The sequence below is a fragment of the Argentina silus genome (assembly GCF_951799395.1).
Source record: "Argentina silus genome assembly, chromosome: Y".
NCBI classification, from domain to species: Eukaryota; Metazoa; Chordata; class Actinopteri; order Argentiniformes; family Argentinidae; genus Argentina; species Argentina silus.
The window spans coordinates 42,079,380-42,151,468 of NC_139654.1; the positions used below are offsets into that span (position 1 = coordinate 42,079,380).

The following is a 72,089-nucleotide window of genomic DNA, read 5'->3' on the forward strand; positions in this document are numbered from 1 at the left end:
GTTTTGTCTTGGAATATACTAGTATATATATAGTAGTTTGTATAGTGCTATTTTTTTACAATCTTGTACCTTTAACATTTTTATGATAAGATAATATCATTGTGTGCTGTCCTGTAACATGGATATGTCATTAACACGAGTCGTCAGAGGTCCACAGGGTAGTATGTCAGAGTTTAAAAGCTTCACGCGACGACTATTTACCATGTTTTATTTCAGGTAATTAACCTTGGCAAAACATCCACCAGGAGGCATCGTTGAGGAGGAATTTGAATGGATATGCTTACAGTGTGTTTTCGAGGCCTTTCTGTGTTTACAAACATTGCCGCCTGATGAATTATGTGAAGAGTAGCTTTTGAGTTGTTGTTTCAATTTGGAAAAGGGCATATTATTGTCTGGTCGGAGAAATTATGTTCTTGGATAAACCTTAATTTTGAATAAATCAATCAACTCTTCATCAAATGTGAAGACATGAAATATATGTGGCAGTGTGTCTGCGAAATTGCATATTAATTAACTCATAGCGATATAATGTTTCTCAGTTGATTCCGCGCATTTCTATAGGCTATATGGACACAGCACGCTCACAAAGCAAAGAGCGCAGTTTGTGACATTAATTTTCCACTCTGGCACTGCAAGTTCACGTTGAACATATTTCACATGATTGAAATGAGAGCTTTTATGAATCAATCAAAAATGTTTACATGCCATTTACAATGATGAGAATAAATCTGAGAAGTCAAGGGATAATGTCGAACAGGCAGGTGAGGGACATTAAGCTGTCATGTTGACATGCTTTTATTCATATTATTCTGTAGGCTATAGCCTTATATATAAAACTCACAACTGTTAATCTGTTAACAAATTACATTCACTGTTTTACTGCCCATATCCAACAAGTCATTTGTAGTTGCCTACTGTCTGTATTTGGCTGTTCTTTTTCGACCCTGTCCATCATATCATGTATCATAATTGGCTACAAACTATGTGTGCTTCCTTGAGCTCCGTTTACAACAAGCTCAAATCGTTTCCCAAACAAAACAAATGTGTGACAATTTATCTAGCCACTAGACAGTCTTTGAGAGACACAATTTGAATGCTGAGTACAGTAATGTTCTTCATTTAACAAATTCTGTTAGTTCATAGAAGATTGACATGCAAACATTGATTTTACTGTAGGCAAAATTATGCATATTTTAGAAAACAGGTAATCAATTCCATTTTACATCACGGAAATAATAAAATGGTTGTGTTCATTTATGGATTTCAAATTATTTTTAGGTTACCCAGCTTGGAAGCATGGGTTTTAGGAGTAGTCTAACCAGTGTGATATCAAAGCGCAAGTTGCTATCGGTATATTAAGGAGTGAGCTAAGACAGAAAGACTTGTGTTCTCTATGACAACTGCATCGTAATATGGCAACATACGTGGGCTAACATTAGACAGATCACAGAAGCATGACAAACATCTCTGCTGCCATAAGTGGGGCAATCAGGATGATGGGGGTTCTGTAATTTATACTGACAGAACAAACTGTCTTTTAAAATTTCGGTGATGGGCAGTGGATTACAAAATAGGGGGGGAAGGTGTGGAGTGGGGGAAGGTGAGCGAATTTGTCTGTTGGAAAATTCATACAGTCGCCATACGTTCGCAACAAAGTAATGTCTGCTAGTTGAGAGAGCCATCCGCTTGGCCAGCTCGCAAGTTTCTTTCCATGTAATGTTAGGGAGGCCTACTGCAATCCCTTACTGTTAGCTGGTTTAGGCAGCTAGCGGTGGTGCATCTCTCTGCTGTTTGACTAGTCAAAAAGTATAAAAAATTAACTTCAACTGTCAATAGTGGATTTGTCAGTTATCAATAGCTGGTACATTTTTATTTAATATCCGCCAAATATTAAATCATGATGCCAGTTATGATAAATGTTTGAAATGTAGTATCTTTGAGTATTATGAAAAGCGCTATACAAAATAATTGCATTATTATTATTATTACATTGAGTGGACGAGAGAAGGCTGCCCTTGCTGAAAATTCACATAGTATTATGATGTTTTTAATGATAACAACTGTTTCAACAACAATTTTTCTATCCAGTCTCAATCCCACTGAAACCCAAAATCTTTACTCCTGTCTGGCATGAAAATCCCTAACTTCATTATTAAAGTCGACTCAGGCTTATTCATGTCAGATTGCGCTAAAACTTGTCTGTGCTGAAAGAGAATGTGTGACAATGTTATGAGTGGATAGGAGTTTGTCCCATTGCTTGGTCCTCATTAAAATAACCTGATATTTTAACCATTTCGACTCTGTAATTCATGAGCTGCTAAAAAAACATCCTTCAAAGCTCTTGTCACCGCCTTGTGGTGGCTTTCGGCAGCACTTCAAACCTTGTGTCTCCTCCAGCAGCGCCATTGAGGTAGACCACCGCTGGGATAGTGGCGTGAACCGATTAACCACTGGCCCACTGTATAATAAAATAAGTCATTGTGAAACCCATGTCCCACTCCTTCCCTGACTTACCCTGTTTTTAACATAATACCGTTGTTACAATTTCAAAATGGTCCTTACAATGGCCAAAATGGCCCACCCAAAATGTGGTCCTCTGTGGCTCAGTTGGTAGAGCATGGTGCTAACAATGCTTAGGTTGTGGGTTTGATTCCTGCTGGGACCATATATACTGAAATGTATGCACTCACTGCAATGTAAGTCGCTTTTGGATAAAAGCGTCAGCTAAATGGCACTGTTATGAACAGTTTACCCATTTCAGCCTATTAGACCTTATTGTTCCCCACCTGTGTGTGTACAGTATATGGGCTACAGAAAAGGGCACGAGATCCATGCGCGTGGAGATGGACAAATTTGTCACGATTACAGACATTTGGAACACTTTTGCATATAACTCAATTGCTTGTTATAACCAAGCAGAAAACATCAATATTTGTTTTGAATGTGGTTTGCATGGTGGAGTATAAGAGCTGCTGGATTTGTCTGTGGACAGACACATTTGCGTAAAGGCGCATAGCCAATGAAAGAAGAAGCGATTTTGTGTCCACTTTAATTTTTTTCACTTTTTTTTACACTAGCAAATTGTACAAACCTTCTTGCACATGTCATTATTGCTTCAGATTTGTGTTCTGCTTTACTTGTTATCAAGTATTGGTGCTTCACATTTTACTGTGTTATTTGTACTGTACAGTTACACCAATTATATCTGTCGATAAGTTATATTCAATATGTAAGCTTTTATTTGCTCTTTAAAATACAAAATGTGGTATTCCAATGATTCTTAAGTGCTGACTAAACTACTGACTACTTTTGATCTGTCCCATGACCACCAGGAACAAGACAGATGAGTGCAGATGAGGTCGAGCTATCACCTCAACTCCAAACTAACCCTGAAATGCTTAGGCTCAATGGGATTCCTCTCAAGTAGACCTAATGTTAAAATAAAGCAAGGTTGATACTGAATTAAACAGGCTGAGCCATGGGCTACGAATATAGTAATGTCCCTCACACAAACAGTGCTCTCATCATGACTACCATATTACCCAAAACTGTGGGCTGATTTCAAATAATGCTATTAAAGCAAGGTTAAATCACTACATCCACACAAATCAAAGAATCAGTCATGTAAATCATCAAAGCTTTATAGGGCACGTAATGTGGGTTAACTGGACGCCAGACTCTGTAGGACAGATGACTAATAGCTCCTTCGGTTTACAAAAATAATATACATTGATTGATGCTTGAATACTATCCCTGGGCTCCAAATGAATCAAATAAACACAACAACATGGCCTTCAAGAGGCAACAATCCCTCGATAGCAAGAGATGGGATGGGACAGGAGAGAAAATCTTATTTTGGAAACAAAACTTTTCTGTAAGCACATTTTCCCCATGGCACTGAGTACTAGGCGTGATTCGAACAGTATAGGCAGACAGACAAACTATGCGCCTCTCATTCTCCCGTTTATCATGACTTCAAACTGGCTCCCAACCTACCCAAATATGTGGGCTTCATTTAAATAAGTATATACAATGCCCTCCATAAGTATTGGAAGGAGGAAGCATTTTGTCTTCTTTTAGCTCTATATTCCAGTTTTTATACAACAGTTTGGATTTTAAATCAAACAATTACTACTACTACGGTCAAAGTAGAGATTCTCAGCTTTAATTCAATTTAAACATAGTCCCCCTATTTCAGGGCTTCAAAAGTATTGGAAAAATCATATAATGTCCAATAAATATTCAATTGGATTTAAATCTGAAGATTTACTTGGCCAGTCAAGAACTTTCCGCTTTTTGGCCCTGAAGACCTCCCTATTTGCTATGGCAGTATGTTTGGGGTCATTGTCTTACTGTATGATGAAGTGCCATCCAATGAATTTTAGAGCCATTTGTTTGTACTCGAGCAGACAATATGTTTCTTTACACTTCAGAATACATTCTGCTGCTGCTGTAACATCATCAATTAAGACAAGTTAGCCAGTTCTTGTGGCAGCTATACATGCCCAAACCATAGCACCATGGCTCACAGATTAGGTGGTATGCTGAAAATCTTGCAATTGCTGAGCTCACCAGTGCTTTCATTCTTTGTTAATGAAGTTACAAACTGTTGATTATGGTAAGTCTAAGGTTTTGGCTATGTTTACAGATTTTTTCATTGACGTCTCTTTGGTCCTCATGTTGACAGACAGCAATAGCAGACTTCAAAGACAAATGCAAGCCGAGAATCAAGACTAGACATTGACAGCTCTCTTATGCCTGCACAAATTATGACGGAACACACCTGACTAACCAGAAACACCTGTCAAGCCAATTAATACTTTTGGTGCCCTGAAATAGGGGGACTATGCATAAAAGGGTTGTCATTTCTAAATGGTCAAACCAATCTTAAAAAATTAAACATTGAATTAATGTTTCAAATCCAAACTGTTGGAGTATAGAATACTAAAAGAAGACAAATGCTTCCTCTCTCCAATACTTATGGAGGGCACTGTATATATAAGTGTAGCGCCCCTTTGTTGGTCTGAGCAATTAATAGGGGTGGCTAACCTGAATTCTTTAAATAAAATGTTATCTCTAACTATTATTGTATTTTTACTTTGTCTGTTCACATTAACACAGTCCCACCAATTACATGTCTTTTGTTATTTTATTCAAATCAGTCCTCTTTCACTGATATTAAATCCCCAAAATAGATTGCATGAAATGAAATACAGTAACACTTAACGTGCACACACAAATATCCAAATGTAAATGGTAAACACTGTAAACCTCAATGAAAAGAAATAAAACCTATTCTAAAGCCGGCAATGATAACTACGACAACAATACCAAAGTCCAGTGCGTTGCAGGCCTGGCGCGTGTAGCTTGCGTGCGTTGTAGCTCACCTAAAATGGCGGCTCCTTCACTCTCACGAGCTAGACGACAAAAACCAAACTCCCAGTTCCTTAAGCCGGCAGCCTCGCGAAGCTCCTCTCTCGGCAACCGGGGTAGTTCTCTCAAACGGCAGGAATCTTTTGTGCTACTGTCTCTCCCGGTGGCTATCGACGTTTTGAACTCCCGTGTTGGTCGAACACACAGCCCATAAGCCTCCGAAGAAAAACTAGCTCTCTCACTGTAGGCTAGGCTAAGCCAGGTGGTTGACCGTCGGAACGGTTACTCCTCTGCAGAGAAATTGTTCCAAAACAGGTCATACGCCGAACGTAATAACTTATAAGATGCACGGGTTGTGCACTCGCATTATTACCTTGTTCTAAACACAGAAATAAGTGGGCTACCTATTTCCACAATATTAACCTTACTCAGCACAGCAGCATATTCCATGCGTTCTCTTCGTTCGCCATCCCGAATCTAACTTCTCCTTCTCATCCACCTGACACCTGACCTTCATCTCACTTTTTCATTGGCTCATGAAAATAAACAAAATGCACAAACTTTACATTTGAATCTTTTCTCACAGAAATCAAAAATAAATTCCTTTACAATATTGCCAGCATTGTGAACACAGTATTTAAGAAAACAAAATACATTTTACATCAGGTAAATAATTCAATACATGAACTTAACCCATGAAACTCTATTCAATATCAAACATAGTAATAGTTTTACCCTTTTTAAGTCCTATGTATTCTATTAATGAACTTATTCTATTTATACTATTTATTAGTTCCTATTTATTAATCAAAGAACTTTTAATAGTTAGGCCTAATTTTCCATAGGGCTACAAATTGGAGACACATGTGCTTACAGGGGCGTCGAACCGGCGGCTCCCCTTGATGGAGCAAAGTTGTTACATTGACAAAGACAAGCTCCGCGCTCATGGGCAATTTATAGGGGGCAACTGTGCTGCGAGTATCTAAGCAGTCGTATTGACTGGATGAAATGCAATGTTTCAAACAGATCTGATGAATTCACCTGCTTTGAAAAAGTGTGCGTCAGGGAGTGCTTTTGACACGAAGCAAAAATCTACAGTCAAGCGTCCTTCAGCAGACAGCCTTGTGTTCTTTAGTCATGAGACTTGTCAAAACGGCAGAAAAAAATGGTCACAAACGAAATATTGTTTCTACACTTAAAATGAACAAAGAAAAAATGAGCTAGCCTGATATAACTCATGTTCATGACGATGCAAATGTAAAGAGATTTCGAACTGTTCTGTTGCACACGTTGTGACTCATTTTATTTTTCTACAAGAATCATTTACCATGACGGGAATCGAACCCGGGCCGCCCTGCGTTAAAAGGCAGATTCCTATCCGCTAGACCATTTGGGAAGACTTGATATGTACACCCTAAGATATCTAAGTGTCACTTCGATGAGGTCTGTAGCCGAGGCCATAGAGCATACCAAACAAATAATCAGGTGTTTAAATATCCTTGTCGTTTTGAAAAATGACCATTGTCACCTGCACAGGAATGCCATGCGGCCACCATTGAAGAAATGTGCTTCTCAAATCTGTCATTATAGTAAATTTAAAGACAAATACTAGACTTAGTAATCCCACACCTAGGGGAAAAGGTCACAAGGACACCAGATGGTCCTGGAACATCTCAGAGGGGTGAGATCACTTAGGTGGGGGCTGACTAGGGGGTATGGATGCTTTGAAGTAGAGTGGTATACAGCTGTGTAAACATCATCAGGTGATCTGGGGACAGGATGGATGGGTGTTTACACAGTTGTAAACAGCCAAGACAAAAGGGCTTTCGAAAACAGCCTCGGTCAATTGATCTCTACAGTAGACTGATCGGCGCCAAGCCAAAGGGGGCGTAGCCCCGGCATGACGAAATGTAGTTCTTGAATATTATTGGTGTATGTAAACAGGAAGTAGACGTTTGTTGAATGAAGGTTGTTGACCTATGTGAAGTCTATAAAAAGACAGGTAACGGAAGTGAAAAGTGTGTTCAACTTTGCAAACCTGACCCGGCTTTGTTCTCTGTGAATAAAGTCTCTGAATGAATCAACAGCTCTGGTTAACGGTATGTTATTTCAAAATACCATGATTTAAATTCCACTACATATTTGGCGTCACGAACAGGATGGATAAATAAGGCTCGCATCGTGAACTATCGTTGAGAAGGGGACCGGACAATTTATACAAATTTAATGAGCTCAAAAACAAAGTAAGCAGAATTCGTGCTTTTAGTATAGAAAATTTGTATAGATCGCCCTGGACCTTTGGCCTCCGCGGTGGAACACGTACATGAGTCTTACCCATAAAGACATAGACACATACACATAATTATACCAATATAGACACATACTCATTCATACATTGTCATACATACAACCACATTCTCAAACACATATACATACATGCAAGTACATAAGTTGTTGGTTATATCTATATTTGATTCCCAAGGTGTAAGACACCAATTGTGATTAGGATATCTCAAGTTGAGTCCAAAGTGGTTGCCTAACATATTTCTTTAATTATACAGTAGAATCCTAGATAACCAATAATACAATATTGTTCTCTTTTGAAAAATTACAGAAAAGAGTGAAAAGTAAGACATTTTACAATAACCCTAAAAAATAATTACTGCAAAAGGAAAAATGGAGAAAGGGATTACCCTGGTAACTCCAGTAGAAATATTAGAGAATAAAAACCCTCTTTTAAATAACCAAATAAAAGAGCTGTCAGAAAAATGGGAAAAACTAACCAGTAAGAATTATACTAAGTGGCCAAAAGAAGGGACATTTGATGTTGCAGTGGGTAAGGAAATGGGAACACTGATAAGAAACCCCAAAACTCGAGTAAAGTCAAGAAAGAGAGAAATAGATATGTTAAAATTGTTCAAAACAGAAGGAGAAGCAATGTTAAAAGAAGAGAAGGGAAGTGAAGTGAGAAGGGGATCTAGAAGCCCCATAGAGCTGGATTGTTATGCAAAATTAGAAAAAGGTGTGTGGAGGTCAGAGTCAAGGCAAGAGAAGAGGACTAAACCATTGGAAGCCGGAGTAAGAGAGAAATATTAGGAGAAGACATGAGGAAAGATCCAGGAATACTGAACGAGAGTTGAGGAATAGGGAAAAGATAGGTCACCCAGATAGATATCATTGCCCCATCCTGATAAAAGGAAATCAAGGACACTATGTGCCCTGGGGTATGCAGGATGTGCAGGGAATAGTTAGCGGATTACTTAACATACATGATGGAGCAGGTAAAGGGATTAGAAGCCTTGAGGAAGAGACTGCAGGGAAACTGCTGGCGGTGGGAGACCTCATAGCCCTGTTGGCCAAGGTACTGGGGGAGGCAAAGATGGAAGACGTTCTCATAAGCTGTGGACTGAAAGAAGCAAAGGACAATACCAGAGCCGATGGGATGTCATTTGACCAGACCAGAAATGAGAGGTGGACAACCCTGAGAGAAGAATATCCACAAAGGATGGATATTAAGACCCTGAAGGGAGACCCACTGGAAGAGACTGAGGATCCTGCCACATACCTGCACCAGCAACCAAAGAAGTGGAAACTAGAGACTGAAGTAGACCCAGAGGGAGACCCACTGATGACAACTCTGTTCAGAACCGCAGTGGTAGATGCCATGTCCCCTCCGGTGAAAAGCAGGTTAGAGGATGTGGTGGGACTCACGTCCAAAACACACAAGGATGAGTCAAGGCTAAAGGAGCAAGAAAAGGGGGACCAGAGAAGGTTAACACAGCTCCAGCTGGGGGAACTCACAAAACGAAAACAAGGCGTAATGGGCGCCGAAACCAAGAAACCAGTTCCATACAGAGCCATACCAGAACCACTTCCAGTGCTGAGACCTCAGGGACAAGAGCAACCCACCGTACTTGTAGTTCAGGTGCATACGCAGCAGCCCCAGCAGTTTAAGCCAGGGAAGGGCAGAAAGAGACCCCAAGGACGGTTCCAAAGAACAAACCCAAAAGGTCCATCTGACATGTGCTGGACATTTCCAAAGGGATTGTACTAATCCGAAATCGAGGGAGAATAGTAAACAGGGCTATAGTCAGCAACAGCAGAGGCCTCCACAAGGACCGGCCAATCCATATAGGGGACTAAATTATGGTTACTAGCTTCCAGTATTAACCACAGAAGCTGATCAAGAACCAATGCTGTAGGTTCAAATAGAAGATAGGAGATAGAGCCACAACCCTGCCCATACTGATCTCTGACCGGACTCCGGTGAATCTCTTGGGGAGGGATGCAATATGCATGCTGGGGATGAAAATATGGTGTTCCCCAGAAGGTGTATATGTAGATAATATGGTAATAAAGATACAAGAAATACCAATAACTGCAAGCGCAAATGTTTACTGGTTAAGGGAAATAAATTATGAAATAGAGCAAAATTGGTTAAGATGGAGAAAATTTATTGAAGCCCAATTGCCAGATGCAAGGAGACCACGATTTGACTTAAATTGCAACTCCTGCCAAGAACAAATCTGGCAGGAGCAAACCAAAAATCTGGTTGTCCCATTAATGTCACAATATATTATAGGGGAAAACAGGGAGCAGCTATACAAATAGATGAATTAGAATTCGTACAAAAGTGGTATAATAGACCTAATGCTGCTCATCATGGGTCATAAATGGTAAATAAAGGGTATAGAGCAAGAGTCTTGGGACCAATGATGAGAACCACATTAAAAAGTATTTGGAAAGAAACAAGTAACCCATTGGTAAAACATTTTGCGGATAAGGAATTCATAAAAATAATATATACCACAGGAAGTAGCCATATTGGTTGAACAACAGGTTCAGATGAAAGAAAAGTCAGATAATCAATTAAATAGAACCAATAACGCAACTAGAGGATATGATACGCATGCATCGGATTGCAGGGCCATTTGAGCAATCCATGTGGCTCTGAAGGGGGGCGAAGGTGGACTCTACAGGATTGTGGAGATCATATGAGGGTACTATAGTAGCGCCTACTGGGCTACTGGGGATTTTTGATCACTGGTGCGCATGGTTTTGACCATTGCGCAAGGGGGGAAGTTGTGAGAAAGATAAAAATCCAAGGGTATTGGGCACCCTATGTACAGGCAATGGTAGAAAATGCATTTAAACTTATAGGTTAATTTATTAAAAACATTTAAATTACAAATTTGGTAATGGAATATGGAGACATGATAAAAAAGGTAATTGGGAAGAGATACATGCTTGTTGATATAGATAGATTCAGAAGATGGGCAGAAGCAGGGAACAGGGGTTACATTTCTAACAAGAGAAGAAATACCCAGATTTGGAATAACTAATGAGATTAGCTCAGATAATGGTGCAGTATTTATTCAGAAAACTGTGAAACAAGTCATACAGCAGTTAAGAATAATGCAAAGATTGGGTTGTGTCTACCATTCACAATCACAAGGAATGGTAGAATGAATAAATGGTACCCTCAAAACAAAGCTGAATAAGATATGTGCCAGCGCAAAGCTTAATTGTGTAAATGGCTTGCCACTTGTATTAATGAACTATCGCATGCAGACTAACAGAAACACGAATTTAACGCCGCATGAAATGCTTACGGGTCGACCCATGCCATTGCCATGCAACAATAAGAGGACCTTACAAAGGACCACCGCTTGAACAACGCCAGATAGAATTGATACAATATATGAATTGATTAACTGAGATACACAAAGTTATATGTTCACAGGAAAAAGACAAGCAGCTGGAGCCGGAGACACCCCTGCCCAATCCGAGAACTCCAGGAGACCAGGTGTACATCAAAGTCTTCAGAAGGAAGTGGAACGAGCCAAGGAGAGAGGGACTGTACGAGGTAGTGAGAGCCACCCCCACTGCAATACAAGATCGAGGGAGCCTAACCTGGTACCACTAGAACCACAGCACCAGGGTCCCGAGGCAAGAACTCAGGCAAACCAGAGAAGAAGACGAAGGAATGGGTGAGATCGTACAGGAGCACAGAAGGAATGAGGGCACAGACTTTGGGAAATTAGACTGGTTTGACAACATCCTAGGATCATGGGGAGGAATGTTGGCGAAAATGGGAATAATGGTTGTGATAGTGATTGTAGTGTTAGGACTGTTATTTTGTTGTATAATGCCTGTTTTGAGATCCTTTTTTATACAGAGCACAATTAAGCAGATGAGTGTAACCAGAGGGATAGCTCCAATGGCACTCAACAGAATGGGAGGCCAACTAGACCTATATCCTGTTCTCGACTGGGGAGGCAGCAGTGAGTCTTCTGCCCCCTCATCCGATGATGACGAGATCGTCTACACTCCCAGCCAGGACTAGCCAGCGCTAACAGCTACACCTACATGGGAGAAGCATTGCTACAATCCTCAAGAAAGACGAAACCCTGGCCATACAAGGACTATATTCCCTTTGGGAATATTGACAATTTGAATGGACATTGACGTGTTTTAAAGTCTTATGTGTGACAATTATTGTGTGTAGTACTGATAGAATGACCATGTTGAATGTATGCATAGAGACACAATGGGATGGCTATGGATCAGAGACAGGGGATGGTCCCCTGTGTTGGACATAAAGTCCCATTATAGGTTGATGTGTTGTGTGTTGTTTTATTTTAATTAACAATTTGTGTAATCATTTAAATGTAGTTTAGTTGTTGCTCATGGGGACGGGTGCTCGTTTGCAGACCTGTAAAGTGGTTGCTCAATGATTGGATATGGTGAGAACCGTGGGGGAATTTTCCCTAATGAAAGAATGGGTTTTTCGCCCCCACCTGTAAAGGAGGCGTGTCCCCAGGAGCTAATAGAATGTCATGCTGTTGATGTCATACAGGTTATGTTTACTTCTGTGAGTCGCCTATGTATGTTGTCTTGAAATCACTTATATGTTTTATTGCTGTGTCATTGATGTGGGACTATTAAGTCCCAAAGGGGGGAATATATAGTAAATTTAAAGACAAATACCAGCCTTAGTAATCCCACACCTAGGGGAAAAGGTCACAAGGACACCAGATGGTCCTGGAACATCTCAGAGGGGTGAGATCACTTAGGTGGGGGCTGACTAGGGGGTATGGATGCTTTGAAGTAGAGTGGTATACAGCTGTGTAAACATGATCAGGTGATCTGGGGACAGGATGGATGGGTGATAAACACAGTTGTAAACAGCCAAGACAAAAGGGCTTTAGAAAACAGCCTAGATCAATTGATCTCTACAGTAGACTGATCGGCGCCAAGCCAAAGGGGGCGTAGCCCCGGGATGACGAAATGTAGTTCTTGAATATTATTGGTGTATGTAAACAGGAAGTAGACGTTTGTTGAATGAAGGTTGTTGACCTATGTGAAGTCTATAAAAAGACAGGTAACGGAAGTGAAAAGTGTGTTCAACTTTGCAAACCTGACCCGGCTTTGTTCTCTGTGAATAAAGTCTCTGAATGAATCAACAGCTCTGGTTAACGGTATGTTATTTCAAAATACCATGATTTAAATTCCACTACATCATTAACGACTGTTTTCCACACGCTTTTTTCATTGCATTGCCAGATAATCAATTGGTCATTGATGCGTCACGAATAACGACAATGCGTCGAAAATTAAAGAAATGTAAACATGAATTATGTTATTACTGTCTAAGCATCACAAAGCTGTATGCGTAAAGGCGTCAGGAAGACATTCTCGAGTCTGCACCTGTAGTGTGTTCACTGTATGTCCACAGGAGTGTAAAGAGGATCAGGCTGCCCTGATGATGGAGGCAGCAGGACCGGCAGCTTTCGCAGCCTACACCCCACTCCCACAGAGGACATCAAGACGGGCCAGGCACACGAGAGAGAGGGCCAGAATGGCTAAAGAAAGAAAGGAAGAGAAGGAGGGGAGGAGAGAGAGAGGGTGGTGCAGGAGAGAGAGAAGGAGGTAAAGAAGAGCGAAGAGAGATTAAAGATGAGTGAGAAGGAGACCGAAACAATGGAGGTGATGAAGAGAAGGGTAGAAGAGGTCGACAGAGAGATGGAGAGAATCCTAGAGGAGAAAGAAATGGAGGTGAAACAAGTGAAAGAGAGGATGGAGGTGATGAAATGGGCAGAGGAGGAGAGAGAAAAAGACAGGAATGAGAAGAAGAAAGAAAAGGATATTGAATGGATGAGAAAGGAGTTGGAGGCGATGAAGAGAGTAGAGGAGGTGGAGAGAGAGAAGGAGAAAATCCTGGAGGAGAAAGAATGCGACGTTAAACGTGTGAGAGAAGAGATGGATGTGATGATAAAGAATATGGTGGAAAGGAGGGAGAGGGAAGTGAAAGAGGAGATGAGGATGAAGACAGAGATGGAGAGAGAGAGGGAGAAGATTGAAAAGGAGAAAGAAAAGGTTATTGAATGGATGAGAAAGGAGATGGAGGCGGGTATGAAGAGAGAAGAAGAGATGGAGAGAGAGATGGAGAGAATCCTGGAGGAGAAAGAAAGGGAGGTGAAACAAGTGAAAGAGAGGATGGAGGTGATGAAATGGGCAGAGGAGGAGAGAGAGAGAAACAGGAGTGAGAAGGAGAAAGAAAAGGATTTTGAATGGATGAGAAAGGAGTTGGAGGCGATGAAGAGAGTCGAAGATATGGAGAGAGAGATGGAGAGAATCTTGGAGGAGAAAGAATGTGACGTTAAACACGTAAGAGAAGAGATGGATGTGATAAAGAATATGTTGGAAAGGAGGGAGAGTGAAGTGGAAGAGGAGATGAGAAAGATTACAGAAGATGTCGTGAAGTGGATGAAGACAGAGATGGAGAGGGAGATGGAGAAGATTGAGAAGGAGAAAGAAAACGATATTGAATGGATGAGAAAGGAGATGGAGGCGGGTATGAAGACAGTAGAAGAGATGGAGAGAATCCTGGAGGAGAAAGAAATGGAGGTGAAACAAGTGAAAAAGAGGATGGAGGTGATGAAATGGGCAGAGGAGGAGAGAGAGAGAGACAGGAGTGAGAAGGAGAAAGAAAAGGATTTTGAATGGATGAGAAAGGAGTTGGAGGCGATGAAGAGAGTAGAGGAGGCCGAGAAAGAGATGGAGAGAATCCTGGAGGAGAAAGAAATGGAGGTGAAACAAGTGAAAGAGAGGATGGAGGTGATGAAATGGGCAGAGGAGGAGAGACAGAGAAACAGGAATGAACAGGAGAAAGAAAAGGATATTGAATGGGTGAAAAAGGAGTTGGAGGCAATGAAGAGAGTAGAAGTGGTCGAGAAAGAGATGGAGAAAATCCTGAAGGAGAAAGAAGATGACGTTAAACGCATGAGAGAAGAGATGGATGGGATGATAAATAATATGGTGGAAAGGAGGGAGAGGGAAGTGAAAGAGTTGATGACAAAGATTACAGAAGATGTCGTGAAGAGGATGAAGACAGAAATGGAGAGAGAGAAGGAGAAGACTGAAAAGAAAAGAGTAATGGCGGCGAACCTGGAGTTTGCCAGAGAGAGCATGGAGAGGGCTTTCCATAAAGGGAAACAAAATACAGGTATGCCCTCCATTATCTGCTTACAGAGCATTCTAATCATGATCCTTTTGGCTTCTCAAATCACCTCAAAATAATTTAGATTTTATCTATACAAATGATAAGACAATTTTTCTCTTTCAGATATTTCAACACAGAGACAATTCTGGAAATCCACAACTATCCCAAACTTACTACCACAATAACTACCCTGCATACTACCACTATAACTACACTTGCCGTTTCAATTCTCTTTCATTAAAGTCATATTCAAAGGCAAACTGTGTGTCATGTTTGAAATGCTGTATTTTACAAGTTGCATAGCTGTAAACTATGTTGAGTGATGATGAGTTTATGAAGAAAAGGTATGTAAAAAAATGAATACTCCTGCACACACGATTGTTCCCTCTGCTTATTTATTGTGTCGACGTTTCGGTTTATGACCTTTATCAAAACATTTTTATCTGTGAGGTCTGTATTCCTAACACCACAAAAAGACAAAGTGGTGGTGTTTGTGTTTTTTACATTTACAAGTTGAGGAAGAAAAAACATGGCACATGTATGCACATGGGTTAGATTAGAAACAATCTGGGTAAACCTTAATTTGAAGAGGTATGCATGAGGTCTGTTATGTTTTTCTCTATATCCCATAATATTGATTACAATGATCAACATATTTGTACCCTGAAAAGAACCCAAACTGAACAAGTTCCCCATTATAAGTACCTGGGCATTTAGATAGATGATACACTTTTAAAATACATGTTGAAAAAGTGATCAACAGTTTGCGAGTTAGACTTGTACTTGTTTTGTAAAGAAATGTCTTGCTTCACCTTTGATAATAGGAGGAAGATTGTCTTGGCAACGCTCCTCCCTGTTCGTGATTATGGTGACACAATTTAAAATCACACGACAGCCTCAATTCTTAAACCACTAGACCCGATTTATCACTCTGCTCTGCAGTTCATTTGTAGGCATGTTTTCTGTACCCACCATTGTCTTTTGTATCTGTCTGTGGGTTGGGATTCTTTGACGTTGAGAAGGGCTTATCATTGGATTTCATCTGTATATAAAGCAGTTCTTTTAAAACTCCCATTTTACCTCACATCATTGCTTTTATGGCGACTTATTGGCGATCAAACTTGCAGCTTGTTACTATTTAATGTGCTACAAGTGATTACAGAATTGAGAAGAACGTTTTAGCTGCTGTGCTCCTCAGATATGGAATGATCTTCAGGCTAGACTGAGGTTGGAGCACTTGGTCCCTTACACTTGTACCATCATCTGCTTTTTAGTGGACAATATATGCAATAAATACCTTTTTTACACAAACATCTTGAATCAGAATGGGTCAGCCCTAGCCTCTTACACAAACAGGGTCAGAGTCAATGGGTACAAAACTGGAGCAAACGTGTGTATACCAAGATACTGTACCTCGACTCCTTTCCATTCCAAAAGAAATGTGTCCCTTTCCCTTCACTCAAATGTTGTGGATGACATGTACATAAAGCCACACACTGATGCAGGTGTGATGTTATGAGAGCTTTAGCATTTAGCATTTCCTGTGTTCAGGCCTTCTATTCACTTCTAATAGGACAAATGAAGGTACACTTGCCTCATAAGGCTCATTCTTGTTTCATTTGTCCTATTAGCTCCTACTGACCTCACTTTACACAGACACAGAGGAGGAGAGACTCAAACTCATTAGAAGTTTATTACTGGATCAGTTTACAAAACAAAACAAAACTGCATGGAGCGTACAGTACAGCAGAGCTTGGAGTACCAGACATGAACACACACATCGGAGCTGTCACAGTGGTATACCTTGGATCACACACACACACACACACACACACACACACACACACACACACACACACACACACACACACACACACACACTCACTCTCTCTCAGGGCTGCATGCGGATAGCTCCATCCAGTTTGATCTCCATTGATCATGGGGTTCTCAGCCAGTGATGTCACCAGGTGGGCAAACTCTGCAGGGTCTCCCAGGCGCGAGGGGAAGAGCACTTGGCGGGCCAGGAATGAACGCACCTTCTCAGGTAAACCCGCCAGGAGAGGAGTGGAGAACAGACCTAAGGAGAGGGAGAGAGAGGTTGTCTGATATGGAGAGGAAGGGGGTGGGGGGGGAGTGTGTGAAAGAGTGCGTATGTATGTGTGTGTGTTTACTGACTGGGTGCGATGGTGACCACACGGATGTCCATGGGTGCCAGGTCTCGGGCGATTGGTAGAGTCATCCCAACAATACCCCCCTTAGAGGCTGAATACGCAGCCTGACCCACCTACAAAGAGAGACAGTGAGAGTGAAGGAAGGGGCTGTTGAGACAGTGTTTGTGTGTGTGTGTGTGTGTGTGTGTGTGTGTGTGTGTGTGTGTGTGTGTGTGTGTGTGTGTGTGATCCAAGGTATACCACTGTGACAGCTCCGATGTGTGTGTTCATGTCTGGTACTCCAAGCTCTGCTGTACTGTACGCTCCATGCAGTTTTAGTTGTGATAATACATACAAATGATAGTATTGATAATTACAGTTATCTAACAGTTTCAATGATACCTATGACTTGATCGTTTTGCTTTTGTTTCAAGTCAGATTGTTGATTTATATTTGTTCTGACCAGGTATGGATACTGGCCATATGGAATATTAAAAAAACTAGGCATTCCTTGTCTCAAACCCATCCCTTTCCTCGGGACGATGATGGGATATAAGAAGGTTTGTAGAGATTAAGCCCATAAACAACAACATTGTAGACTCATCCATGATGTGTGTTGTTGTGGTGAAAGCCATGGGAGCTGAATATGAATTGTTTTACCCAGAAAAATGGGCAATAAAGCTTTTGAACGAAAACGAAAAGAGAGGAGTGGGAGCCGGTCTGTAGTGGAAAAGGGCCATCATAAACTAAGCCACAGTTCAGGTTTATGACAAGCATTTATGATCTGGCTATTTTTTTGTTTTGTTTTTTGTTCCCAGGGTGGTTTCACCAATTTTGACACAGAGAGCTTCCAGAAATATGGGAAACTGTGGGGGTGAGTCTGCTAAACTGATCCTGGTTATTGTTAACTATGATGGATATATATATCTCTCAGTGTCTACAGTATACACTCTTAAACCAGGCGGACACTGTGCGATTTTCACAAACACAGACGATCCAACCGACGAAATGGTCTCATACACCAAGACAAATGATCTGTCTTGATGCAAGTACACTGCCCAAGCAACAATTTCATGCTTCCACATTAATAATTTGAATCTGTTATTGAGCGATTTAAGTTTTAAGCTTTTAAGTATTCTGTAGTATGGTCCCAAACACAACTTGTGCGTTGCCAATGTTTGACAACATCCTGGATTCTCATTGGTTGAGGCTCCTATATTGCCTCTGAGCACGTCTCAAACTGCATGAATAAAGAGGAGCCACGACATGTCAGAATTCAAATCGGAAGTGATTGTGTCTTCCCTCCATGTCATTGAAAGGGCAAAAATGTAATTAAAAAAATAAAGAAAAAAAGGGTTCTAAAAGGATTCTTTGGTTGAATAACTCTTATGGGTTCCATTTGCAGTGCCCTGCGTAAGTAATGGGACAAGCATTTTTTCTTCTTTTGCATTATGCAAATGTCCAAATTAAGCACTCGTATTTGTATGCAAAAGTGCAAAAGTCTGTGACCCATTGACCCAACCAGACGCTGGGTATCTTCTCTGGTAATGCTCTGCCAGACCTATATTGCAGCGATTGTTGTTTGTTGTTTTAGGATGTTTTGCCCTCCTCTTCAGCAAATTAAATGCATGTTCTATAGGATTCTATAGGATTCACTTTTTGGCCCTGAATAATTTCCTAGTTGCTATGGCAGTATGTTTTGGGTCATTGTCCTGCTGTATGGTGAAATGCCGTCCAATGAGTTTGGAGCAATTAAGCAATTAAGTTGTACTTGGACTGACAAGATGTTTCTGAACACTTCTGAATTCATCTTCATCAAAGGAGACAAGTGAGCCAGTTACAGTGGAAGCCATACATGCCCAAGCCATAACACCCCCTCCCCCATATTTCACAGATGATGTGGGATGCTGTGAATATTGGGCAGTTCCTTTTTTTCTCCACACTTTCTCCGGTACATGTTTTTCCAGAACTCTGCAGGCTCTTTTAGGTACTTTTTAGCAAACCGTAACCTGGCCAGCCTGTTTTTGTGGCTAAGTAGTGGTTTGCACCTTGCAGTGTAGCCTCTGTAGTTCTGCTGGTGAAGTCTTCTGCGGATGGTAGTCTCTGACTCATTGACGCCTACCTCCTGGAGAGTGTTCCTAATCTATGGGGCAGTTTTTTTTAGTTGTTTTTTTTAATTATGGTGAGCATTCTTTGGTTATCCACTGGAAGTCTTCCTTGCCATTTGCGATTTCTTAGCTCACCAGTGCTTTCTTTCCTTTTAATGAAGTTCCAAACTGTTGATTTTGGTAGGTTTAAGGTTTTGGCTATGTTTCATTTTTTTCTGATATTTCAGCATCATAATGGCTTCCCTGACTTTCAATAACATCTCTTTGGTCCTCATGTTGACAAGACACCAATAGCAGACTGCACAAATTATGTGATGGAACACACCTGACGAACACACCTGTCAAGCCAATTGTCCCATCACTTTAGTGTAGCCTGAAATAGGGGGATTATGCATAAAAATGTTGTAATTTCTGAATGATAAACCAATATGTACACAAATAACATCAAATAAAAGATGAGAATCTCTACGTTCTCATTTCAACTCCAAAAAGAAGAAAAAATGCTTCACTGTCCCATTACTTTCGCACGGTACTGTATAACCTTCTGTGGAAAAGGGTTCTACATGGAACCCAAAAGGTTTCTTCAAAGGGAGAGTAGAAGAAGAACCCTTTTTGGTTCTAGGTAGCACTTTTTTTCTAAGAGTGCAGGATCTGTGATGGGTCTGTCTGTCTCTATCTACGGTATATATCCGCTTGAATGCCACAGCCTATTTGAGTATTGTTGCTGACCATGTGCATCCCTTCATGGCCACAATTGACCCATCTTCTAATGGCTACTTCCAGCATGATAATGCACCATGTCACAAAGCAAAAGTTGTCTTAAACTGGTTTCATGAACATGACAATGAGTTCAGTGTTCTTCAGTGGCCTTCCCAGGATCTGAATCCAATAGAACACCTTTGGGATGTGGTAGAACGGGAGATTCACATCTTGAAAGTGAACCTGAAAAATCTGCAGGAATTGAGTGATGCAATCATGTCATCATGGACCAGAATCTCAAAGGAATGTTTCCAACATCTTGTGGAATCAATGCCACGAAGAATTGAGGCTGTTTTGAGAGCAAAGGGAGGCCCTACCCAGTATTAGTATAGTGTTCCTCATAAAGTGCTCTGTGAGTGTATATCTAACTATCTTTGTTTTTGCTGGTCTGTAGGATCTATGATGGCCGTCAGCCCATCCTGTGTATCATGGACACAGCCATGATCAAAACCATCCTCATCAAGGAATGCTACTCCCTTTTCACTAACAGGAGGGTAATACGCTAAATTGAAGTTGTTGTATGGGGAAAAAAACATAAGGGCTCCTTAAATAGATAATATCATTGTTATTATAGCATTATTAATATTAGGTTAATCTTGCAGTATATAATAATAATAATTTTTCTAGAATATCTATCTCAACGGGCCTCTGTATGATGCCGTGTTTATCGCTGAGGATGATGCATGGAGACGGATCCGCAGTGTCCTGTCTCCCTCCTTCACCAGTGGGCGGATCAAAGAGGTACAGTCCCATCTCTCCTCTCCTTCTTTCATTCATTCCTTTATACAACACAAATAAATGAATGACTAACAACTCTGACGCGTGTGTGTGTGTGTGTGTGTGTGTGTGTGTGTGTGTGTGTGTGTGTGTGTGTGTGTGAGAGTGTGTGAGAGTGTGTGTGTGATTTGTACTATGTGTATAGTGTGTATTCATTGTTGTTTGTTGTTGTGTGAAGCAGCAACTTTAATTAATTAATCCAAGACAAATTTTCATCTGGGACAATAAAGTATATTTGATCTTATCTTCGATAAGTTCAGTGGTCAGATGACAGAGTATTGAATAATAGTTCATCTTTGGAGTCACTTATTTTTTGACTATATACATAATGCATCCTGTATGGATGTATATTCTCAGGCTATATAAACATTAAAATAATTCCTGTTTCAAACATGATATTAATATATGTTTTGCACATATTAATCCACGTATCAATCATGATATTTTTCCATGTATCCTTCCCAACTCAGATGCTCAGGATCATGAAGCAGCACTCTGGTAACTTGGTCAGCAATCTGAAGAAGACGGCTGATAACGATGAGCCCATTGAACTAAAGGAGTGAGTATTTATCTCCGAGACGATAAGGTGAATTTGTAATTTCAGTGAACTCCCCCTTTAATTTTGTGGTTGTGATTCTGGTGGTCAGAGATTGTGTGGTTGTGTTCCAGGTTCTTTGGACCATACAGTATGGATGTGGTCGTCAGTACTTCATTCAGTGTCGACATTGACTCCCTCCACAACCCCTCCGACCCCTTTGTGACCAACATCAAGAAAATGCTCAAGTTTGACATCTTCAGCCCACTGTTCCTCACAGTCGGTACAACTGCCCCCATATAGCTTTCAGTCATTTTGTGCTTAATAAATGAAGCTATCGATTTTATTGATTAGACTGACATAAACCACACTGCCAATGGTTTGCGCTCTACTCATTTGACAAACACATGGGCCCTGTCCAGAACCAACCTCTAGTTCCTAAATGCTGGACACTTGGAGATCTGAGTGGACTGGATACAGAAGTGTCTAGGGATAGAGCCTAGGAGTTGTTTCTGGACAGGGCTGTGCATTGAATAGGATTGGAGTCACGTATCATGGTATTTCCTGTTCCTGTTTGTAACCGTGGCATTTCCTGTCCGTCCAGCATTCTTCCCCTTCATGGGTCCTGTTATGGCAAACATGGAGGTATCCCTATTCCCTGCCTCGGTCACAGATTTCTTCTACGCTGTCTTTCAGAAGATCAAGTCCAATCGCGTGGCTAGCACCAGGAAGGTATGTAAATATAACTGATCAAATATACGATCTTCAGCCAGTATTGTGTAATACAATTGTAGAGATTTGGTAGCATCTGGTAGTTCTCATGTGATTTTGATCTGACGTAAGCCTGCTTCCAGAGTCGGGTAGATTTCCTGCAGCTGATGATAGACTCGCAGAAAGACAGCAACTCAAAGGGAGAGGAGCAGAGTAAAGGTGCCTGCCTTAAACACACACACACACACACACACACACACACACACACACACACACACACACACACATACACACTGTATACTAGCATCTAACACACACACACACAGTACCTGCCTCAAACACCTATACCTACAAACACACCGTGGAAATACTCTACTTCGTCCCTTTCTCACACCTACCACCCCATTTCTCCCATCATCATCGGATTGAGTGACCATGAGATCTTATCCCAGGCAATGATGTTCATCTTTGCTGGCTATGAGACCACCAGTAGCTCTCTGTCCTTCCTGGCCTACAATCTGGCAACCAACCCTCACATCATGACCAAGCTGCAGGAGGAGATAGACACTGTGTTTCCCAACAAGGTAACCCCTCTGCAGACTCCTATATAGTACTATTCATGTGGAACAGGAAATATGATAGTGACAGTGTTTTAGAGGGTACTGATGAGTGTGTAACCCCTGACTTCTACAGATGGTTAGATAGGTGACAGTATTTTGCAGTGTGCTAATGTGTCTGTAGCATCCCTGTGCAGACTTCTGCCCAGTATTATTCATTTGAAACAGGAAGTAGATAGGTGTTGTTGGAATCTTCAGAATAGTTAAAAGGCCAGTACCTGAGGACCTGAGGGATCTACAGGGTATATACCTTAAAAGCATGTCTGACATGCAGTGGTGTGCGTGACCATAGAGTGATTTCTAAACTAATACAATTATCTTAAAATAAATTATAAAACTAACAGGTAATCAGTGCAGAGACTTGTGTGATATGTGCTCTCCATCTGACACGTGCTGCTGCATTTTGTATCATTTGCCAAGAGCTTTCTTTGGTCGACCAGACAGGAGAGTGTTACAGTAATCAAGGCTGCTAGTAATACAAGCATGCATTCGTCTCTCAGTGTCAGCCTGGGAGAGGAAAGGTTGCACCTTTACAGCTGTGTTCTGTAAAGGTCCATGTAATATTCAAGCTTTCTAAAAGCTTCCTAACGGTTGTAATGACTATCTTTAATCGGTAGCGATCAGGGAACAAGATCCCTTATAATAAATCCCTTATGAATAAATATTTCATTTACGAACGCTGTTTTGGTTCGGAAAACACGCTTTTTAAAATGCAGTGTCCTACCTGACATTCGGTTTGCATATAAACATGTTGTTAGTGCCAGGGGTGTTCTAGGGGAGTAGACTGACCTTTCTCTGGTGGCTGCCTCTCCCAATCGTGTGCGCATGCAGAAACACAACAGCTAATGTCCAACACTGCAAGTTCATTTCGGGGGGATATATTATTATTAGGGAGGATGTTGTTGTTTGGACAACTTCAGACAGAATTTCTCCACGATGGCAGATTTCCGACAAACTTACTTACTCTTCTTTAAGTGATACAAATATGTTTTAGTCACATTCTTGATATGGGTTTCAAAATTAAGATCTGAGTCAATGGTGACACCTTGTTTTTTTGCCTGGTGCTTAGTGTTACTGTAAGTAGTGTCTTTAAGTGTGCAGACAGTTTCTCTCTTTCGGCTTTTGCTCGAATGACTAGTACCTCTGTCTTATCTTGGTTGAGCTGTATGAAGTTCTGTGACATCCATATTTCACCAGGAAATCAATCAAACTGAAATTGTTGGGTGATACAGAAATGTACAGCTGGGTGTCATCTTCGTAACTGCAGTAATTAATATTGTGCTTCCTGATGACACTGACGAGGAGTACAGGCCCTAAAATTCAACTTTGAGGAACCCCACAGGTGTGGTCACCAATGGGAAACAAAATGGCCAGTTAGGTTGGTCCTACACCAGTTAAGAACTGGACCAGAGAGGCCAACCCACTTCTCAAGTCTATCAATAAGGATATCATGGTCCACAGTATCAAAAGCTGCACTCAGGTCCAGCAGGACAAGGACAAAGAGCATTTTGGCATCAGCATTAATTAATTAATTCTAAGGTCATTAAGAACCTAGTTAATAACTTAACAACATAGTGCTATCTCAGTGCTATGATCGGCACAAAAGCCAGATTGGAACATGTCAAATGGGAATAAGGAGATTATTTAACAGTTTGAACACCTTTTTTTCAAGAATTATTATTTTTTTGCTTAAAAAGGGAAGGTTGGAGATTGGCCTAAAATCACTAAGGACTGAAGAGTCTAAGTTACTTTTCTTCAGGAGGGGTTTCACCATGGTAGTTTTAGGTGCAGATGAACAGACCCCCACTTTGCTGAGCATTTCTGTATGACCACTGCAAAAGAGTTCATAGTGCTTCCGTGTGGTGGAAGGTGGGGTAACAAGTCATCAAACACATCTTCAGGTCTTGCCTGAGTGATCCTCCTCACCTAATATTGGTTCTCTTATCTCAGAAGTATGTTGCAAATTCCTCACATTTGTAGGTGGAGAGCAGATCACCAGGTGTCTTGTGGGCGGGATTTATAAGGCTGTCAATCGTTGAAAAGAGCACTGTTTGAGTTGTTATGATTCATTATCAATTTTGAGAAATGATCCCGTCTGTCTTGGCGTTTTTTTATTGCCTTATTAAAAGCAGAAAGATGCTCTCGAAGAATATCAAGGTGGACCTGCAGTTTTTGTCCGCTCAGACTTTCTGCAAATTCTTTTAAATTTGGCCACAGCCTTTTTCAGTTTGACTGGTGCTACAGAGTCGATAGTTGCCCTTAGTTTGGTGTTGAAGCTGGTTGCTAAATCATTATCACAGGAGGAAGCTGTTGATGGTGTACTATTCATATTCATATTCATCATGAAATTCTCATCTGCTCAGCGACATGGCTAGATAAATAATAGAGTGAAAATATATTTTTCCCCACTTCTAATAGACTGACATGCATTCATGTTTAGCCAGGTTTCAGATAAAAACATTACAGTGCAGCTTTCGCTCTGAGATAAGATCAATAAAGGTTTTGCCAGATAGGGACCTAATATTCAAAAGCACCATGGTAATGTTCTCTGGGCTGTTCGGTGCTGCCCGGCCACAGTTAATGGAATGGATACCAAGTTATTCACATTTGAACCACCTGACAGTTTTCTTGTAGTCTGTCGACTGTGATAGGAAATAATAGACTGTAGCACATTCAGTATTCCAAGCAGTCAATCCACTAAAAGCAGCCCAGTTTAGTGGCATTTTGACTTCTGATTGATCCTTGTGTACATCTATCATTTACATTGTTCAGTGGAATCTAAATGTATTTTCTTCTAACTATCAAGATAACATTATTTAGCGATTTTTTTGTTTATTCATGTATAACAAAAAAGCAAGACACTATTACACATGTACATTGAAAGTAATGGCGTTCTGTATGCGGGTGTCATGAAATTAGGCTATGCAGATTAGAATAAGTATAGTACTGTGTTCATTTCCCCCCCAAAAAACACAAAAAACTAACAGCTCTTCAGATTTGCGACGAAAAAGAGTTAGTTCTGGGCTACGGCTACATGAACGACCAATCACTAGTGCTCATGTGAGTGTAATATCCCTGTGCAGGCTCCTATCCAGTACGAGGCTCTGATGCAGATGGACTATCTAGACAGCGTGATCAACGAGTCTCTCAGGTTGTACCCCATCGACTTGAAAGAGTCGCCAAGAAATCTGTTGAGATATGCGGCATCACCATCCCCAAGGGTATGGTCATCATGATACCCATCTGGACCTTGCACCGTGACCCCGATGTGTGGGAAGACCCAGAGGAGTTCAAACCAGAGAGGTAATGGGCCACATCTTAACCACAACCACAATATCAATCACAACAGCAACGATAAGAGCAGTGTTCCACAAACAACCATAAAACAAACCTAAATGCGACGACCAAACACAAACAGGTTTCTTCAACCATGTATAACCATCATATTACTGTGATTTAATTGATATGTTCTTTAACCCCTCCTCCTCTGAACTCTCCGTGTGTAGGTTCAGTAAGGAGAACAAGGAGAGCATCGACCCATACATCTACATGCCGTTCGGGTTGGGCCCACGGAACTGTATCGGGATGCGATTCGCTCTGGTATTGATGAAACTGGCGATGGTGGAGATTCTACAGAGGTTCAACTTCACCGTCTGCAAAGAGACAGAGGTGAGACAAAATAATGATACAATGATTGTAAATATAATTTTGTACCTATGACTTTGTTGCGTTTCTATATGTAGCAGAGGTGATTTTGGAATCACACTCGGGTGATGAGGTAGCCCTGCCTGAGACATGTAAACTGAAGTGTCGCCCTCAGACCTTGAGGATGTCCTCTTGGCTTAATAGTAGCGTTTGTGTCTTCCACATGGGAGACCCGGGTTTGAACCCCCATACTACAATTCTGTACTTGCGTACTGCATAAGTATGTACTCCCCATTTAATTTCCCAGATTGCATTTTTCAGTACTAGGCGCCAATCATCCTCAGTATAGGCTACCTACTAAATGATGGAAGTGTGAGATTTAAAAAAAAGCTATTTGTATTTCTGCAAAACTCCCTCGAGACTTCATAGGGCCATTTTAATGTATGTCGACCCAAGAGAGGTTGTCCAGGAGTTTGAGTTTATTTGAATTTATAGTGCAATGCTACCCGAACGTAACAGTGACACTGTATTAGGTAACATTCATAGTGTAACGCTGACATCTGTTTTACTCGTTCCTTCATACTTTAACTGTGTCAACTCTCACCAGATCCCCATTGAGATGGACCTACAGAACACTCTGATGCCCATACGGCCCATCAAACTCAAGCTGCTGTTCCGCTGCCAGGAGTCCAACGACAACCAGCTCAAAGCAGACAGCCAGTGATGAGGACCTGCCCTGCTGCAGGTCTCTCAGTTATTATGTTACACATAGATCTAGGATCAGCCCCAACACTGGCTACTTTCAAAAATGGGAAAAAAAAAAAAAAAAGGGCTTCGCTTTTGCCTTAAATTGAAACTAAATTGGCGCTAATAATTGCACTGTGACCCTAAAATGCACTGTGACTTTTATTCTTTTTTTATGTCTTTTATGCGTTTTTATTCAAAAAAAAATGTCATGCTGTTTCCTTTTTATTTATTTTACGTAAAGCACTTTGAATTGCCTCTGTGTATGAAATGTGCTATATAAATAAACTTGCCTTGCCTTGCCTTGCCTCGCCTTGCCTCTGGGCTCTGCTGCTACTGTATGCTGCTCTCTTTGTATCTGTCTAATAGTGGAGGTCCAGGACTAGTTGTACAGAGACAGTTGTTGTCTGTCGTCTGCAGGGCAGGGATTTGCATGTGACTTGTGCATGTTTTGTACTCGTCTGGTAGTGGGTCTCTATCATCACGCTAAAAACGTGTGTATAATCACAAACTAAATCATAACATGAGAATGAACAACATGCCATCAAAACATGACAATAAATAGGTGTTAGATTAGATTCAACTTTATTGTCATTGTGCAGAGTACAAGTACAGAGACAACGAAATGCAGTTAGCGTCTAACCAGAAGTGCAAAAAAGCAGAAAAGTGCAATGTGAACAATATATACAGGTAGAGCAGTATAAGCAATATATGAGCAGTATAAGTAGTGCAGTATAAGCAGTATATGAGCAGTATAAGCAGCATATGAGCAGTATAAGTAGTGCAGTATAAGCAATATATGTATTAACAGTAACATTATAAGCAGAATAAATATAGAATGCAGTATGAACAGTATAAGCAGTATATGAGCTGTATAAGTAGTGCAGTTACCAATGTATTGGGTCTATCTATGGGTATCGTAGTGCAGCAGTAGTCAAAATGTACCTGCATTTTATCGGTTGAAGTGCCATCTCATCTGTCATAAGATTTGACTTGTAAAACTGAAAAGTAGGATACAACTAATAGCCTAAATGTATAAACACAGACCACAACCAAAAAACAACATGGGAAAATCGTTTACGCATCCTCTGCAGCAGGAACAGTGCAGAGAAAAAGTATGTACAGTAAACCCCATAACTGAATACACTTCATACGCTTCAGCGCGACACAGAACGCCTATACTGCAACAAAGTAAAAAGATGAGACAGACACGTGTCTTCAATAACTTGCATGTTTAATCAAAATACAAGCATTCGGCACATCGTTAACTTGTAGGAAAGTTTAATCAGGTTTTATCAATTGTATTATTTTAAATGTGAAATAAATATCATCAGTGCAGAGGCTATAACACACTACAAAAGTCACATTAAATCACGGAAAGTAGGCTAGGCTAATTAACGGAACTATATGAATATACAGCCCGAGCCCAGTCCAGGGTTCTGAAAGCGACAAGTAACAAGTGTGCCCATCAACGGTCTAGATATTAGGCCTATACGTAACATTTAGTCCTCCACTTTATATCACAGGTAGTATAACGTTTAAAATGACTACAAAACAAAAGCAATATAGTCTACAGTGAACGGCGCATTGTCCATTTGTCATACATGTCCAAACAGACCTGCTCACTTGAATAGGAAAGTAGCGCGGCGGTTCGTTGCTTCAGCAAACCTCTCGATGACTTTACTGTTGAAATCCATCTGTCCCTGGATCAATGCATTTTCAATGGAAATCATGTCAAGGCCGTTCAGTCGCTGGTGTCTGTTCTGTTCTGACAGATGTATAATGTCTTTGAATCCAGCCGATGCCCAAATAGTCTCCACCAAAAATCATACATGGGAAACAGAACAGCGCATGTTTCGAGGTGGTAGCGGTTAGCCATCTCTTTTTGTCAAACCATTCCTGTTGGCCCTAAACGTTTTATCTCCAACTTCTCTTCCAAAGGCAATGTACTAAACCGCATGGTCAACAAATAATCTACACGATTCATTGTGAAAACTTTAGCTAGCTAGCATTAGCGATAGACGTACAGTAGATGAACTGAATTGCTTTATGATTATTTCCTGTCATGTCAGACCACGTTAACGACATTAGCGTTTAATAGTTTTTCGCCAACTGTTGCTAGGCAGAATTCATACCCAATATAATTTGCGTGAGGTTTTTCCTGCTTACGCCAAACACGCTCACGTTGTTCCCCTCGCAACGATGGGGCAAGAGTGCTCCGCTGCCCCACAGCAGAAAGACGGGACAGGGAGCTCAGTCCGCACACACTAGTAATTACTAGTAATTAGTAATTACTCCAAAAACAGCACTATACGGATTATGAGTCAAGTTTTATATATTTATACACACCAATTTCACCATTTAATCTATTTTGTATTAAATATAAAATACTTATTATTATTACTAATAAAAAATATGACTAATAATTGTTTCGTATTTGTAATGTACTTTATGAGACTTTATGTTTGTAATGTACTTTATAAAGAAAAAAAACCTGTATATCCCCAAATTTGATTCTATGCAATATGTTTTTTCAAATGTTGTATTTGTCTTGTAGGCTACTTTTGTGTAAGCCGTATATTGTGGGTAAAATGCACTATAAATTCAAATGAACTTAAACTTAAATGTGTATTGCAGTGGAATCTCGAGATCCGCGTGTAAATCGAATCAATTTCCCATTGACATGAATGCAAGATTTACGCGCGCGGATTTGGAGTTAGGATTCCACCCAAAATGCGTTGCTATTGGTATCATTATGACGTTGATATGTACACAGAATTGAGAATGTTCTGCAATAATACACAAAGTTCTTGAACTTTTAGTTCAGTGGCATAACGAGCTAAGACGCAACCTGAACCTGTGCAATCAGTATTACCAGAGTGAGATATAAAGAGATTATAACCGGAAGATTCGGCGCTTATACACAGCCTACTGACTGAGGTAGGCTAATGTAGGCCAGAGATGTAGTATAGTTGACATATAGTATAGTTTTATAACACTTGTATTTGTAAATACTTGAGACGGCATAGGCCGACTACCTTTACAGCATTTGGACAAGGGACGCGTAAAAATGTCACTGAGAGATATCTGTCACTAGGAGATGATATTCCCATTAAGTCGAATTCAGCGTTGGATATTTCTATATGCCTAAAAACTCACATCTTTAGAAAGGCCTTCCTTTAGGTCCTGTCCTCTTGTTGTTGTTAGTGTTTTGTTTGTGTTTTTGTTCGTGTGTCTATTGCACTCAACTGCACAGGTTTTGAAATTGTCAGCTACAAATGAAAAACACATTCCAAATAAAATATATTTTTTATTATTATTATGAGAGACCTAAATGACCTAACCCAGACCTAACCCATGAATTGAATTAGGGCTATTTTAATTTTGCCGAGGTCTTCTGCTTATTAGCCTATAGGCTCCTACCTGTACCAGGCCGATTCCAGTTAATAAAATGTGCCTGGCTACACCTCAGCCTATGATTCTCACGGGGCGTTAGATTGTCTCTGATAGAATCCTACGGTTCAGCTCAACGACGATTTTCATCTTCTGAGCACCTGTTAACTCTCTGAGCTAGCAAGCTAACCTGTGAGCTCTCAATTCTTTGTTATTGTTGGACCCCAGCTCGACGATAATTCCTCAGGTTATTATTAGAACTTGCAAGGTCACATGTGTAGGCTACAGCTAGCACTTGGGACGGACGGCTAACTAAGTTACTTGTTGTTTCCGGACAGCTGAGAACCTTGGCGAGCTTTGACAAGGTAATATTGAGAAATATTAGCACCCTGTTTGCAGGAGGGTTGGTCAGCTTGTGTTTGTAGCCCTAGGACTACTGAGCACTTTCTAGTAATTAATAATTTACTAGCTAGTTACCTCGTATAATGAATTGGAACATACCAGTTCTCTCTGGTGTGGGACTAGCACCATATCTAACTATGCGGGTACCAGTTCCCTGTGGTAGCACGTGGGTGTAGCAATGCTGAGGTGTGCTGATATTGTACCTGTTTGTTGCATCGTGCACTGTATCTAAACTAACCCCACAACTAAGTCAACTAATAAACATGGGCTACGCATAACTTAAACATGCCTGTGTGTGTGTGTGTATGTGTGTGTGTGTGTGTGTGTGTGTGTGTGTGTGTGTGCGTGCGTGTTTGTGCGTGCTTGCGTACATGTGTTTTTTAGGGGATGCAGAGAAAGTCTTCCAGCTGTTCCAATGAGAACATCCATCCATCCATCCATACATAGACCTATGCATTTAATTCTGGTTTGTTTATAACTAAGAGGAAGACACATTTATCATCAAAAACCACTAGTTATCATCAAAAAGGATGGTCACAGTTTGCTAAAAAAGAGTACCTAAAAAGCCTGCAGAGGTCTCGTAAAAGGTATTGTGGACAGATAAGATGAATATTATCATGGACTAGAGTGACAAAAGTTTGGAGAAAAAAGGATCTGCCCAAGATTTACAGCATACCACCTCATCTGTGAAACATGGTGCAGGGGGTGTTAGGTGTGGGCATGTATAGTTGCCATTAGAACTTGCTAACTTGTCTTAATTGATGATTGTACCTACTGACGGCAGCAGCAGAATGTATTCTGAAGTGCACAGAAACATCTTGTCTGCTTGAGTGCAAGCAAATGCCTCCAAATGCATTGGATGGAGCCACACCATACAATAAAACAATGACCCAAAACACTGCCATAGCAACTAGTGGAAAGATCTTGATTGGCCAAGTCAATCTTCAGATTAAAATTCAATTGAACATGCATTACATTTCCCTAATGATAAGAATTTAGGCAAAAAGACCTCAAAACAAACAACAACTAAAGATGGCTGCAGTACAGGCCTAGCAGAGCATCACCAAAGAAGATGCCCAGCGTCTGGTGAGGTTAGTGGGTTGCAGACTTCAGGCAGTTATTGTCCACTAAATACTAGTGGATTGTCCACTAAATACTAAACATGACTGCTTCATTTGGACATTTGATAAGTCTGTCCCATTACTTTTGGGTACACTGAAATAGGGGGATTATGCATAAAAAGTGGGGTAATTTCTAAATGGTGAAACCAATGTGTATACAAATACCATCAAATAAAAGCTGAGAATCTCTACTTTAACCTTGTAGTAATTGTTTAATTTCAAATCCAAACGTTTGATAAAGTTCTTCATAACCAACATCAGGGAGATGTGACCAGAGAGTGGATCCTGGCTATAAGGGCACACACTTGCCAACACACATTCTGGTGTGACATGTGCGATGTCTTATTGATCTATGTTGCTTTGGCTGTCTCCATGTGTGGATCATTGTAATCAGGGGTGGGGCTGGCCTTTTAAACACCTGTGCTTTGTTTCATTCAGGGAAAACAAAGAGATTTTTAACATTTCTTTTAAAGAGACAACACACATTTTCTGCCATGCCTCTGTCAATTGATTTGGCTTTAATCAATGGTTTCTTCTTGATGTTGTGTACATGTTTTTATGCCTATGTCACCTTTCAGAGGAAATCAAGGAACCTATCCAGATCTGATGTCGTATTAGATGAGTCAAACCCTGTCAGAACATAGTTTGCTTTTGCTAGATTCTTTTCTTTTCTTTTGTCTAGTATTGGTATACATGGTTGAAATGATGCACTCATGTTTAGTATTTGGTCGACAATACTTTGTATGCAATAACCGTCTGGGACCCATTGACCCCACCAGGTGCTGGGTATCTTCTCTGGTGATATTCTGCCAGGCCAGCCATCTTTTTGCCAGGTCTTTTTGCCCAAAATCTTACCATCAGAAAATGAAATGCATGTTCAATAGGATTTAAATCCAAACATTGACATGGCCAGTCAAGAACTTTCCACTTTTTCGCCCTGAAAATCTCCCTAGCTCCAATGGCAGTATGTTTTGGGTCATTGTCTTACTGTATGATGAAGCGCCATCCAATGAATTTGGAAGCATTGCTTTTACTCGACCAGACAAGATATTTCTGTACACTTCAGAATACATTCTGCTGCTGCTGTCAGCAGTAACATCATCAATTATGATAAGTTAGCAAGTTCTAGTGGCAGCTATACATGCCCAAACCATAGCATCCCCTCCACCATGTTTCACAGATGAGATGGTATGCTGTAAACCTTGGGCAGATCCTTTTTTCTCCAAACTTTCCTCTTGCAAAGCCTCTGCAGGCTTTTTAGGTACTTCTTAGCAAACTGTAACCTGACTATCCTTTTTAAGAATAACTAGTGGTTTGCATCTTGCAGTGAAGCCTCAGCCATTTGCGATTGCTGAGCTCATCAGTGCTTGATTTTGGCAAGTCTAAGGTTTTGACTATGTTTCAGATTTTTCAGCTTTCACCATTTGTCAATTCCTTTGCTATTGTAATGTATCTAACACCTTGTCCTTTGTTGGGAATGATATTTAAGGAGAGGGACAGCGAGTGTGTGTATGTGTGTGTCAACTCGTCCCTCAAAGGGAACTGACCGGCGATATCTCCACCTGGAACGGATCGAGTGTCAGGGGCTGGGACCAGCCTAAAACACCAACGAGAGGAGAGCCAAGTCTAAACCGCGGCTCCTCCCCAACCAAATAGCCAATCATAATCATTCTGTATACTGTAAAATGTTTTGTTTGACATATTGAATGTATCCATTTTTGGAAGGTTGGTTACAGATTAACAGCTTGCTGACTGTGATTTTCTTCGCCAAAAGTGGTCCTTGTACAAGTCTAGAATTTTGACATATAAATAAATAGCTAAAATTAAGAAGTAGTTTGTCTTCTCTTCAAATAAAGAACACGTTTTCCCACAAAACGCAACAAAGTCATAGGTACAAAATTATATTTACAATCATTGTATCATTATTTTGTCTCACCTCTGTCTCTTTGCAGACGGTGAAGTTGAACCTCTGTAGAATCTCCACCATCGCCAGTTTCATCAATACCAGAGTGAATCGCATCCCGATACAGTTCCGTGGGCCCAACCCGAACGGCATGTAGGTGTATGGGTCGATGCTCTCCTTGTTCTCCTTACTGAACCTACACACGGAGAGTTCAGAGGAGGAGGGGTTAAAGAACATATCAATTAAATCACAGTAATATGATGGTTATACATGGTTGAAGAAACCTGTTTGTGTTTGGTCGTCGCATTTAGGTTTGTTTTATGGTTGTTTGTGGAACACTGCTCTTATCGTTGCTGTTGTGATTGATATTGTGGTTGTGGTTAAGATGTGGCCCATTACCTCTCTGGTTTGAACTCCTCTGGGTCTTCCCACACATCGGGGTCACGGTGCAAGGTCCAGATGGGTATCATGATGACCATACCCTTGGGGATGGTGATGCCGCATATCTCAACAGATTTCTTGGCGACTCTTTCAAGTCGATGGGGTACAACCTGAGAGACTCGTTGATCACGCTGTCTAGATAGTCCATCTGCATCAGAGCCTCGTACTGGATAGGAGCCTGCACAGGGATATTACACTCACATGAGCACTAGTGATTGGTCGTTCATGTAGCCGTAGCCCAGAACTAACTCTTTTTCGTCGCAAATCTGAAGAGCTGTTAGTTTTTTGTGTTTTTTGGGGGGGAAATGAACACAGTACTATACTTATTCTAATCTGCATAGCCTAATTTCATGACACCCGCATACAGAACGCCATTACTTTCAATGTACGTGTGTAATAGTGTCTTGCTTTTTTGTTATACATGAATAAACAAAAAAATCGCTAAAAAATGTTATCTTGATAGTTAGAAGAAAATACATTTAGATTCCACTGAACAATGTAAATGATAGATGTACACAAGGATCAATCAGAAGTCAAAATGCCACTAAACTGGGCTGCTTTTAGTGGATTGACTGCTTGGAATACTGAATGTGCTACAGTCTATTATTTCCTATCACAGTCGACAGACTACAAGAAAACTGTCAGGTGGTTCAAATGTGAATAACTTGGTATCCATTCCATTAACTGTGGCCGGGCAGCACCGAACAGCCCAGAGAACATTACCATGGTGCTTTTGAATATTAGGTCCCTATCTGGCAAAACCTTTATTGATCTTATCTCAGAGCGAAAGCTGCACTGTAATGTTTTTATCTGAAACCTGGCTAAACATGAATGCATGTCAGTCTATTAGAAGTGGGGAAAAAATATATTTTCACTCTATTATTTATCTAGCCATGTCGCTGAGCAGATGAGAATTTCATGATGAATATGAATATGAATAGTACACCATCAACAGCTTCCTCCTGTGATAATGATTTAGCAACCAGCTTCAACACCAAACTAAGGGCAACTATCGACTCTGTAGCACCAGTCAAACTGAAAAAGGCTGTGGCCAAATTTAAAAGAATTTGCAGAAAGTCTGAGCGGACAAAAACTGCAGGTCCACCTTGATATTCTTCGAGAGCATCTTTCTGCTTTTAATAAGGCAATAAATAAACGCCAAGACAGACGGGATCATTTCTCAAAATTGATAATGAATCATAACAACTCAAACAGTGCTCTTTTCAACGATTGACAGCCTTATAAATCCCGCCCACAAGACACCTGGTGATCTGCTCTCCACCTACAAATGTGAGGAATTTGCAACATACTTCTGAGATAAGAGAACCAATATTAGGTGAGGAGGATCACTCAGGCAAGACCTGAAGATGTGTTTGATGACTTGTTACCCCACCTTCCACCACATGGAAGCACTATGAACTCTTTTGCAGTGGTCATACAGAAATGCTCAGCAAAGTGGGGGTCTGTTCATCTGCACCTAAAACTACCATGGTGAAACCCCTCCTGAAGAAAAGTAACTTAGACTCTTCAGTCCTTAGCGATTTTAGGCCAATCTCCAACCTTCCCTTTTTAAGCAAAAAAATAATAATTCTTGAAAAAAAGGTGTTCAAACTGTTAAATAATCTCCTTCTTCCCAACTGTACCTTTGACATGTTCCAATCTGGCTTTTGTGCCGATCATAGCACTGAGATAGCACTATGTTGTTAAGTTATTAACTAGGTTCTTAATGACCTTAGAATTAATTAATTAATGCTGATGCCAAAATGCTCTTTGTCCTTGTCCTGGTCAAACTGTCTGCACACTTAAAGACACTACTTACAGTAACACTAAGCACCAGGCAAAAAAACAAGGTGTTACCATTGACTCAGATCTTAATTTTGAAACCCATATCAAGAATGTGACTAAAACATATTTGTATCACTTAAAAAAGAGTAAGTAAGTTTGCCGGAAATCTGCCATCGTGGAGAAATTCTGTCTGAAGTTGTCCAAACAACAACATCCTCCCTAATAATAATATATCCCCCCGAAATGAACTTGCACTGTTGGACATTAGCTGTTGTGTTTCTGCATGCACACACAATTGGGAGAGGCAGCCACCAGAGAAAGGTCAGTCTACTCCCCTAGAACACCCCTGGCACTCACAACATGTTTATATGCAAACCGAATGTCAGGTAGGACACTGCATTTTAAAAAGCGTGTTTTCCGAACCAAAACAGCGTTCATAAATGAAATATTTATTCATAAGGGATTTATTATAAGGGATCTTGTTCCCTGATCGCTACCGATTAAAGATAGTCATTACAACCGTTAGGAAGCTTTTAGAAAGCTTGAATATTACATGGACCTTTACAGAACACAGCTGTAAAGGTGCAACCTTTCCTCTCCCAGGCTGACACTGAGAGACGAATGCATGCTTGTATCACTAGCAGCCTTGATTACTGTAACACTCTCCTGTCTGGTCGACCAAAGAAAGCTCTTGGCAAATGATACAAAATGCAGCAGCACGAGTCAGATGGAGAGCACATATCACACAAGTCTCTGCACTGATTACCTGTTAGTTTTATAATTTATTTTAAGATAATTGTATTAGTTTAGAAATCACTCTATGGTCATGCACACCACTGCATGTCAGACATGCTTTTAAGGTATATACCCTGTAGATCCCTCAGGTCCTCAGGTACTGGCCTTTTAACTATTCTGAAGATTCCAACAACACCTACTTCCTGTTTCAAATGAATAATACTGGGCAGAAGTCTGCACAGGGATGCTACAGACACATTAGCACACTGCAAAATACTGTCACCTATCTAACCATCTGTAGGAGTCTGCAGTGCACAGGGGTTACACACTCATCAGTACCCTCTAAAACACTGTCACTATCATGTCACTATCACACTGTCACTATCACCTGTTCCACATGAATAGTACTATATAGGAGTCTGCAGAGGGGTTACCTTGTTGGGAAACACAGTGTCTATCTCCTCCTGCAGCTTGGTCATGATGTGAGGGTTGGTTGCCAGATTGTAGGCCAGGAAGGACAGAGAGCTACTGGTGGTCTCATAGCCAGCAAAGATGAACATCATTGCCTGGGACAAGATCTCATGGTCACTCAATCCTATGATGATGGGAGAAATGGGGTGGTAGGTGTGTTTGTAGGTATAGGTGTTTGAGGCAGGTACTGTATGTGTGTGTGTTAGATGCAAGTATACAGTGTGTGTGTGTGTGTGTGTGTATGTGTGTGTGTGTGTGTGTGTGTGTGTGTGTGTGTGTGTGTGTGTTTAAGGCAGGCACCTTTACTCTGCTCCTCTCCCTTTGAGTTGCTGTCTTTCTGCGAGTCTATCATCAGCTGCAGGAAATCTACCCGACTCTGGAAGCAGGCTTACGTCAGATCAAAATCACATGAGAACTACCAGATGCTACCAAATCTCTACAATTGTATTACACAATACTGGCTGAAGATCGTATATTTGATCAGTTATATTTACATACCTTCCTGGTGCTAGCCACGCAATTGGACTTGATCTTCTGAAAGACAGCGTAGAAGAAATCTGTGACCGAGGCAGGGAATAGGGATACCTCCATGTTTGCCATAACAGGACCCATGAAGGGGAAGAATGCTGGACGGACAGGAAATGCCACGGTTACAAACAGGAACAGGAAATACCATGATACGTGACTCCAATCCTATTCAATGCACAGCCCTGTCCAGAAACAACTCCTAGGCTCTATCCCTAGACAGTTCTGTATCCAATCCACTCAGATCTCCAAGTGTCCAGCATTTAGGAACTAGAGGTTGGTTCTGGACAGGGCCCATGTGTTTGTCAAATGAGTAGAGCGCAAACCATTGGCAGTGTGGTTTATGTCAGTCTAATCAATAAAATCGATAGCTTCATTTATTAAGCACAAAATGACTGAAAGCTATATGGGGGCAGTTGTACCGACTGTGAGGAACAGTGGGCTGAAGATGTCAAACTTGAGCATTTTCTTGATGTTGGTCACAAAGGGGTCGGAGGGGTTGTGGAGGGAGTCAATGTCGACACTGAATGAAGTACTGACGACCACATCCATACTGTATGGTCCAAAGAACCTGGAACACAACCACACAATCTCTGACCACCAGAATCACAACCACAAAATTAAAGGGGGAGTTCACTGAAATTACAAATTCACCTTATCGTCTCGGAGATAAATACTCACTCCTTTAGTTCAATGGGCTCATCGTTATCAGCCGTCTTCTTCAGATTGCTGACCAAGTTACCAGAGTGCTGCTTCATGATCCTGAGCATCTGAGTTGGGAAGGATACATGGAAAAATATCATGATTGATACGTGGATTAATATGTGCAAAACATATATTAATATCATGTTTGAAACAGGAATTATTGTAATGTTTATATAGCCTGAGAATATACATCCATACAGGATACATTATGTATATAGTCAAAGAATAAGTGACTCCAAAGATGAACTATTATTCTATACTCTGACCTCTGACCACTGAACTTATCGAAGATAAGATCAAATATACTTTATTGTCCTGGATGAAAATTTGTCTTGGATTAATTCATTAAAGTTGCTGCTTCACACAACAACAAACAACAATGCATACACACTATACACATAGTACAAATCACACACACACTCTCACACACACACACACACACACACACACACACACACACACACACACACACACACACACACACACACACGCGCGCGTCAGAGTTGTTAGTCATTCATTTATTTGTGTTGTATAAAGGAATGAATGAAAGAAGGAGAGGAGAGATGGGACTGTACCTCTTTGATCCGCCCACTGGTGAAGGAGGGAGACAGGACACTGCGGATCCGTCTCCATGCATCATCCTCAGCAATAAACACGGCGTCATACAGAGGCCCGTTGAGATAGATATTCTAGAAAAATAATTATTATTATATACTGCAAGATTAACCTAAGCACAAAATGATTGAGACTGAAAGCTATATGGAGGCAGTTGTACCGACTGTGAGGAACAGTGAGCTGAAGATGTCAAACTTGAGCATTTTCTTGATGTTGGTCACAAAGGTGTCAGAGGGGTTGTGGAGGGAGTCGATGTCGACACTGAATGAAGTGCTGACGACCACATCCATACTGTATGGTCCAAAGAACCTGGAACACAACCACAAAATCTTTGACCACCAGAACCACAACCACAAAATTAAAGGGGGAGTTCACTGAAATTACAAATTCACCATATCTTCTCGGAGAGAAATACTCACTCTTTTAGTTCAATGGGCTCTTCGTTATCGGCCGTCTTCTTCAGATTGCTGACCAAATTACCAGAGTGCTGCTTCATGATCCCGAACATCTGAGTTGGGAAGGATACATGGAAAAATATGATGATTGATACATGGATTAATATGTGCAAAACATGGGTTAATATCATGTTTGAAACAGGAATTATTTTAATGTTTATATAGCCTGAGAATATACATTCATACAGGATACATTATGTATATAGTCAAGGAATAAGTGACTCCAAAGATGAACTATTATTCTAAACTCTGTCATCTGACCACTGAACTTATCTAAGATAAGATTAAATATACTTTGTTGTCCCGGATGGAAATTTGTCTTGGACAATTAAAGTTGCTGCTTCACACAACAACAAACAACAATGAATACACACTATACACATAGTACAAATCACATAAACACACACACACACGTCAGAGTTGTTAGTCATTCATTTATTTGTGTTGTTGGAATGAATAAAAGAAGGAGAGGAGAGATGGGACTGTACCTCTTTGATCCGCCCACTGGTGAAGGAGGGAGACAGGACACTGCGGATCCGTCTCCATGCATCATCCTCAGCGATAAACACGGCGTCATACAGAGGCCCGTTGAGATAGAAATTCTAGAAAAATAACAATGATTATATACTGCAAAATTAACCGAATATTAATAATGCTATAATAACAATGATATTATCTATTTAATGAGCCCTTATGTTTTTTTCCCCATACAACAACTTCAATTTAGCGTATTACCCTCCTGTTAGTGAAAAGGGAGTAGCATTCCTTGATGAGGATGGTTTTGATCATGGCTGTGTCCATGATACACAGGACGGGCTGACGGCCATCATAGATCCTACAGACCAGCAAAAACAAAGATAGTTAGATATACACTCACCCAACACTTTATTAGGAACACTATACTAATACTAGGTAGAGCCTCCCTTTGCTCTCAAAACAGCCTCAATTCTTCGTGACATTGATTCCTTTGAGATTCTGGTCAATGATGACATGATTGCATCACGCAATTCCTGCACATTTTTCAGGTGCACTTTCAAGATGTGAATCTCCCGTTGTGCCACATCCCAAAGATGTTCTATTGGATTCAGATCCGGTGACAAGGAAGGCCACTGAAGAACACTGAACTCATTGTCATGTTCATGAAACCAGTTTAAGACGACTTTTGCTTTGTGACATGGTGCATTATCATGCTGGAAGTAGCCATTAGAAGGTGGGTAAATTGTGGCCATGAAGGGATGCACATGGTCAGCAACAATACTTAAATAGGCTGTGGCATTCAAGCAAATATACCGTAGATAGAGACAGACAGACCCATCACAGATCTTGCACTCTTTGAAAAAGTGCTACCTAGAACCAAAAAGGGTTCTTCTTCCACTGTCCCTTTGAAGAAACCTTTTGGGTTCCATGTAAAACCCTTTCCACAGAAGGTTATACAGTACCGTGCGTAAGTAATGGGACAGTGAAGCATTTTTTCTTCTGTTTGGATTTGAAATAAAAACATAGAGATTTTTATTTTTTATATAATGTACATATTGGTTTATCATTCAGAAATTCCAACACTTTTATGCATAATCCCCCTATTTCAGGCTACACAAAAGTGATAGGACAATTGGCTTGACAAGTGTGTTCGTCAGGTGTGTTCCGTCACATAATTTGTGCAGTCTGCTATTGGTGTCTTGTCAACATGAGGACCAAAGAGATGTTATTGAAAGTCAGGGAAGCCATTATGATGCTGAAATATCAGAAAAAAAATAAACATAGCCAAAACCTTAAACCTACCAAAATCAACAGTTTGGAACTTCATTTAACTTCATTAAAAGGAAAGAAAGCACTGGTGAGCTCAGAAATCGCAAATTACCTAGTCAAGTTTGCTTTATGTCCAATCATGGTTAGAGGTAAAGCTAGCCTAACAATTGTACATGTGCCTGACCAATGTTTGGGTAAGTAATTCAACAGCCTTCTGCCTCCACAGTACCAATGAAGGTCTGCTCTGGCTATGAGTAGTCTGGAGGCATTGGCCCATGTTGTGACATCAATAGTGTGAGTGCACCATGCAGGATTCATTTCACCCACCTTTGTACTACTTTTTCTGGTTAGGCAGGTGTAGTTTCCTTTTCTTGGCTGAAAGGTTGGTGGTGTGGTGTGGTTGGCTGTGGCTGGGAAAAGAAGACTCAGAGTAGAGCAATTAGCAGGATCAGGTTCCATATGCAAGCGCATCATGCAATTAAAGCCATCTTTATCTGTATCATACAATAGTGGAGCAGGGGTGGTATATAGAGTTGGTCTTGCCTTTGAGCAAACAATGCAATCGGTCATATTCATGCTTCTGGCAGTAAACCGGACCCAAGTCAACCAAGTGTTTGAGTCGCTATAACCAGTTTCTATGGCTAGAGTTTCTTTTACTGTCAAATTTGTGAGATATTCGATCCTAGGGTCTACCTTGCCAGGGAGTTCTGGGCTAGGGATATTCTGTGCATTCTGCGAGTTATTAGTCATTGGGGACTGAAACTTTTTTGTTACTGTGATCATGAACTGACCCAAGGGGTCAGTACCAGATTCATATGCTCCCAACACATAAATATCAGTATCTGTGGTTAGGGGTCTTTTTAAAGTGATTATCAATGGGTTGCATGCACCGTTCTTACAATCATCTGGAGAGGATTCTTTAAAGATGGTCAGTCTATTTCCGAGGGGGTCTTTCCCTTCGGATGATTTGATTGGTTTATAGCCCCAATTTCCAATGCCTGAGTTGGCTATTACATAGGACCAAGAGGAACACCACCTATCATTAGTGTATCCGGTGTTCCCATAGTATTCACACACATATTTCTCAGACCATTTATAACTTTGTTCATCTGATCCACACATGATTACTGAGCACAGGTCAAAACGTGCCACTCCATCTTGACCTTCTACAAACTGTAGGTTAAGTGGAGTGATACTGCTTCTCATTGATCTTTTGGGTCTAAGATTAGTAGTGTTAGATGTTTCTTTTAGCTGTTCAGTTTGCTGACACAGCAAGGGAATGGCAATTAGAATGTACAGTACAACTAGACAGCTCAATGCTGTCCCTGATCCATGTCTACTGAGCTCTGAGGCAGGCATTTTCCTGCTGCTGTCTCCAGTTGAGCCAAATCAGTTCTAACTTCTCTTAATGTGCGGGAAGGTGGTAAGGCAGGCACACAATGTGTCAGGTGATGCCAAATTGCTCCTGTTTTACCTTTTATTTGGACAGCATGAGTTGTACACTCTACAACCTCATAGGGTCCAGTCCACCTGGGATCCGGCCACTTTCTTTTGTGGACCTTCACTTGTACCCAATCCCCTACCTTTACCACAGGAGTCTCTGGGGTGGTTGTCTCAGGCTTGGGCTCTGGCTCAGCCTCCACTTCCCGCACCTGTTTAGACAAAACTCGAGTCAGGTTAGTTAGTGCAGTCATGTATTCATCACAGTGAATTTGCCATATGTCTAAGGACGGGATGTGGTCCCCATCTCTTGGAGGGCCAGGCATTTGGCGGCCAGTCAACAACTCATGTGGTGATAGGTGTGTTTTGCTACTGGGCGAGTTTCTCATAGACATTAGAGCCAGTGGGAGTGCATCTAACCACTTTATGTTAGTGCCGTGGCACACCTTGGCAATCTTTATCTTAAGGGTTTGATTAGCTCTTTCTACCAATCCTTGTGAAGCAGGATGATAAACTGCCCCAAACTTGTGTGTTATGCCTAGGGCTCTCTCTACCTCTTCTAGGTGTTTGTTTTTAAAGTGTGAGCCATTGTCTGATCTGATCACTCTGGGAACTCCATATCTGGGAATCAGTTCATTCTTCAGCCACTTTGTGACTGAGCTGGCGGTTTCCTTTTTGCATGGGATAGCTTCCACCCACCTTGTGAACCTATCCACCATTACCAGTAGGTACCTGTAGCCTCTGACGCAGTTTTCTGCGCCCATGTCCGTATAGTCAATAGTGATGTCTTTGAATGGTGCATCAGGAACTGGGAATTTTCCCATGGGGCACTTGTAGACCATTTTTGGGTTGTGGCTGTTGCATGTGTCACATTCTGTCACATAGTTTTCCACTATGCTAGTCATGTAGGGATGCCACCAGAGAAGTTCGATATTCTGTTGGGTGATTTTTCTGCTCACATGGGTGGGGCCATGAGCTTGCTTCAGTAGGAGTTGACAAAGCTTAGCTGGAGCTACTATTCTTCCATCATGGCATCTCCAGAGTCCATACCCTCCAAAAGCGTCTGCTTCCTTTTGCATGTATCGGATGTCCTTTTCAGTTAGTTTTGGAAGAGGGTCTTCTGTGTTTGTCATCATCATCATCTGGCCCGTGTATCCTCCTGCTGCTTTGGCTGCTGTGTCAGCGGCATCATTTCCTTGGGCCACTTCGGTGGTGTTTTTCTGGTGTCCTTTGCATTTCATTACTGCAATTTCTTTGGGTAGTAACACAGCTTCAACTAGTTCTTCCAATTTCTGTCTGTGTCTTACTGGAGTGTTTGCTGTAGTCAGGAAATTTCTTCTCACCCATTGTGGTCCATCCACATGAACTGCCCCATGTCCGTAGGCAGAGTCAGTATAGATGTTCACTTTTTTTCCTTCGCTGAGTTGGAGTGCCTTGGTGAGAGCGATGATTTCTGCCAATTGGACAGATGCTGGCTGAGGTATTTTTCCTGAGTCAAGTGTTTTGTGGCTGATAGTGTACCCTTCTCCTTTTTGTTCCACTACTGCATATGAGGCAACATTTCCATGTTCTCCTTTGTAGCAGCAGCCATCTGTGTAGATTGTTAGGTCTGGATTTTTCAGAGGTTCTGAGTATAGATCTGGTCTGAGTTTGATGTCTTTGGCAGCTTTTTCGGCACAGTCATGAGGCATGTGAGTTTCAGTTGTCATTCCTGACGCCATGTTGACTCCTTCTGTAACAAAGGTAATGTGTGGCTGGGTGAGTGTGTTTGAGATTTTCACTTTCCTTGTTTGTGAAAAGATAAATGCTCTTGAGGACATAAATGCCACCACTCCATGAATTGTGTTGACTTTTAGTGGATGGCACATCACAATGTGGCTTGTTTTGTCCACTGCCTTAGTCAGGGCCGCCAGGTATCGTGAGCATCCGGCTTGACCTGTTTCAATGTTGTCAAGTTTTGAACTGTGGTACATTAGTACTCTTCTTTCTCCCTCCTTTTTCTGAAAAAGGACACCATTTACTATCCCTCCTTTTTCAGAAACATCCAGGTAGAAAGGCAACGTGTAGTCAGGGGAAGCCAGGGCGGTAGCCTGAGCAAGAGCCTGTTTGGTAGCCGTAAAGGCATCTTCAGCGTCTTTTGTCCACGTGAGAGGTGCAGTGAGGTTTCTGTTTCCAGCCTCAGACACAATGTCACGTAGCGGTTGAGTTAAGTTGACGTATCCTGGCACATGTGTTCTGCTGTAGCCAGCAAGCCCCAAAAAGGCTAGCATGTGTTGCACAGTGTTCGGTTTGCCATGGCTGAGAATGGAACTGCGCTGTGTTGAGGTGAGAGTACACCCTTCAGGTGAGATGAGCCTGCCCAGGAAGGTAACATGTCTTCTGCAGATTTGGACTTTCTCTTGTTTGATCTTATAGCCTGTCTCAGAGAGGACCATGAGGAGGTCATAGGTGGCCTGGAGGCAAGAAGAGACTTCAGGTGCAGCCAAAAGGAGGTCATCAACGTACTGTATGAGTACAACACCTGGTGGTAACGTGAGTTGTGTCAGTGTGTTTTTCAGAGATGCATTGAATAGACCAGGGCTGTCTCTGTAGCCTTGCGGGATGCGGGTGTATGTGTACTGTTGTCCCTTGTAGGTGAAAGCAAAAATGGGCTGAGAGTTTTGATGGAGTGGTAGGCAGAAGAAAGCATTCGCCAAGTCAATGACAGTAAAGTATTGGTGTGTGGGGCTTAGGTTTTGTAGAGCCAGGTAAGGGTCTGGAACAGGCTTCTCTGCAGCAACAGTAGCATCATTGACAGCTCTGAAGTCCTGTACCATTCTCCAACCCTTGCCCTGTGCTTTGGGCACTGGTAAGATAGGTGTGTTCCACTGGGAGTAGCAGGGTATCAGGACTCCTGCTTCTAGAAGGCCAGTCACTGTCTCTTCAATCCCAGCTTCCTGGTCTGGTTTCAGTCTGTACTGGGGTCTCCACACAGGCGCTTGATCAGGCTGGATTTGGATAACGAGCGGCTCATCATGTACCAGACCAACATCATAGGGGCCCGTTGTCCACAGTTCAAGGGGAATGTGGGCTAACATAGCGGCTGCGTCTGGATGATCAGTTTTTTCTCTGCCATGGAATCTGGGGAGTTCTTGCATTTCTAAGACACCGTCTTCTGTGGTATGCTTCTTTATTTTCCACATGTTTGCGTTGGGAGCATGAAGTAGAATGGGTGAGTCTGTAGGTTCCCAGTTAAGGGTCAGGGCAGTCTTTATCATGGGTCCCAATGACCGAGCTTCATGGCCAATTCCAACAGCGAGGGTGATGTGTGGCTCCGCATCTTTTTGTAAAGCATACCATGAGTCCTGTGAAGGTGTGAGTAGGCAGTGGGCAGCCACACCCTCTTTCCCGATGTAGATGTCTTTGGCTGTGATCTGTTCTCTCTTGCCCTCTTGTTCCTCTTCCCATGCCTCTTCATACACTTCATCAGGGTTGATAATGTAATTGTAGGTGCAGTGTAGTGGGTCTGTCGGTTCCCTGATAGGAAACTGCGTCTGGATCCAGGGTTTCCATTCCATGTAAGCAAACTGAATAGAAGGAGTTGCTTCTTTTTCTGAAATGAGTCTTGTCCAGAATACCTTGGTGAGAGTCTCATCAGGGGTGTTGGCAGGGGCCATATACAGGATCCTGCATGGCGAGATAATAGGTGTGCTGGGGGCAGAACAGAGACGGAGGCCTGCTGTATTGCAATAGATGGTGATGCCCAGTTTGGTGAGAAGGTCTCTGCCCAGTAGATTGATGGGGCACTGTGGGGCGTAGAGAAACTCATGTACTAGTGTCTGTGTCCCAATTTTGATAGCCAAGGGTTTTGTGTAATGTTGGGTTTGAGGCTTTCCCGTATATCCAACAATGGTGAGTCGTTTTTCAGACAGTGGTAGTGGAGTGTTTATGCTGGATATTGCTGCTCCTGTGTCTGCCATTAGTCGATAAGTCTCACCATTTATACAGCAGGTTACCATTGGCTCTTCTATGGGTGATGTTACTGAACCTGCTGTGGACATAGGGCCTCTTCAGAAGGGTCCTCCAGAGTGGGATTGGTCATATTCCCATGCATTCTGGGGCATCTGGTTTTGGTACGGAGTGTAGCCTCTTCCCCTTCCTCCAGAGAAGGCTTGGTCTTGGTCCCATGCATTCTGGGGCATCTGGTTATGGTACTGTGTGTAGCCTCTTCCCCTTCCTCCAGAGAAGGCTTGGTCTTGGTCCCATGCATTCTGGGGAATCTGGTTTTCATACTGAGTGTAGCCTCTTCCCCTTCCTCTCCATGCTCCTCTTCTATTCTGGTATTCTCCTGTTGATTGGTAATCCGGAGTGGGCTCTTGATAGGGACAATAACGTAGCCAATGGCCCACTTCTCCGCAGCCATGGCATGGTCTGGCCCTATTGCTTCCACGTCCGCGATAACCTCGGTAGTTTGTAGTGGGAGGCAGGTCAGGGTTGACTGGGGGAGTTGTTGCTGAGAGCGTTTGGTGATCAGGTAGAGGAGCGGTAGGCAAGGGTGGGGTGGCAAGCTGCTGGCTGGCTAGAACCGATTCCACAGCTTTCTGGATTTCTGTCTTGAAATCTACCTGAGCTGCTATCATCTGTTTGATCTTGGGCTTATTTTTATTAGCTTCATTGTCTTTCTCAGCTAACTGGTGTTTCAGGAGTCTTTTAGTCATTGCTTTGAATTCCTCCTCTTCTTTTTCCTTCTTGGTCAGGTAGCGCTTATGCCAATGGACAATGTTCCCTCTCCAGTCTTGGTCAGACATGTTTCCTAACCCCACAACGTCTGAAAGTTGGTCTTGTATGGATTGGGGTAGTCCCTTGATACACTGAACTCTCCAGAGAACCTTGGAGGTGTTGTTGCCGTCATGTCTTGAACCAATCTGGTCTTCCCAGCAAGTCGCTGCTCTCTTTAGGTATTCACATATGTTCTCCCCGTCTTCCAGTTGTATGTCTTGTAAGGCGGTGGGGTCCCTGTTTGTGGGATACAGCATACGTAAGGCCTCCCAGAGATCGTTCCTTACTTGGTTGAATGGTGTCTCGTGAGGCACACGAGACCGAATCAATGCTTGTTTCATAATTCGTTCAGATGTTCTCATGCCCTCAGTTCTTGCTAGGAGGGCTCTGATGTCTCCCACACAGAGGGCCTCACCAGCAGTAAGACTCTCTACCATGGAGATCCAAGGATCAGCCCCAGATGTCATAGGTGGCAACTTGGCTATTAGTGCGTCCATGTCTCTATGTCCAAAAGGGACGTAGGTCATCTGTCCTCCCTGTGTAATTCTCAGTGGGTAATTACCAAGCAGTGGCTGTGTCTCGGGTCCACCCTGGGAGCAGAAGTTGTATGGCTGTCTGTGTCTTGTGGGCATCAGCGTACCGGTGATAGTACCAACAATATCTGCTTGTATGGGGGTGTCTTGTTGCTGAATCCATCCATCTGGATCTTGTCCTTCTTCCAACTTAAAGCTTGGATATGATCTTCCTTCAAGTCCTTCATCCTCCTCGTCTGACTCATCTTGTGAGTCTCTGCTACTGGAGGACATCGATATCTCTGGTCTAGGAGGGGGGTAATTGCAATCAAGAAGTGGGGGTGGTCTTGTAGTGGACTTTCGTAGGTCGGCTGTTGTCATGCTTGAGCTGGGTGTAGAAATTCTTGAAGCATCTGGGTTTCTGGAAGCAGGGGTAGAGGCCCTTGAGATACTGGCATTGTTGGGGGTAGATGTTCTTGGCCTCTCTGTGGTTGATCTGCCCCTGCCGGTCGCTTCCAAGACAGACCTGGAGAGCTGTTCGATGTTCCTTCCTTGTTGTTCCATGTTTTGGGTGACGAGATGTAGGATCTGGTGTGTTGTGTCACTGAGTCTGTGTAGTCCGTCCATCTCTGGGATGTGGAGCTCCAAGGTTCCATCCATCACTGTTGCCATTGGTGCCTGTATGACTGGTGCTGTAGGAAGTTCTGTCTTTGTCTCTGTGGTGAAAGGGTTCTTGGCTGATGGATATGCCTGAGCTGGAGAAGCACATGTCTCCTCGGTCTGGTAGGGAGGAGGCTCAATAGGCAGGGCAGGGTAGATCCCTGGTCGCTTGGGTGGGGCTGTGGTAGATGAGGAGACCGTGGTAGTGTCTTCCTCCCTGGCTTTCCTCTCCTCGGGTTGTTTTCTCTCCTCCTTCTCCTTTGGAGCTGGTTTCCAAGGGTTGACTTGTGTAAAGACTGAATAGAGAGTTCTAGCAACCAACAAGTTGTCATGTAACCTTTCCACGTTTGTTTTTCGGGGGCCCCATGTCTTCCTTCCGTCTCTTTCCCATTCTTCTTCAGCTTCTTTGTGTTTCCCCATGGCCCCCCTTAGAATCACATTTACGGCTGCATATGATGGCATGGGATCGGTTTCCTTGGGGAGGTGACCTTGGTTTTCCCATCTTGTCCACAACTTCTCAAATCTCTTGGCTGCTTCTTTTTTGTCTTTGCTGAGTATGAATTTGGTCAGTTTATCTAGGACTTGAGCTTTAAACTCTCCTATGTTTAGCAGTCGTTTAGGTTCAGGTGAAGCCATCTCTGTTTATGTTTGTCACCAGTGGTTAAGGTGTGTATATGAAAAGCAAAGGGTGTGTGTGCACGTGTGGGACGTGTGGTACGACGGTTAATTGCTGAATTCTAACACTAAATGGAGCTATTCAGTAATTATCAAACTTAAACACTAGAGGGGGCTAATCAGTAACTGCTGAACATGAACATTAATTGGAGCTAAATCCTTAATTACTGAACTTGAACACTAGTTGGAGCTAATCAATAATTGCTAAACATAAACATTAAATGGAGCTAGTCAATGAAGCTAGCCAATAGTTGCTAAATTTGAAAACGAGATGAAGTCAATCAATAGTTACTAAATTTGAACACTAGATGGAGCCAAACAGTAGTTACTAAATTTGAACACTAGATGGAGCCAAACAATAGTTACTAAATTTGAACACTAGATGGAGCCAAACAATAGTTACTAAATTTGAACACTAGATGGAGCCAAACAATAGTTACTAAATTTGAACAGTAGATGGAGCCAAACAATAGTTACTACATTTGAACACTAGATGGAGCCAATCAGTAGCTTAGCCAATAGATGCTAAATATGAAAACAAGATGGAGCCAAAACAGTAGCTTAGCCAATAGATGCTAAATATGAAAACAAGATGGAGCCAAAACAGTAGCTTAGCCAATAGATGCTAAATATGAAAACGAGATGGAGCCAAAACAGTAGCTTAGCCAATAGATGCTAAATATGAAAACAAGATGGAGCCAAAACAGTAGCTTAGCCAATAGATGCTAAATATGAAAACGAGATGGAGCCAAAACAGTAGCTTAGCCAATAGATGCTAAATATGAAAACGAGATGGAGCCAAAACAGTAGCTTCTAAGCTTGAACATTAAATGGATTCAACCACTAGTTGCTCTATTTTAAGGAAGTAACGGGACAAAGAAAACTTTTCAGGGTGGGGCCAGCCTCCCACTTACTGAACCACAACAACAGTAGAGTCAACAACTACTAGAGACAACAACAACAACTCTCGCACAATTTCTATAACAGTTTACACCAATATGTCACTTTCTTTTACTTTCAAACACAATTACTCTCCAAACTCTCTCACCTCCCTCAGCTTCAATGCTTTACCTATTCACACAACCTGGCTATACGCTCTCCACTCATAACAAGATTCTAACACACAACTAAATTTACAGGACTTTAACCTGAGGGATTTTAACCCAAACAAAAGAATTTACGGGCCTCTCACCCGAGGGATTTTAACCCAAATAAAAGAAAACAATTTACGGGCCTCTCACCCGAGGGATTTTAACCCAAATAAAAGAAAACAATTTACAGGCCTTTCACCCGAGGGATTTTAACCCAAATAAAAGAAAACAATTTACAGGCCTTCCACCTGAGGGATTTTAACCCAAATAAAAGAAAACAATTTACAGGCCTTCCACCTGAGGGATTTTAACCCAAATAAAAGAAAACAATTTACAGGCCTTCCACCTGAGGGATTTTAACCCAAATAAAAGAAAACAATTTACAGGCCTTCCACCTGAGGGATTTTAACCCAAATAAAAGAAAACAATTTACAGGCCTTCCACCTGAGGGATTTTAACCCAAATGAAAGAAAACTATTTACAGGCCTTTCACCTGAGGGATTTTAACCCAAATAAAAGAAAACAATTTACAGGCCTTTCACCTGAGGGATTTTAACCCAAATAAAAGAAAACAATTTACCCAAATAAAAGAGAATTTTTGACATATATTGCTTTGATTGTTACATTTTCATTACCGGTTTCATTACGTATACATAGATTTCTAAATTTGGTAGTTGGTTTACTCTTACCTCCTCCACACTCACAGTCTACAGTATTCAAAGTTAACTATGCAGAATTCGGTTTATAACAACAGGTTTCTGCTTACCTTTTTGTTTTTGGCGCCTCTGTGAGTGTTGAGGGGTTACAAGAAAACAACTCCGTCTGGCTTCCGTCTCCCGGACTTCGCCGTCGGTTCAATTCGGTCCAATTTCTTCTCTTCAAATCACGTCGGGACGTCACCAAATTTGTGGGAAAACGTGTTCTTTATTTGAAGAGAAGACAAACTACTTCTTAATTTTAGCTATTTATTTATATGTCAAAATTCTAGACTTGTACAAGGACCACTTTTGGCGAAGAAAATCACAGTCAGCAAGCTGTTAATCTGTAACCAACCTTCCAAAAATGGATACATTCAATATGTCAAACAAAACATTTTACAGTATACAGAATGATTATGATTGGCTATTTGGTTGGGGAGGAGCCGCGGTTTAGACTTGGCTCTCCTCTCGTTGGTGTTTTAGGCTGGTCCCAGCCCCTGACACTCGATCCGTTCCAGGTGGAGATATCGCCGGTCCGTTCCCTTTGAGGGACGAGTTGACCTGTTGAATAAAACATACACCTACTCTGATTTGTCCTTTCCTACCCTAGTATTTTTCCATTACATCATTCTTATGTTATGTGTGTGTTGGAGCATCTATCTTGATGACCTGACCCTTACCTCTTCATGTATTAATCCAAGTACCATGGAACTAATGCTTGATTCATCTCCATCACATTAGTAAATTTAACACACTGCAGTAATATATTTTTATAGCAATAATAAACTGTTTCTTATAATAATGTTTTCCAACACTTCTCAATCAAGAGTTAATGATTATCAAACAAATGTTCCCTGTATCCGATTATTAAAAACATATTAATTCAATTGATTTGGATATGGAATATCAAATACAATTATCAACAACTTCTTAATCAAAAGTTAATGATTATCAAAGATAAATATTTCCTGAATCAGATGATTAAAAACATATTAATTCAATTGATTTGCACATGAAATATCAAATACAATTAGTAACAACTTTTCAATCAAAAGTTAATGATTATCAAAGATAAATATTTCCTGAATCAGATGATTAAAAACATATTAATTCAATTGATTTGCACATGACATATCAAATACAATTATTTTAATCAACTAAAAAAGAACTGAATAGCTTTATTTACTTGTCTGCTATTGAGCATTATAATGCAACTGTTTTCATAAAAATAATTCCTAACAGTTTCTATATGTAGCAGAGGTGATTTTGGAATCACACCGCGTGATGAGGTAGCCCTGCCTGAGACATGTAAACTGAAGTGTCGCCCTCAGACCTTGAGGATGTCCTCTTGGCTTAATAGTAGCGTTTGTGTCTTCCACATGGGAGACCCGGGTTTGAACCCCCATACTACAATTCTGTACTTGCGTACTGCATGAGTATGTACTCCCCATTTAATTTCCAAGATTGCATTTTTCAGTACTAGGCGCCAATCATCCTCAGTATAGGCTACCTACTAAATGATGGAAGTGTGAGATTTAAAAAAAAGCTATTTGTATTTCTGCAAAACTCCCTCGAGATTTCATAGGGCCATTTTAATGTATGTCGACCCAAGAGAGGTTGTCCAGGAGTTTGAGTTTATTTGAATTTATAGTGCAATGCTACCCGAACGTAACAGTGACACTGTATTAGGTAACATTCATAGTGTAACGCTGACATCTGTTTTACTCGTTCCTTCATACTTTAACTGTGTGTCAACTCTCACCAGTCTTATGTCTTTTATGCGTTTTTATTCTAATTTTTCTTTCATGCTCTTTCCTTTTTATCTATTTTACGTAAAGCACTTTGAATTGCCTCTGTGTATGAAATGTGCTATATAAATAAACTTGCCTTGCCTTGCCTCGCCTCGCCTCTGGGCTCTGCTGCTACTGTATGCTGCTCTCTTTGTATCTGTCTATTAGTGGAGGTCCAGGACTCGTTGTACAGAGACAGTTGTTGTCTGTCGTCTGCAGTGCAGGGATTTGCATGTGACTTGTGTATGTTTTGTACTCGTCTGGTAGTGGGTCTCTATCATCACGCTAAAAACGTGTGTATAATCACAAACTAAATCATAACATGAGAATGAACAACATGCCATCAAAACATGACAATAAATAGGTGTTAGATTAGATTCAACTTTATTGTCATTGTGCAGAGTACAAGTACAGAGACAACGAAATGCAGTTAGCGTCTAACCAGAAGTGCAAAAAAGCAGAAAAGTGCAATGTGAACAATATATACAGGTAGAGCAGTATAAGCAATATATGAGCAGTATAAGTAGTGCAGTATAAGCAGTATATGAGCAGTATAAGCAGTATATGAGCAGTATAAGTAGTGCAGTATAAGCAATATATGTATTAACAGTAACATTATAAGCAGAATAAATATAGAATGCAGTATGAACAGTATAAGCAGTATATGAGCTGTATAAGTAGTGCAGTTACCAATGTATTGGGTCTATCTATGGGTATCGTAGTGCAGCAGTAGTCAAAATGTACCTGCATTTTATCGGTTGAAGTGCCATCTCATCTGTCATAAGATTTGACTTGTAAAACTGAAAAGTAGGATACAACTAATAGCCTAAATGTATAAACACAGACCACAACCAAAAAACAACATGGGAAAATCGTTTACGCATCCTCTGCAGCAGGAACAGTGCAGAGAAAAAGTATGTACAGTAAACCCCATAACTGAATACACTTCATACGCTTCAGCGCGACACAGAACGCCTATACTGCAACAAAGTAAAAAGATGAGACAGACACGTGTCTTCAATAACTTGCATGTTTAATCAAAATACAAGCATTCGGCACATCGTTAACTTGTAGGAAAGTTTAATCAGGTTTTATCAATTGTATTATTTTAAATGTGAAATAAATAGCATCAGTGCAGAGGCTATAACACACTACAAAAGTCACATTAAATCACGGAAAGTAGGCTAGGCTAATTAACGGAACTATATGAATATACAGCCCGAGCCCAGTCCAGGGTTCTGAAAGCGACAAGTAACAAGTGTGCCCATCAACTGTCTAGATATTAGGCCTATACGTAACATTTAGTCCTCCACTTTATATCACAGCCAGTATAACGTTTAAAATGACTACAAAACAAAAGCAATATAGTCTACAGTGAACGGCGCATTGTCCATTTGTCATACATGTCCAAACAGACCTGCTCACTTGAATAGGAAAGTAGCGCGGCGGTTCGTTGCTTCAGCAAACCTCTCGATGACTTTACTGTTGAAATCCATCTGTCCCTGAATCAATGCATTTTCAATGGAAAGCATGTCAAGGCCGTTCAGTCGCTGGTGTCTGTTCTGTTCTGACAGATGTATAATGTCTTTGAATCCAGCCGATGCCCAAATAGTCTCCACCAAAAATCATACATGGGAAACAGAACAGCGCATGTTTCGAGGTGGTAGCGGTTAGCCATCTCTTTTTGTCAAACCATTCCTGTTGGCCCTAAACGTTTCATCTCCAACTTCTCTTCCAAAGGCAATGTACTAAACCGCATGGTCAACAAATAATCTACACGATTCATTGTGAAAACTTTAGCTAGCTAGCATTAGCGATAGACGTACAGTAGATGAACTGAATTGCTTTGTGATTATTTCCTGTCATGTCAGACCACGTTAACGACATTAGCGTTTAATAGTTTTTCGCCACCTGTTGCTAGGCAGAATTCATACCCAATATAATTTGCGTGAGGTTTTCCCTGCTTACGCCAATCACGCTCACGTTGTTCCCCTCGCAACGATGAGGCAAGAGTGCTCCGCTGCCCCACAGCAGAAAGACGGGACAGGGAGCTCAGTCCGCACACACTAGTAATTACTAGTAATTAGTAATTACTCCAAAAACAGCACTATACGGATTATGAGTCAAGTTTTATATATTTATACACACCAATTTCACCATTTAATCTATTTTGTATTAAATATAAAATACTTATTATTATTACTAATAAAAAATAGGACTAATAATTGTTTCGTATTTGTAATGTACTTTATGAGACTTTATGTTTGTAATGTACTTTATAAAGAAAAAAAACCTGTATATCCCCAAATTTGATTCTATGCAATATGTTTTTTCAAATGTTGTATTTGTCTTGTAGGCTACTTTTGTGTAAGCCGTATATTGTGGGTAAAATGCACTATAAATTCAAATGAACTTAAACTTAAATGTGTATTGCAGTGGAATCCTAACTCGAGATCCGCGTGTAAATCGAATCAATTTCCCATTGACATGAATGCAAGATTTACGCGCGCGGATTTGGAGTTAGGATTCCACCCAAAATGCGTTGCTATTGGTATCATTATGACGTTGATATGTACACAGAATTGAGAATGTTCTGCAATAATACACAAAGTTCTTGAACTTTTAGTTCAGTGGCATAACGAGCTAAGACGCAACCTGAACCTGTGCAATCAGTATTACCAGAGTGAGATATAAAGAGATTATAACCGGAAGATTCGGCGCTTATACACAGCCTACTGACTGAGGTAGGCTAATGTAGGCCAGAGATGTAGTATAGTTGACATATAGTATAGTTTTATAACACTTGTATTTGTAAATACTTGAGACGGCATAGGCCGACTACCTTTACAGCATTTGGACAAGGGACGCGTAAAAATGTCACTGAGAGATATCTGTCACTAGGAGATGATATTCCCATTAAGTCGAATTCAGCGTTGGATATTTCTATATGCCTAAAAACTCACATCTTTAGAAAGGCCTTCCTTTAGGTCCTGTCCTCTTGTTGTTGTTAGTGTTTTGTTTGTGTTTTTGTTTGTGTGTCTATTGCACTCAACTGCACAGGCTTTGAAATTGTCGGCTACAAATGAAAAACACATTCCAAATCAAATATATTTTTTATTATTATTAGAGACCTAAATGCATGAATTGAATTAGGGCTATTTTAATTTTGCGGAGGTCTTCTGCTTCTTTGCCTATAGGCTCCTACCTGTACCAGGCCGATTCCAGTTAATAAAATGTGCCCATTATATGGCCACTGATATTTGACCTGTTGACCACAATTGTAGGCTATATTTCAAGGCGTGTCAACAAACATAGCCAGCCAACCCACACTGGAAGCTTTTGCTGACTCTAACATAGGCCTCTGACAGGACCAAGTCACTTCGAACCATTGCATCGAACGCTGATAAGAGTTGTTAGCCAGTGAATTACCATGATAGTCATTCCAAACCCATTATGACGCCAGCCGAACGCACATTATAGATAATAACATTTCTTTGCTGCCAATCGGTGTACTGGTATTTGTTGACTGATTCAGAAGGGCAAACTCAAAGATTGTTATCCCTTTCTCCTTTGGGGAATCTTTCTGACATTCCTGTTGCATTATAGTATGGGTGTGTGGAGATTATTTCAATCATTTTTGTTTGTGTTCTATCTACTGTAGGTGCATAAAAACAATGGAGGTGAAAATATATATGAGTATTGAGGATATCAGGAAGGAGCATGAGAGGATTAAGACAGAGAAGGCAGAGTTTGAGAAAAAGATAGAGGAATATGAGAAACAAAAGAGAAGGGACCAAAAAGTTAGGCAGAGGGAGGAGGAGATCCTGGCCAGAAAGGCAGAAAGACTGCAGGAGGACAGGAATGAGTTCAATAGGGAGAGGGAGGAGATGGACAGTGGGATCAAGATCCTCATGATGGAGATTGAGAAAGAGAAGGAGTCCTCAAAGGAGATACTTAGAAAGGCTGAGAAGGCAGAGGCAGAGTTAAATATGATGAGGAAGGAGAGTGTGAAAATCCAAAGAGACTGACAGAAGGTGGAGCAAGAAATGCTCAGGATGTGGAAGGAGAAGGAGACATTTCTCAAGGCCAAGAAACAGATGGAGAAAGAGATGGAGAAAAATATGGTGGCAGTCAAGAGGAGAGAGGCCCTGGTGATGGAGGCCGAAGAAAGACTTAAGCTGAGCAAGGAAAAAGAGAAGGAAGAGCAGGAGATGGAGACCTCAAAGGAGATGCTTAGAAAGACAGAGAAGGTCGGAGCAGAGTTGCAAATGATAAAGAAGGAGTGGATGAAAATCAAAAGAGACGGGCAGAAGGTGGAGCAAGAAATGCTCGGGATGTGGAAGGAGAAGGAGACATTTCTCAAGGCCACGAAACAGATGGAAAAAGAAATGGAGGCAGTCAAGAGGAGAGAGGCCCTGGTGATGGAGGCCGAAGAAAGACTTAAACTGAGCCAGGAAAAGGAGAAGCTAGAGCAGGAAAAGGAGACCTCAATGGAGATGCTTAGAAAGACAGAGAAGGTCGGAGCAGAGTTGCAAATGATAAAGAAGGAGTGGATGAAAATCAAAAGAGACGGGCAGGATGTGGAGCGAGAAATGCTCAAGATGTGGAAGGAGAAGGAGACATTTAAAAAGGATAAGAAACAGATGGAAAAAGAGATAGAGGCCATCAAGAGGAGAGAGGCCCTGGTGATGGTGGCTGAAGAAAGAGCGAAACAGAGTCTGGAAAAAGAGAAGCTAGAACAGGAGAGGGAGACATTGAAGAAGGTGAGCATGGTGACGATTAGAGAGATGGTAGAGAACCTATAGACTAAGTAGATGAAGGTGATTGTTGCTAGCTTTACTATAGCATTTAGTCCATGACCTTCAACTCTCAGTTGAATTTGTCCAATTCTTGTCTCACCTTGCACTCCCCTCTGATGTTACTTTTTTAATTTCAGATGAACGATGGCTCCAGATATGCCCCAACCCTCATGTTCTTGTTGAGAGCGACTCCTCTGATGGCTCAGCTGGTACACAATCAGGCAAACCAGGGGACGAGCCTTTCTGTCAAAAGCCTTGTTGATGTGGCCCTGGCTGAGAGCGTGTGGGGGTGCAGAGATAAGACAGGGGACTGCACATGCCGACACCGTTAGCCTGGAACCCTCAACACAATTGGCCGCTATTTAGGGATACATAACAAATCAATTTATATAGTTGTCTTAAGTTCAATAAATTAAGTTGAACATTAAATTAAATTGACTTCCTTTCTCTACCACTGTGACTGCTTGTGGCATTTATTATTATAGAAAGTCTTACTTGTGATGACCGTGATGTAGCTATTTATTTTAAGTCGCTCTGGATAAGAGCTTCTGCTAAATTACTCAAACGTAGGCCTGAAGTACATCCGTAAAATAATGTATCCATTTCCTGTTAACCATCTCTAAACCCTAGATGGCAGTATTTACTCTTACACCAGAAACGTGACCAGTTGCACGTGTGGATGCAGAAGAAATAGCCTCCCAGTCTGTTTCTGCAAGGAACTTCTAATTTATGGATTCTGTACATTGTTTTATGTTGAGAGTCTTGTCAAGTCTGAATATCTTAGAGTTGGGGTTTGTCCTCTACCTCCAAATATAAACGAGGACAATCACTTTGTTTTTCATACAGGTACCACTATTGTATGTATTTCTATAATCTATGTTTCTATTACTTTACCATACTATGAAACTAATTGAATATGTTTTTAAGCGTCCAAAAAGCATTGATACCAGCACTCCAAGAATCATTTTGCGTTGCTGCTGCAGCAGCCGCGCAATGTCAACACTTTACACACGCACTGGTGTAGCATGTAACATTAAAATCCATCAACTTCATATCACACCATTGATGATTGGTGAACTTGTTGGATCAGTTAAGGCCTGTGCCAGAAATCAGTACACACACCAATCACACAATGGGACTATAACAGGCACATACTCTGCATTCTGAAAGTATTCAGACCCCTTCACTTTTTCCGTATTATGTTATGTTACAGCCTTATTCAAAAATAGATGAAATTATTTTTTTTCCTCATTAATCTACACACAATACGCAATAATGACAAAGGTGCTTCAACAAAAAACGTAAAGGGTCTGAATACGTATGTAAAGGTGATATTTCAGTTTTTTATTTTGAATAAATTAGCAACAATTTCTAAAAACCTGTTTTTGCTTTGTCATTATGAGGTATTGTGTGTAGATTGATGAGGAAAAAGGCTGTAACATCACAAAATGTGGAAAAAGTGAAGGGGTCTGAATACTTTCCGAGAGCACTGTACTTACATCTTGATTCACAGAATCACACCTCGTACACACTTGCAAGTGATAGCAACGCCTATCACCTGTCCCAATAAAGGGATGCTACAAGCGCACCATTTCATCCTTTCCACTCTTCACTCTCTGACTGTCTGAAGTGTACTGTAGTTGTGTTGTTGTAGCTGGGTACACCTCAGCCTATGATTCTCATGTGGCGTTAGGTTGAAAAGTGTACTGTAGTTGTGTTGTTGTAGCTGGCTACACCTCAGCCTATGATTCTCATGGGGCGTTAGGTTGAAAAGTGTACTGTAGTTGTGTTGTTGTAGCTGGCTACACCTCAGCCTATGATTCTCACGGGGCGTTAGATTGTCTCTGATAGAATCCTACGGTTCAGCTCAACGATGATTTTCACCTTCTGAGCACCTGTTAACTCTCTGAGCTAACAGGCTAACCTGTGAGCTCTCAATTCTTTGTTATTGTTGAACCCTAGCTCGACGATAATTCCTCAGGTTATTATTAGAACTTGCAAGGTCACATGTGTAGGCTACAGCTAGCACTTGGGACAGACGGCTAACTAAGTTACTTGTTGTTTCCGGACAGCTGAGAACCTTGGCTAGCTTTGACAAGGTAATATTGAGAAATATTAGCACCCTGTTTGCAGGAGGTAGTGATGGCAGTTTGACACTGAAGCTTCGATACGTGCTTCAAACACTGACCAACAATTTTTATCGAAGCACTGCTTCGAAGCTTGCTTCGGACGTCATATATCACGTGACATATGACGTCCGAAGCAGCAACTGCTTCGTTGCCTGAATGAATCACCTGACTGGTTCGCGGTCCAATCAGGTGATTCACTGGCACTGCCTCGTCTCGATTCTGACAGGTGAAAGGTTGCGACAGTTTTGAATTTGAGTGCCTCAACACTTTATAACCGCTCTAAACAATGCACAATTTGTGGATTGTCGTAGTAGGTGCGTTGTTGCTGTTGAGTTGTTGGTATTGCGTTTGTATTCTCTGAGTGTTCTTCTTGTAATCTTTGAGTGTTCCCCATCCCACATAATCACCCCCTGCCATAGTTACACAAACACACCCAACCTATGCCATATTTTCCCCAGCACTCTCTCCTCAATAACACAATACACACATTCATCAATCTTTATTTGTAAATAGAACATGATATTCAGTCTTAGTGTGTGTGTGCATCAAAGAATTTCATCAAAGCTGTAGCTGTAGCGAACGGCGTGGTAGAGCAGCTTGCCTTAAGCGGGTATCGAACTCGCAATCTTTCGCTTACAAACCGGCCGCGCTAGCCACAACACCAAGAGCGGTAACTCCCTTGGCGGAATTGCTAACGGGCCTTTCACAGGGTCGTTACAATACTTTAAATCCAAGGTTGATCAAAGCAAAGATGCTTCAGAACAAAAGATCTTTTCTACAAAAGTAAAGTAGTTTCTCCAACACTGCTCATTGAGGTGTGTGTGTGTTCGTGCGTGCGTGTAATTAAAAGCCTCCTGTCCACCAACTAGCCTGCCTAATTTGACTGCAGCCTTGCACTTCGCCAGGAGAGGTCACTGTAACTGAAGCTTCGAGTAATGAACCCATTTTCGAAACAATTGGCACAAGTGGTTCAGTGCTTCACAAAAGCTTCATTTGCCCATCACTAGCAGGAGGGTTGGTCAGCTTGTGTTTGTAGCCCTAGGACTAATGTTCCCTCTAATTTTTCATGTGTCTGGGCATACACACAAGCTCCCTGAGCACACTGAGGACCACTGTGAGCAACATCAGATGTGCACGCTGTGCACATCTGAAAATCAGTTGCGCTACGCAGCAACTGGCGGCAAATTCAAATGTGCGTAGCGCAGCATCCGGCACAAATGGGTTAACTCCGCCGCATTGTTGTTAGCTAGCTAACCTGCATGGTGCGTATGGGCAGGGCACATATGCAAGCACTATCAATGCTATGATTGGCTGCGTAGCGTAAGTAAACCGTATCGTATCATTGGCTGGACACCTGTCACTCACTGTGTTACATTGAAAAATGGTACAAAAAACACATTATTGGTCTAATTAATTAGATTAGATTAGGTCTAATTTTAGATATTAATTAATACGTTTATGGTGAATTTTATTTTATGCGCTGCATAGATTTTCTTGTGCGCTGAGAATGTGCGAGCAGTGCGCGATTGCGCAGGCGCGCAGCTTAGAGGGAACATTGCCTAGGACTACTGAGCACTTTCTAGTAATTAATAATTTACTACCTAGTTACCTCGTATAATGATCTGGAACATACCAGTTCTCTCTGGTGTGGGACCAGCACCATATCTAACTATACGGGTACCAGTTCCCTGGGGTGGCACGTGGGTGTAGCAATGCTGAGGTGTGCTGATATTATACCTGTTTGTTGCATCGTGCGCTGTATCTAAACTAACCCCACAACTAAGTCAACTAATAAACATGGGCTACGCATATCTTAAACATGCCTCTGTGTGTGTGTGTGTGTGTGTGTGTGTGTGCGTGCGTGCGTGCGTGTGTTTGTGCGTGCTTGCGTACATGTGTTTTTTCGGGGATGCAGAGAAAGTCTTCCAGCTGTTCCAATGAGAACATCCATCCATCCATACATACATAGACCTATGCACTTAATTCTGGTTTGTTTATAACTAAGAGGAAGACACATTTATCATCAAAAACCACTAGTTATCATCAAAAAGGATGGTCACAGTTTGCTAAAAAAGAGTCCCTAAAAAGCCTGCAGAGGTCTCGTAAAAGATATTGTGGACAGATGAGATGAATATTATCATGGACTAGAGTGACAAAAGTTTGGAGAAAAAAGGATCTGCCCAAGATCTACAGCATACCACCTCATCTGTGAAATATGGTGCAGGGGGTGTTAGGTGTGGGCATGTATAGTTGCCATTAGAACTTGCTAACTTGTCTTAATTGATGATTGTACCTGCTGATGGCAGCAGCAGAATGTATTCTGAAGTGCACAGAAACATCTTGTCTGCTTGAGTGCAAGCAAATGCCTCCAAATGCATTGGATGGAGCCACACCATACAATAAAACAATGACCCAAAACACTGCCATAGCAACTAGTGGAAAGATCTTGATTGGCCAAGTCAATCTTCAGATTAAAATTCAATTGAACATGCATTACATTTCCCTAATGATAAGAATTTAGGCAAAAAGACCTCAAAACAAACAACAACTAAAGATGGCTGCAGTACAGGCCTAGCAGAGCATCACCAAAGAAGATGCCCAGCGTCTGGTGGGGTTAGTGGGTTGCAGACTTCAGGCAGTTATTGTCCACTAAATACTAGTGGATTGTCCACTAAATACTAAACATGACTGCTTCATTTAGACATTTGATAAGTCTGTCCCATTACTTTTGGGTACACTGAAATAGGGGGATAATGCATAAAAGTGGGGTAATTTCTAAATGGTGAAACCAATGTGTATACAAATACCATCAAATAAAAGCTGAGAATCTCTACTTTAACCTTGTAGTAATTGTTTAATTTCAAATCCAAACGTTTGATAAAGTTCTTCATAACCAACATCAGGGAGATGTGACCAGAGAGTGGATCCTGGCTATAAGGGCACACTCTTGCCAACACACATTCTGGTGTGACATGTGGAATGTCTTATTGATCTATGTTGCTTTGGCTGTCTCCATGTGTGGATCATTGTAATCAGGGGTGGGGCTGGCCTTTTAAACACCTGTGCTTTGTTTCATTCAGGGAAAACAAAGAGATTTTTAACATTTCTTTTAAAGAGACAACACACATTTTCTGCCATGCCTCTGTCAATTGATTTGGCTTTAATCAATGGTTTCTTCTTGATGTTGTGTACATGTTTTCAAGCCTATGTCACCTTTCAGAGGAAATCAAGGAACCTATCCAGATCTGATGTCGTATTAGATGAGTCAAACCCTGTCAGAACATAGTTTGCTTTTGCTAGATTCTTTTCTTTTCTTTTGTCTAGTATTGGTATACATGGTCGAAATTATGCACTCATATTTAGTATTTGGTCGACAATACTTTGTATGCAATAACCGTCTGGGACCCATTGACCCCACCAGGTGCTGGGTATCTTCTCTGGTGATATTCTGCCAGGCCAGCCATCTTTTTGCCAGGTCTTTTTGCCCAAAATCTTACCATCAGAAAATGAAATGTATGTTCAATAGGATTTAAATCCAAACATTGACATGGCCAGTCAAGGACTTTCCACTTTTTCGCCCTGAAAATCTCCCTAGCTCCAATGGCAATATGTTTTGGGTCATTGTCTTACTGTATGATGAAGCGCCATCCAATGAATTTGGAAGCATTGCTTTCTTCTAAGGTTTTCTAAGTCTAAGGTTTTGACTATGTTTCAGATTTTTCAGCTTTCACCATTTGTCAATTCCTTTGCTATTGTAATGTATCTAACACCTTGTCCTTTGTTGGGAATGATATTTAAGGAGAGGGACAGCGAGATATTCTTTGAGTTTTGGGTTAGGCCCATCACGGGCATCATTCTCCCGCGTTGTCCTTGACGCACGTTAACGTATGGTTAAAACTTACAGACGTATGTTGTTTTAAATTGCGTTAAATTGGTTATTTTGTTGATACTCTATTCTCATTCTTCCTATGGGCATTAATGTGATGTTGTGCGCTCGATAAAGGTTCTGTTAATCAGGGCTGGCTCTAGCCATTTTGGTGCCCAAGCATTTTTCCTTCTTTTGCATTATCAAATGTCTAAATTAAGCACTCATGTTTAGTATTTGGTCCCCAATCCTTTGTATGCAAAAGTGCAAAAGTCTGTGACCAACCAGACGCTGGGTATCTTCTCTGGTAATGCTATGTTGCAGCGACTGTTGTTGTTTTTTTAGGATGTTTTGCCCTAAGTCTCCTCTTGAGCAAATGAAATGCATGTTGTATAGGATTTAAATCTGGAGACTGACTTGGCCAGTCAACAACTTTCCACTTTTTGGCCCTGAAAAATTCCCTAGTTCCTATGGCAGTATGTTTTGGGTCATTGTCCTGCTGTATGATGAAATGCTGTCCAATGAGTTTGGAGCCATTTACTTGTACTTGGACTGACAAGATGTAAATAAATGATTCTCAATTATGGTGAGCATTCTTTGGTTATCCAATGGAAGTCTTCCTTGGCCTACTAGGTAATTTGCGATTTCTGAGCTCACCAGTGCTTTCTTTCCTTTTAATGAAGTTAAATGAAGTTCCAAACTGTTGATTTTGGTAGGTTTAAGGTTTTGGCTATGTTTATTTTTTTTCTGATATTTCAGCATCATAATGGCTTCCCTGACTTTCAATAACATCTCTTTGGTCCTCATGTTGACAAGACACCAATAGCAGACTGCACAAATTATGTGACGGAACACACCTGACGAACACACTTGTCAAGCCAATTGTCCTATCACTTTTGTGTAGCCTGAAATAGGGGGATTATGCATAAAAGTGTTGGAATTTCTGAATGATAAACCAATATGTACATTATATAAAAAATAAAAATCTCTACGTTTTTATTTCAAATCCAAACAGAAGAAAAAATGCTTCACTGTCCCATTACTTACGCACGGTACTGTATAACCTTCTGTGGAAAGGGTTCTACATGGAACCCAAAAGGTTTCTTCAAAGGGACAGTGGAAGAAGAACCCTTTTTGGTTTTAGGTAGCACTTTTTCAAAGAGTGCAGGATCTGTGATGGGTCTGTCTGTCTCTATCTACGGTATATTTGCTTGAATGCCACAGCCTATTTAAATATTGTTGCTGACCATGTGCATCCCTTCATGGCCACAATTTACCCACCTTCTAATGGCTACTTCCAGCATGATAATGCACCATGTCACAAAGCAAACGTCGTCTTAAACTGGCTTCATGAACATGACAATGAGTTCAGTGTTCTTCAGTGGCCTTCCTTGTCACCGGATCTGAATCCAATAGAACACCTTTGGGATGTGGCAAAACGGGAGATTTACATCTTGAAAGTGCACCTGAAACATGTGCAGGAATTGCGCAATCATGTCATCATTGACCAGAATCTCAAAGGAATCAATGTCACGAAGAATTTAGGCTGTTTTGAGAGCAAAGGGAGGCTCTACCTAGTATTAGTATAGTGTTCCTCATAAAGTGTTGGGTGAGTGTATATCTAACTATCTTTGTTTTTGCTGGTCTGTAGGATCTATGATGGCCGTCGGCCCGTCCTGTGTATCATGGACACAGCCATGATCAAAACCATCCTCATCAAGGAATGCTACTCCCTTTTCACTAACAGGAGGAAAATACGCTAAATTGAAGTTGTTGTATGGGGAAAAAAACATAAGGGCTCCTTAAATAGATAATATCATTGTTATTATAGCATTATTAATATTCGGTTAATTTTGCAGTATATAATCATTGTTATTTTTCTAGAATTTTTATCTCAACGGGCCTCTGTATGACGCCGTGTTTATCGCTGAGGATGATGCATGGAGACGGATCCGTAGTGTCCTGTCTCCCTCCTTCACCAGTGGGCGGATCAAAGAGGTACAGTCCCATCTCTCCTCTCCTTCTTTTATTCATTCCAACAACACAAATAAATGAATGACTAACAACTCTGACGTGTGTGTGTGTGTTTATGTGATTTGTACTATGTGTATAGTGTGTATTCATTGTTGTTTGTTGTTGTGTGAAGCAGCAACTTTAATTGTCCAAGACAAATTTTCATCCGGGACAACAAAGTATATTTAATCTTATCTTAGATAAGTTCAGTGGTCAGATGACAGAGTTTAGAATAATAGTTCATCTTTGGAGTCACTTATTCCTTGACTATATACATAATGTATCCTGTATGAATGTATATTCTCAGGCTATATAAACATTAAAATAATTCCTGTTTCAAACATGATATTAACCCATGTTTTGCACATATTAATCCATGTATCAATCATCATATTTTTCCATGTATCCTTCCCAACTCAGATGTTCGGGATCATGAAGCAGCACTCTGGTAATTTGGTCAGCAATCTGAAGAAGACGGCCAATAACGAAGAGCCCATTGAACTAAAAGAGTGAGTATTTCTCTCCGAGAAGATAAGGTGAATTTGTAATTTCAGTGAACTCCCCCTTTAATTTTGTGGTTGTGGTTCTGGTGGTCAAAGATTGTGTGGTTGTGTTCCAGGTTCTTTGGACCATACAGTATGGATGTGGTCGTCAGCACTTCATTCAGTGTCGACATCGACTCCCTCCACAACCCCTCTGACCCCTTTGTGACCAACATCAAGAAAATGCTCAAGTTTGACATCTTCAGCCCACTGTTCCTCACAGTCAGTACAACTTCCTCCATATAGCTTTCAGTCTCAATCATTTTGTGCTTAATAAATGAAGCTATCGATTTCATTGATTAGACTGACATACACTGTGGAAACACTCTATGAGACCACCAGTAGCTCTCTGTCCTTCCTGGCCTACAATCTGGCAACCAGCCCTCACATCATGACCAAGCTGCAGGAGGAGATAGACACTGTGTTTCCCAACAAGGTAACCCCTCTGCAGACTCCTATATAGTACTATTCATGTGGAACAGTAAATATGATAGTGACAGTATTTTAGAGGGTACTGATGAGTGTGTAACCCCTGTGCACTGCAGACTCCTACAGTATCTATTACTATTGCTTTGGAACAGATGGTTAGATAGGTGACAGTATTTTGCAGTGTGCTAATGTGTCTGTAGCATCCCTGTGCAGACTTCTGCCCAGTATTATTCATTTGAAACAGGAAGTAGATAGGTGTTGTTGGAATCTTCAGAATAGTTAAAAGGCCAGTACCTGAGGACCTGAGGGATCTACAGGGTATATACCTTAAAAGCATGTCTGACATGCAGTGGTGTGCGTGACCATAGAGTGATTTCTAAACTAATACAATTATCTTAAAATAAATTATAAAACGAACAGGTTATTAGTGCAGAGACTTTTATGATATGTGCTCTCCATCTGACTCGTGCTGCTGCATTCTGTATCATTTGCCAATAGCTTTCTTTGGTCGACCAGACAGGAGAGTGTTACAGTAATCAAGGCTGCTAGTAATACAAGCATGCATTCGTCTCTCAGTGTCAGCCTGGGAGAGGAAAGGTTGCATCTTTACAGCTGTGTTCTGTAAAGGTCCATGTAATATTCAACCTTTTTAAAAGCTTCCTAAAGGTTGTAATGACTATCTTTAATCGGTAGAGATCAGGGAACGAGATCCCTTGAAATAAATATTTCATTTACAAACGCTGTTTTGGTTCGGAAAACACGCTTTTTAAAATGGAGTGTCCTACCTGGACACTCGGTTTGCATATAAACATGTTGTTACTGCCAGGGGTGTTATAGGGGAGTGGACTCACCTTTCTGTCTGTGGGGGCTGCCTCTTCCAATCGTGTGCGCATGCAGAAACACAACAGCTAATGTCCAACACTGCAAGTTCATTTCGGGGGGTTATATTATTATAAGGGAGGATGTTGTCGTTTGGACAACTTCAGACAGAATTTCTCCACGATGGCAGATTTCCGACAAACTTACTTACTCTTCTTTAAGTGATACAAATATGTTTTAGTCACATTCTTGATATGGGTTTCAAAATTAAGATCTGAGTCAATGGTGACACCTCTGTTTTTTGCCTGGTGCTTAGTGTTACTGTAAGTAGAAGTGTCTTTAAGTATGCAGACAGTTTCTCTCTTTCGGTTTTTGCTCGAATGACTAGTTCTGTGACATCCATATGTCTGCAATGCATTTCACCAGGAAATCAATCAAACTGTTTGACTGGTGCTACAGAGTCGATAGTAGCCCTTAGTTTGGTGTTGAAGCTGGTTAATAAATCATAATCACAGGAGGAAGCTGTTGATGGTGTACTATTCATATTCATCATCATGAATCTCATCTGCTCAGCGACATGGCTAGATAAATAATAGAGGATGCAACAGGAGTAAGACCCTTTGTAATCACTAGGTCCAGGGTGTGGCAGTGGTTATGGGTGAGCCCAGTAACTCGCTTAATAAAGTCCGTAGAATTCAAATCAAATCCATGGCTGTCGAGTCAGTCTCATTGTCCACATGTAGGTTAAAATCACCAATGATAATAATCTTAGCATAATTTGAATGAAAGGTAGATGGGCCTTGGATGAAACCGTGATCTTTACATTTCTCATCCTTGTCATCAGGTGTCTTTATCACTCATTACTGTGCAACAGGAGGCTGATGGAGGTAGAAATGGGAGGACAGCTCATTGTAATTAGAGCTTGACAGATATATCTGATATTGGCCTTAAAGAAATATCTGGAGAGTTATTCACCATGTTATATATAATATAGAGGAAACTGGACAGCACTTATTATGGATCATTTAACACAATTACACATGACACAACTGTGTTAACAGAGACACAATACGTCCTGCTCCTGTACATGTTTGTATATACTGTACATTTTCCCCTATGTCTGCTAAGGGCTTCACTGCTTTTTCCACTGTTTATGTGGCACATAGGATATTTATATGTAATTGGCCACTTACGTAAATGGGCGATTCTTAGACTACGGGCACTTTCATGTCCTTTGATCATATTTTATAAAAAAAAAAAAGTTATCTTTACAATGAAAGTACTTTAGGAACTTTTTACCGGTAGTCTATGATGATCTTTTCACCTTTTTCAACATCGTTATAGATGCAAATATTGCTGTTTTGTTTTATCTATTTTTTTTTAAATGTGACTGAATAAAGTATCAGTAAAATAATCAAAACATAATTGGGGTATTTAAGGTCAAACAACTATTTATGTGATTTTATATACAAAATGTAGTTGTCCCACAGTATTGCCATCATTTCCACCACAACACTGTAATGTCCCTTTAAAAGGTTTGTGTGAAAGATGGTTTGGGTAGTTTCTATGGAGATGAACAGTTACATCACAGCACATGTCTGATATGGAGGATATTTTGGATTTCTTCACCAACTTTTGAAGAAAACTCAAGGTAAATATTGCTTGAAATGAAACAATAAAAATATTATGTCATTTCCAAACATGACGTAACATCAATTGAGTTTGTAAATAAATCGATTTTTTAACGTACATAGATGTATTTTGCATGCATGAAATGCTAGGTACCAATTCATAGCTAATCTGTGATGCTAGCTTGGATTTTTTTACAAAATACTGTAAGATTGTCATTTCCACCTCCGTCATTTCCAACACATTACCTTCTTGGGTGGAAATGACAAAGGTGAGGTGGAAATTACATTTATGCTTACAAGGTGCAATTCATAGATTGTGAGGCTACATATGTGTAATTTATTTATTAAAATGTACAATGTTAATGTTTTATTCAAATGCATATTTGTTGAAATGCATTTTCATCTATTTTTAAGATGCCACGGACCTCTCTGCAGAAAGGTCTCAGGCCTATAGGGACAGAATAAAAGAGGACCCTGTCAAATATGAAGAGCGACTGAAAAGAGACAGGGAGAGATACCTGAGGAAAAAAGAAAGAGGGGTTGACCCAGAAATGACCCAGAAATGACCCAGTCATTTCCACCATCTCATACCTTTTTTTAAAAATAGTTACAAAATTCTAATCACTCATTAAAAACTTCTGCATAGTTTATGGGATAATGTTCCACTTAATGTAATAACACAAGTAGTTATTTCCTGAAATGTATCTAACCAATCCAATATTATATTTCAGGTTGTGGAAGCTTTGTGTTTGGTCCTCATCTCAATTAATTTACCTAATCCACAAATGTATGGTAATTGCAATATAGGTATAAACTGGTAAAACTATGTGTGAAAGTGGTCTTACACTGTTGAGAAATTATGTATATCATACTTTTTTTAAATAATAATCAAATGTTTACATGTGATGGAAATTACATTTGTTCAATGCGGGTCGGACAATATGTAAAAAAACACCAATTTGTCTTGTAATGTTAGTGCGTTCTCTTATGGATCATGAAACTAGACTAGTTATATTAACCTGTTAGACTGTAACAATTTAGATTTGAACATTTTTTTTCCCCTCAAGTTCACAAGGCCAAAAGTGCCTGTAGTTGAAGAATCGCCCAAATGTGTTATTTTATATGTATGCACTTTATCTTGCATGTTTACAGACTCCCCCCATTCAATTTCACGCATTTCTATTTGGAGTATAAAAGGCACTAGATCACCTGCGGGTATATAAGCTGTGGCTTGCGCTGCGTTCTTCAGTTGGCAGTTAATACCTGAACCAGTAAAGACTGAGGACCAGACGACTCACTAGTGTGTTTTCCATTTATTCTTAAGCATAAGCATTAATACAGTTTGTCATTAATGTAGGCTTTCTATTTAGTGTACCGTTAGGCATAGTAGCATATGAAGTTTGTAGTCTGTTAGCGGTAATTGCGCTAGCTTGGTATCCTAAACGAGGACGAGTTAGCACTAGTTTGCCGTTTACGATGAGTGGTTGTTGTCAAATGACACCTGACAAAACATGTCGAAGGGAGTCTGGTGTAACGTTTGCCTGACTCCACTGATACAGATGTATGTGTAGGATTTAATGTTAGAGTGTTTTGTAGTTTACATTTTCTTTGTTTTTCTTCGTTTTCTCCTAACGGTTAAGAGAAGGTAGACGGTTAGAGCCAGAGCCCGAACCGCTGATGAACAGCGCTGTAGTTTACCGTTGCCAAGGCAACCAGGCAGCTCACAGGTTGTACCATATTTCTAAATCATTATTTTGATATAATACTGAAATGTTGATATTATATTGTTATTGTTTTACATTGTAATTTGTATTGTTCCAACTAAGTTCAGTTGGCAGTTAATACCTGAACCACGAGTATGTTTTCCATTTATCCCCCCCCCTATACTAACCCTAACCCCAACCCCACCCAGAGACCTCTTCATCCCCGCTACCCCCCTTGTACAAGTTCTCTCCTGCTAATACAAATAAAATGAAATAGCCGACTGCCTATGGCCCCTGGTGTGAGCATTGATTACTTTGTCTTATGATGACTGTTGGATAGATGATTCAATTACTTAAACAAATGTATTGTTGTAAGTCGCTTTGGATAAAGGCGTCTGCTAAATGCCATGAATGTAAATGTAAATTACAATGGAGGGCCATGTCCAGAAACGACCCCGAGCCCCTACCACTGATCTATATACCTATATCTATGTCTGTGTTTTGTCTATTAATTAATAATATGATGATGATTAATCCCAACGACGTATATTTTCCAAGAAACAACATGAGCATATCTGTAATCAAATAAATATCTCCTGCGTCATAATGCTGTTGTCTTGATGACGCTGCTAGCAATGACGTAAATTTATGTAAAAGTCACTTTGGTCACTTGAACCTCCAGTTGTTGTCAAATAGCCTTTGCTGATTGTCATTTGTAATGTGGTACGCTCATTAGTGGAAATAGATTCAATTACATTTCAACACAATGGAGAAAAACTGGTGGGACCCGCCGCAGGTAAGTTTGCCTTGCTCTATTTTAGTTTAAATAAACGGGAATACTTTACATTAAATTGCCCCAATACTTGGGCCAAATGTCCAAGGACGTAGGATGTATCTTTCGAGAGGGGGTGCTGCCTAAATGTTGTGTAAAGGGCTGTGCCATGGCTGCTGGTGGGCCGGTCGATCTGTGGGCTGCGGGGCCGGTGAGCGACACGATGTGTGGGCTTCGCGCAGATCCCCCCTACCTTAATCGAATAAGCACTAGGCCTACAAGCTCCTGTATATTTTCAGCCTACCTCAAGTCCGTGAACTGCCTTCAAGTAAACGCAAAGCTGTAAGAAGCAGGGCTGAAAATTAATCAAATTTAATCAAATCAAGCTCTATCATCCGTGGTGACAACATGTTACTGTACACTTGTTTGTATTCGATTGTTATCGTCCAGTCAAAGTAGCCTACAATTCAAAGCAACATTTCCCCCACAATCAGGACCTAGACCTACTGCAAAGAAATACCCTTAATTGGCTACTCTTTGTT

At 41.0% G+C, this 72,089-nt stretch overlaps 2 pseudogenes across 2 annotated transcripts in view; both read left to right on the forward strand.

Moving 5' to 3' along the window:
- Positions 1 to 746: 746 nt before the first annotated feature.
- On the forward strand, positions 747 to 26,904 carry LOC310824132 (cytochrome P450 3A27-like; annotated as a pseudogene). Its single transcript has 12 exons — positions 747 to 761; positions 17,847 to 17,902; positions 20,290 to 20,389; positions 20,523 to 20,636; positions 21,143 to 21,231; positions 21,342 to 21,490; positions 21,812 to 21,939; positions 22,062 to 22,137; positions 22,342 to 22,502; positions 25,619 to 25,838; positions 26,042 to 26,204; positions 26,788 to 26,904. The product of its transcript is annotated as a cytochrome P450 3A27-like (transcript).
- Positions 26,905 to 49,265: 22,361 nt separating this feature from the next.
- The window catches only part of LOC310824133 (cytochrome P450 3A27-like), a 155,467-nt pseudogene continuing 132,643 nt past the window's right edge, over positions 49,266 to 72,089 (forward strand). The window contains exon 1 of the transcript in view: positions 49,266 to 49,279. The product of the transcript in view is annotated as a cytochrome P450 3A27-like (transcript). The remainder of the gene's footprint in view (positions 49,280 to 72,089) is intronic.